Source organism: Lissotriton helveticus, chromosome 10 (assembly GCF_964261635.1).
Source record: "Lissotriton helveticus chromosome 10, aLisHel1.1, whole genome shotgun sequence".
NCBI classification, from domain to species: domain Eukaryota; kingdom Metazoa; phylum Chordata; class Amphibia; order Caudata; family Salamandridae; genus Lissotriton; species Lissotriton helveticus.
The window spans coordinates 890,398,276-890,470,364 of record NC_136071.1 but is presented as its reverse complement, the minus strand read 5'-3'; positions in this window follow the sequence as shown (position 1 = coordinate 890,470,364).

Here is a 72,089-nt window from a genome sequence, read left to right as displayed (position 1 = left end):
TAGAGACAATACAGAGTTGATTTGCAGCTGAAATAATTCAAAGTCTACTGCCCAGCTGCATCATGCAGTGCCTGGATTGTTTGTCTACAGTAGGGGCGATATGACCTGCAATCTGTCTACCTCAACATTAGAATAAGCAGGAACGCTGACCCCTGCCAATACGCCCTATCACATAAAGGCTGGTCACATTGTCTCGGGCTAGCCTTATTGATTCCTGGTAGTTGGGTCTTCTCCTACCGAGCCTCAGCACTGTGAAGATATGACCCACAATCTACCTTTATCAGCATTAGAAGATGCAGAGCACGCTCTATCACATTAAGGCTGGTGGCAATGTCTCAGGCCAGCCTTGCTGTACGCTAGGCAATTGGGCCCATCTTGTTACTCTTCCCATTGTGAAGATCCAACCCGCAATCTGCCTTTACTAGCATTAGAAGATGAAAGTATACCAAGCCCTGCAAGCCAAGAAAATAAACCTACCCCTTTAAAGGCTGGTCGCAGAGCCTTAGGCGAGTCTGGCTGCTTCCTGGCCGTTTGTTACTGTTGTCCTGTCCGACAACATTCAAGAGATGTCACGCACACACTGCCATTATCAACATATAAAATACAATGAGCCCTGACAAGTAGTTACTTTAAGCACTCCAAACTTTGACCAGAAATTTCTTTGTGGCAAGTTGTCAGTTGGTTCAGCTGTCTGGACTTTGCTTGCAGCCAGCACAGGTTTTATGTCGCTAGGATCTTACTGGTCTTCTGTTTTAAGAAAAAACACCCAAAGCTTCATGTGAAGTATTGTGATCAACCAAATTCATTCCTCTCAGACACTTTAACAAGGAAGGAACCACAAAACAACTTGCCAGGGTTTTTCTGGTCTTTTCTCATTAACTGCACTAGAAAGCCACTCGAACAAGAACAAAACCTTTCCTAGGTAACACATTTAGTACATAGGTAATATATCCATTAACTTGTATATATCAACATTGTCCCACAACCAATTATTTTAAAAACATATTTCTTATTTATTATTTGACATGAAAAAATAATATATATACAGTTCCAATATTTACATCTTATAAATATACAACAGCCCCCAAAAAACAAAACATGCTAGAAGCAACCAACCATCCTTACATACATCCAATCAACCATACACAATTACACCACAATTAAATAATTCAAACAAGACATTACAAAAACAAGGAGAATACAAAAAAGTAAACACAGCAATTACAAAAACACAAAAGAGGCGCCGACACGCGTTTCGGAAAGGGCCCGTGTCCACAGTTCCTTCGTCAGGGCGCAGTGAATACAATTCTTGTAAGGCGATGCTTTCTTGAAAATTCAATAATACAGCAACAAATCATATTTGACAAGAGGAGGCTCAATCTTGAGATTTTCCAATAAACATAAGTATATTATCTGTGAGGGACAATGAGACAAAATGTAATTACAAATTCATAAATTATACTATACAATAATAGCCGGAAGCTGCTGGAAGAACCAACCCCAGAAATAACAGAAATTTTAAACTGTGAAGTGCCAGAAAAAGAATTAGTGACAAAGTATCCACAGGGATGTATGACGTTACATCGCAGCCACACTGATCGCGCGCTGTAACATCGCGTCTGTCACATCGCCCCGTCCATTACATCGTGAAGAAAGACATCGCCGACTTTTGCAACGCGACTGCATTGCTTCCCATTGGCCCGAACATCACCCCGCAGAACTTCACGTCGCAGGGCAAAACAACGCATTTTTTTTATTTGCCGCGTGAACCTGCTTGTACCCCAGCGCATTCGGCAGTCTTCAATTCAACAGAAAAGTGAAATCAGGAAAAGTACAGGACGAAACATGGTGCCGCATATCACATTATACTGCATGTATATGCGCTACAATATGACAGTAGTGCTCAAACTGTGATCAGGTTGTGCATTCCTCTAACGATTAGATGAGGTTCCCTTCTTTTTCAGAGTTCCACATGTCTTCTGTTTGGATATTACCTCGTTAGTCCAGTCCCGTATACTTCTAGGGTTGCCCTGGAGGAGCATATGTAGATCCCAATTCTAGCGGTCTATGGCGTAGTGGCCAGAGCTGCCGACTCGGGAGCTTGAAATCCGGGCTCGTGTCTCGGCGCCGGCTCAACATCCTGTGATTCTGGGCAAATCACTTAATCTCCCTCTGCCAATGGACGGGCCTTGGATACTATCACTGGTCTGGCTGAGGGGCCACTGTTTCTTTTTTTTTGTATTAGGGCCTATGGCGTCATTGCTATGCCATAGCTTTTCGTCTGTTACAGGTTAAGGGTGAAAGCAGTGATTGATTGGAGGTGAGGAGAATACCTGTATTTAATTTAAATGATAAGGTGTTACAAATACAATAACAGACGACATTAAATCATGTCGGGTAGCACGATCACATTTCATGTAGTGCACTCCTAATAAAATTGTAAATGGCCTGCCACAATAATGATGCGAAGGCGACAGCTCTTAGACCGACTAATAACATTTTAAATGGCAGATATTGCGTAATCTCTGCTTGTAACATTGTTCCGGTGACATGGGGGTAATTCATGCTGCTGTTTACATTGTACAGGGAAGGCAACCTTTTTAAGGGAGATTAACTGCTTTGCATAAATAAAAGTACATCTGGAGGCTGATTTGGATTTTGGTGGGGTGTACAGCAGGGGAATAAGTGAAATACATGCAAAATGCAGGCCCCGCACTACGGGAGAGGATGTGGCCACACAGATAGCGCTGCCGACTTTGGTGTTGGGAACTAAAGTTCGAGCCTCGCCTAAACCACAAAAAAACAAGAAACTTACAAGTGCTTTTTTTATGTTTCTGATTAAAATGCATAAAAAAACATAAATCAGCAACATAAAAAAGAAGCACTTCAAGTTTCTTTTATTTTAGTGTGTCGTGCGAGGCTCGAACCTTGGTTCCCAGCACCAAAGTCGGCAGCGCTAGCTGTGTGGCCACATCCTCTCCCTTTGTGCGGGGCCTGCATTTTGCACGTATTTTACGTATTCCCCTGTTGTCCAACCACATAAATCAGAAATCAGCAACATAAAAAAGAAACAAGCATCCTAGGAGTGGTTTCAGGCTTTCAGCCCTCATCAGCCAGGATAGCTTGATTCTTAGATCTAAAGCATGGAGTTCTCATTTGCCCAATATTTCATCCGATTATTTAGGGCCCTTTCCAATTTTTGTGTTGTATCATATAATCATATAATCGTGCCCCTCTGCGCTATGTTTCACTCGTTTTTGTGTGCCCATCTGCCCCATGTTCACCTCGGTTTTGTGTGCCTTAATGACCAATGTTTCCATCGTTTTTTGTGCACTTCAGCCCTATGTTTCACTCGTTTTTCGTGCCCCTCTGCGCTATGTTTCACTCGTTTTTGTGTGCCCATCTGCCCTATGTTCACCTCGGTTTTGTGTGCCTTAATGCCCAATGTTTCAAACGTTTTTCGGGCCCCTCTGCGCTATGTTTCACTCGTTTTTGTGTGCCCATCTGCCCTATGTTCCCCTCGTTTTTGTGTGCCATAATGCCCAATGTTTCCCTAGCCAGGGCTGAGCTTCACTTCCCACCGCTGGGCACGCCTCCTGCTCGCCGGTGTGTGACCGACTGGGAGGCAGCACGTGCCCCACCCATCTGCCCCTAGTCGGAAAGCACTTTGCCTACACTCCAGAGGGCGGCGTGATTCATAATGGAAACTGCTCAGAAAGGGCAGGGCGCCTCCGTCCAGCTGAGATATGCGGATTTATATAGCGCGAACATTACCTGAAGGTGTCAAGGCGCTTTACAAAAGTACCAGTTGCAATACAAAAGGACTTTGGATTACCCGAGTTATATTGCGAAACGGCATGTGAGCCCCCACCCATCCACCCCTTCATCCACCAATATCCTTCCATTCATCCATCCATTCATCCACCAATATCCTTCCATTCATCCACCCATCCTTCATGCACGCATCCAGCCACTCATAAACCCACCCATCACCCCATTGCCTAGCAACCACCCAGCCATACATTCAGCCACCATCACCCATCCATTCTGCAACACCCACCATCACCCATCCATTCACTCATCCATCCATCCATGCAGTATGCCACACATCCACCCATCCCCTAGCAACCACCCCTAATAATGTTCCTTGTAGCTCCGCCCATATTAATGCCACCCATCCATCCATTCACCAATATCCTTCCATTCATCCATCCATCCACCAATATCCTTCCACCCATCCATCCATCCTTCATGCACGCATCCAGCCACACCCAGCCATACATTCAGCCACCATCACCCATCCATTCTGCAACATCCACCATCACCCATCCATTCACTCATCCATCCATCCATGCAGTATGCCACACATCCACCCATCCCCTAGCAACCACCCCTAATAATGTTCCTTGTAGCTCCGCCCATGTTAATGCCACCCATCCATCCATTCATCCACCAATATCCTTCCATTCATCCATCCATTCATCCACCAATATCCTTCCATCCATCCATCCTTCATGCACGCATCCAGCCACTCATAAACCCACCCATCCCCTAGCAACCACCCAGCCATACATTCAGCCACCATCACCCATCCATTCTGCAACATCCACCATCACACATCCATTCACTCATCCATCCATGCAGTATGCCACACATCCACCCATCCCCAGCAACCACCCATAATAATGTTCCTTGTAGCTCCGCCCATATTAATGTTCCTTTTTGCTCCATTTTGTTGACACATTTGCCAATTTGTCATGTTTTTCAACATTTGCATCGCACTGTCATTTATTACACATTTTGTGACACAGTTGGCAATGTGTCATGTTTTGCATCGGGCTGTGATTTTTGAAACATTTTCTGACGCATTTGCCAATTTGTCATGTGCAATTTGTCATGTTTTTCACCATTCGCGCTGTGATTTATGAAACATTTTCTGACGCATTTGCCAATTTTTCATGTGCAATTTGTCATGTTTTTCACCATTCGCGCTGTGATTTCTGAAACATTTTCTGACACATTTGCCAAGTTGTCACGTTTTTCACCATTCGCATCGGCAATGTGTCATGTTTTGCATCACGCTGTGATTTATGAATTTCAACATTCGCATCGCATCATTTTCTGACACAGTTGGCAATGTGTCATGTTTTCCACCATGTTTTCCGACATCGCATCGCACTGTCATGTCTAACATCGCATGCGTTGTAGTTGCATGCGATGTTAATGACATCGCGCCGTCGTTGCATGCGATGTGAACGAAGATGCGATGTAAAAATCGCGCTGCGATGGCACCGCGAGGTTTTGACTCCGATGCTGTGGGCGCTTCCCATCCACAGAGATACAAGAAGCGGAGAAGCAAGAAACAAGAAGCGGGGAAGCAAGAAACAAGAAGCGGGGAAGCAAGAAACAAGCAGCAGAGATCAACGTCAGCTGTCACCAAGACGTGCGAAAGTACAGGATACAAGGGACTACCCTACATGCACACAAGTATCAATCTATACCCAAAAAACCTAGCAAAATATCCTAGACGGATAAAGATGCCCGGGCAATATTCTCAATCACTACGGTACAAACAAAGTTCCTAAGGCTCGGGAGCCGAATGTAGAAAAAAGACGAAGTTAGATCCCAGATCTTACATAGTAAAAAAACATTCCCAGAAGCAAACATGCTAGACACTACTGAACTCTGAACTGAAGGCTAATCAGACGGAAATTACATTAAAGAAAGCTAAATCTACTACATAAGCCTAATCCGGAACCTAATATGTGCACTGTAAAGAGGCCAGAACGAGGAACCTTGTAAACATACTCTTCTGCCTACAAAGCAAAACCACAAGAGGTTCAACTTACCCTAGTATGTTTAAAACGATGGCAAAAAAAACTCCCAATGGGGTCCTGGCTATAAGGCGTGACGTGTAACATGCCCCTATGGCGTAATGGTCAGCCAATATTCTCATTCACTAAACAAGTAAGAAAGAAAGGGAAAAGAGATTTACAAGTCACTCGAGCCTGAACATTCCGCAACACAAAATCATTTGTGCATAATCTCAGTGCTGCATTCTCCATCAGGAAAAGTCCTTCTACAATTTAACAAGCATTGGCAAAGCCAATAGATCTGGTGTTGGCTTTCAGCATTTTGACCTAGTCAGTTTTGTAAAGGGGTTTGCAAATCTTTATTGTTGGAGAAGCTGCCGGACACTCAATATTTTTAAAATAAACAGACTGAAATAAAAAAATTAAAAAAACATTTTTTAAATCACACATTGCCATAGTAGTTCACAGCACTTAAGTAATCTGGTTTGTGAGTTGAGGTTCTCCTTGCAAAAGGGCATAATTTCATCACTCACAGTGAAGTTAAGCAATGGCTGACCCTCTCCCCCAAGCTGTATGCTGTAATGGGTTGAAAAAAAGTAGAAAAATGTGAATGAAAGTACCAGACTAATGAATGAAGAGGGGAGGTTGAGAGCCCTGATTATCAAGTATATATGTATGTAGGTATGGTAAAAACACAAGGTCGTGGTTAATTCCAGACCTAAAAACACCCCACTAAATGTTTTAGGATGTACATCCCTGTACAAAAAGTAGCTATGCAAACATGATCAGTTGGCAAGAATCCACATGCACATATAAATATTCCTGATTGCTAGGTTCAAAGGGAGGCCCAATCGTAGGCTCAAATACCAACTCTGTTGTGGGACCTATTTCTATTCATTCTTTTTTTTTTTTTTTTTGTTTTTTAAAACCTTTATTCAGAAAAACAAGGAGATACATGCGCAGGCCCACAACCATCATGGCCGGCCGCAAAAACAGGCAGTCAATAACAGGAGAAATGCACACCAATCGGCAAACAGGATATGTTGAAATACACCAGACACGGTTGTGGGGACTGTCACAAAGGATATAAGGGTTTCATTTTTAAATTTTAAAGAGAAGTAGGGGCTGCCACCATAGGAATATAGCACCTCAACAAAAACCATAAGAGACAAGGGGGACATACCCCAATGGTAAACTGAGGCAGGCGATGACTATAGCGATTAAGTAAGCGAGGCCACCGAGACGATAATACGAGACAACAGGCCACAGTAAGTAAACAACATCCCTAAATATCACCCCCTAAATCCCACCCCAGAGAAGGAAGAGACAGGGCGTAGGAAGCCGCCCGAAAAAGAAATAAGGTGCAAGACCGAGGGACAGCCAGCCCTACGAAAGAGGAAGAACCCTCCAAAAGCCAGAAAAGAGCAAAAGGGACCATAGAACAAAATAAACTAAAATAACAAACCCCCCCCATACCCGCCACCCTGCACCCCTGTAATGGCTACGGCCTAACCCATAAACAGCGTGCCTGTCGCCCCGAAACTGCCCCAAAGAAGGGAAAAAAGTACAATAAGTACAAGAAGTGGAGGAGGAGAGAAAGAAACAACGAAGGCATCCAGGATCAGTGGAGGAGAAAAACAACCAACAGATACATTCCCGGCCGCCCGCTCCCGGCCCCCGCATCCGATACGATACCGATGGTCAATGCAATCAATGTCTCGCTCATACCACAGAGTCCCAGCAATGTAAGGAATAGCGACCCAAATAAACTGTCTCAACCTTGCCCCCTGCGATCAAGATGGTCGATGGAGTCCAACAATCCAGCCGGCGCCGTAGATGAAGGAGGCCCTCGGGACAGGCAGCACAGAATGGGGGGTCGCCCACAAAAGTCCACGCTAACCACCATTGCGAGTCCGACAACGAGACAAACATGAGCAAGGCAGCGCAAGAGTTCGTCAGAAACAGCCGGCCTGAGCGACCACAACAGTTCCAGGAGAGGATGGAAAGTCTCGCCACCAGCACACAAAGGAGATGAAAAACATGGCGCCCGGGGACGATTTACCAGCAAGTGCATGGAACCACGAACTCCAGACCTCCCCCGGACCCTCACGGTCGGCACTTCAGCAGGGTCGGCATCGCGATCTGCCAGCATCACCATAGGCCCCTCGGGAAGGAGAGCAATGTGGACCGGTGCAGAGTGTGGCTTAATAAGTAGCACTGGGGGGCAACCACAGCCCACAGAAGATATAGCAGCAAGACGGCACTCCAGATCTCGGGTGTAAACACGAAGGGCAACTCTAACAGTCTCCAGGGCAAACAGGACAGCACCCGTCCCCGGCGGTGCCTCAGGAAGAAAGTGCGTGTTTTTTGCACCGTCAGGGAGAAAGAGCACAGCAGTGGTCTCCAACCCAGGTTCAAGAACGTGTGGCAGCATAGGAAGCCGTTCGCCATTGGCACTCGTCACCCACAGATCATTCCGCCAACACTCCGCAAAGGACCACTGGGCCAGAGACTCGGGGGCGACTGACGACATCGCAGTATAGGCGGATTCGCTTTCAATCCGTATCTGGACCCACGAGCAAGCTCCAAGGATTCCACTATCAGGCGCTGAGATGCACTGCAGAAAATGGCGTCCGTCTCGGGCCGGGGTAACAAAGAAACGGGCCGGACCACATCCAAGCCGGGCGATGCTACAAAGTGGTTCCAGCAGACACTATGTAACCAGGCGTCTTAAAGCACGGGGCGGGACGAGGCGCCGCAGCGACCAGCACAACGCGGCAGCCTCTCACCAGCCGACCGGCTCCTCCTCCTCCGCGGTGGCCGCTGCTGTCGTGGTCACGTCCGGCCGACTCCGCAAACAAAGACCCGGCCCCACTGCCGCGCCGGGCCGGGAAGGGAGCGAGGACGGTTCAGCACCGATAGCGCATGAAATGCACAGAGAGACACATCAGCATGATCAGGATCGTTTCCCCATTGTAGTCGCTACAGGAAAATTCAGGATAAAGAGCAGGATGATAGGGGAAGGCAGGAGGGTCGGCGGAGCCGAGGTTCTAGGCGGCCATCTCTGTTGCAGGCTAGGCTCCTCCTCCCTTCTATTCATTCTTGAACAGTCCAAACGTATCAACGAGAATTTTACCTGAGGCAGTGCCACCATATTAGAATTAAACATACAAAATATAATTCCATTTCCAACTGAAACTTTTCAAGCACAGTCTAAGCTATCACACGATGAATATAAGCAACTGCCAAATGCTTTCCGGTCTTAAAATCAGGCACATGATAAGTGTACAATTTCCAGTTCCCGCATTAACTCACGACAAGAATAAAGACATTTGCACTGGCCATGTTCTACTGTGCATCTCTATATATAGTTCTTTAATTGTTCCATTAAGTACACTGTGGTTTGGTAGAAATGGTAAGAAATATGTGTTCAGAATTTCCACAGTGCGAAAAAGCACTTTCTTCTTAAGAGTTTGTAAGCTCTTCAAGCAAGTAGCTCACTGTGAGAAAGGGCAAATGCTTGGGATAACGTGAGGTGAAGAAAGAGTACCCTTTGACAGACGGGAGATGGACAAGCGCCTTGACAAATAGACCTGGGTTCCAGGTAGTGGTGGTACCGATCAGACCTTAACAATACAGGGATTAATAGCAGGGTGCGGGTTATGGTGCAGTGCCCTTTAAAGGCTAGAAAGGCCCTATAATATCAAGTGCTTTAGATTGCCTTTCCAGCCTTTAAAGACCAGGCAGGAAGGAACCTCTGGGATAGTATTTAAGGTGCCATGAAGGTTTAAGTCAAAATCCTTTCCATTAACTGAGGATCAAGCACATTACTACAGACTTCACAAGAAAGTCAGACACGACACAAGTTGCACTGTATACAGAGAAGTCTTTATCCACTGCAGCCAAGGAGTGATGAAAAATACAGATTGACAGTACTTGTTTCCCTCTGCAGTGAAATAGGTGGGTTGGAGCGGTCTTGGTTAAGCTTGTGTGGTGTGACAAGGTCTAACAAGTAACTGTGGTTCATATCGTAGTGTGATGTGATGTGAAACTCCTCTTTGTAGAGTTACAGTCTGGGGGTTCTGAAACTGTGATGCTGCTCTGAACCAACCTCTGCTCTTCCCTAACTTTCCAAGCTTCTCACACATATTTCTTATAATCAGCTGATCTTCAACCCTGATGCAAATTTTCTTCTGTCTCACCTTTTATCCAAGTATTTTTCAGCACACACTAAATAAAATGTTCTAACTTCAACTTGTCACTCACAATAATACTGCCTTAACACCCTCGATCTTGAATGTATTAACCATGCTTAATCACATTTTCGTATTCTTTCTTTGACTGGGGTATCTGAAATTGCACTCTCACCAACTGTATATATCACTATTCACCAAGTGCCCTCTGGTTGTCGCATGATTTGCTCTGTACAGTGCTGTTTAACTGTATTGCCATGTGAAAGACCCCTCTTCTAATTGGTGAATAATAAGCTACTAAAACTTTTTCGAGACTCCTTGTTTCTTGTTGATGTAATGCTGATTGCATACATTGTTTAACTGCCCTCTATTGATACCTGTTGGGAATTGTTTCTGTTTATACAATTCCATAGGGGGTCGTATCAGCTACTCACGAGGGGATCTTTTGCTACTCAGATCCTTAAAGAAGACGAACTGTCACTATATGCATAAAGGGGAAAAGGTATTTACCCACTGCGATCTATGTAGCTCGCTGCCGTCCTCCAATGGACAGGACTCCCTACAAATGGCCCTCTTAAACTGTAGGTCTCTCCCTAAACACTCCCTAGAGATTAACCTCTTACTGCAGGATCATAAGTTAGATATCCTGTTCCTCACGGAGACGTGGCTTACACATAATTCAGAGGCCGATATTGTACGCGCCCTTCCCCAAGGCTTCCTAATCCATTTCCAGAACAGGCCCGTTGGTAGAGGGGGTGGCCTGGCCATACTGTGTAGGGACAAATTCGTATGCAGGGCGAAGGATAGTGGCACTGCACATTGTGAAAGCTGTTATTTCTCTTTACAGATATCACCCACAGTTTCCTTTTCTGGTTTACTTGTATATCGCCCACCGGGGTGTCCCAGCCATTTTGCTAGCGCGCTCATTGAAACAGTTACAGTATTGGCATCCTCTGCTCCCAATTTCATGATTTTGGGAGATCTTAATCTCCATTTTAATGACCCTTTGGACTTGGTGGCAACGGACCTCCAACTCGACCTTACATCTTATGAGTTGGGATTGGTCAATACAGGGGCAACGCATAACAAAGGACATCTGCTTGACCCGATTTTTACCAACGTAAGTGCACTTAAAGTCAGGCCACCCTACCCCCTCCCATTGACAGACCACTTCTTGGTCCCTTTTTCCTGGCAAGTCGTGGCTGTGCCACTACAATCCCCCAATACACGTATAGTGGATAGGGTTTGGTCCAAGCTCTCTGTTGAGAATTGGATCTCCAAACTTGAACATTCCTATCCCCCGCCAGTTCTTGATCCTGTGGTTGCAGATACGAACTTTGAAAATTGGCTTACCAGCTCACTTGACTAGATTCTTCCCAAGAAAACTATTCAGAAAAAGGAGAAGAGAGCTGGCTCCGCTCCCTGGTATACGCCCGAGCTGAAACTCCTAAAAAAAAGGGTGTAAGAAGCTCGAGCGTACCTGGAGGAAGGACTGGGAGGAATCCAGCAAAGAGGAGTATCGCACTGCTATTAGAGCATATAAGGCCGCCCTTCGAAGCACCAAGAGACAATTCTTTGATGAAAGAATTAAAAACTCCTCTAATTCTTCTAGAGAAACCTTCCTAATCGTCAAGGAACTGCTCAAGGTGCCTGAACCACCTCTGGCTCAAGACATCTCAGGAGCCATATGCAATAAATTGGCGACCTATTTTGACGCTAAAATTTATAACATCTTAACCTCCTTGCCTCAAGTTGATCATGGAATAGATGTAAGCAGTCGGCTAGCCACACCAGACATACAGCTTGATGCATTCGGTCCAGTCTCAGTGGATGAGGTTCTCAAAACTTTGGCCGTCATTAAAAGTGGCTCCCCTAATGACCCGGTACCCATGCGGATCCTAAAACAGATAGCGACCACCATTGCTACACCGGTTACAGAACTTATTAATGACTCTCTTTTGCAGGGTGTTGTCCCACCTGGCTGGAAGGGAGCCATTGTGAAAGCACTCCTTAAAAAGCCACACCTAGATCCGGAGGAATTGGCCAATTTCAGGCCGATTTCATTACTCCCTGGACTTAGTAAGATCACAGAAAGGCTAGTTAATCAACAACTTTCTCATTTCCTAGAGTCCAACGGCCTGATTCGGAATTCGCAAACTGGCTTTCGCCCTGGCCGGGGCACGGACACCGCCCTTCTGGCAGTCGTTGAGGAGGCTAGATGCATTTTAGATTCAGGAGGATCAGTGGCAGTGATCCTCCTGGACCTGAGTGCAGCCTTCGACACTGTTAACCATCAGGTCCTAATTCAACGACTGACAGATGTAGGCGTGGTAGGGACAGCTTTGTCTTGGCTCACCTAATTTCATAGCAACCGCACCTTCCAGGTCTGGGAGGGTAACTCACAATCGGCCGCAATTCCCCTCCAGTGTGGGGTACCACAGGGCTCATCCCTAAGCCCCACATTGTTCAATGTGTATATGGCCCCACTGGAGGAGGTGGTTGCTCCGTTTGGGATCAAAATCGTGAGCTACGCAGACGACACCCAACTGTTTCTCTCCTTATCCCAACTTGCCCAATGCCTGGGCATTCTTCACTCCTGCCTATCAAAAATGTACACCTGGATGTGTGAATCCTTTCTTAAACTGAACGGGTCAAAGACCGAAATTATGCTACTAGGGAATAAGGGGTCCACTCTGCCCTCGACCATCTGGCCCACCTGTTTGGGCGAGCTCCCCTGCCCAAAAAACGAGATTAAAAGCATGGGGGTCTGGATGGATCAGGATCTTTCATCCAGGACCCAAGCTAAAAAAATGGCGGGAGCTTGCTTTGGCCTCCTTCGATCGGCCCGCAAAGTTCTGCCACTTCTTCCGCAGTCCTCCAGGAGGCTGCTGATCCAAGGACGGATCCTGTCCAGATTGGATTACACTAACGTTATATTCCTTGGTGCCCCTGAATCTACATTTAACAAACTTCAACAGATCCAGAATGCCGCAGCGAGGCTTCTCACGGGCACTTCAGTCAGAATGTCAGCAAAACCAGAACTTAAGTTGCTGCACTGGCTTCCGATACGCGAAAGGGTTAAATTTAAATCCCTGTGCATCGCACACAAACTTCTGCAGGGTAAAGGGCCCCCCATCTTGAAGAACCTAGTCTTGCCCTACAAAGCTAATAGATCTCTTCGCTCAGATCATGAACGTCTGGTCATCGTGCCCAGAGTAAAAAAGGCACGCACAGGAGGACAACGATTCTCGGTAAATACAGCTAAATTGTGGAACTCCCTCCCCCTGAAACTGCGTGCAGAATCATGTCATCTGCGGTTCCGGAAACTCCTGAAAACCCATCTCTTCCCTTAATGATTTCACGTTACTTCTTTGCTTTTCACCTCGCCCCTTTTTTCTGGTTTAGCGCTGGGATGCTTCCGGGTAACTATGCGCTCTATAAATCTTCACTCACTCACTCACTCACTCCTGGGAATAATCTACATTCTGTGGCCCTCTCATGCCCCACTTGTTTCATAATCTTGTTTTTCACTTTTAATTGGGCCTCTCTTCCCTTCTTAATTTGGTCAGCCCTCTCACCTTGTTTGTCATACCTTGTTAAAGAAACCTTCTATCCGGTGCTTAAACATGTAAAAGAATAAGTGCTTGTACCCAAAGCTCTGCTCAGAAGCCTGCGGCCGGTGCAATTAAACGTCAGCAAGCCCAATACCAAGGCTGAATAGTCTTTAATTCACCTCAGGCCTCTTTAATCCAATACCAAACACTCTGTCCTTTTATCTCACTCTCACAGGTCCCTGCTTTCTCCCTTTGTGACAGTGTTTGACTGTCTTCTATCGTCTGTCCGCTTCGATTTTTCTCTCTCTTGCTCTCAGGAAAAGTCTAATGAGAAAAAGAAGTACCAGTGGCCCCCAACGATAAGCACCAGCTCAAATTAAACACTGCTTCTATCTTTCTTCTGGTCCTCAACGGTCTACCTTGGGTGCTTAGAGATAACTGCATCATGCGTCCCCCAAACATGCCAGTCACAGGAACCCAGCAGTAGACTTAATTTATGTGACTCAGGCAATCCGAGAGGCCAGATTGCCAGAGGGTCATATAACCAGTTTCATACTTAGGAAACACTGCAGCCTGCTCTCTGCTGTTACTGTGAATTGTCTTTTAAGGTCCATGAAATGCAAAGCTTTCTCAATTAGGATACTAAGAGAATATATCGGTTTCATTTCTTCCTTCTCACCCACAGCTTTTCTTGAGCTGTTTATCAAGACGTTATCACACTGCTATCAGTGGAGTCCGATTTTACTAGAGAACCTACTCACTTTAGTTCTGTGTTATTTGTAAAAAATTACACATTTCTTTGGAACCTGACGCTGACAATTGCTGTGGTTGCCAAATACCAAGGAAGGGTAGCATTGATTGAATATCATGTTGTTTTCTTCCATCAAGAAAAATAAAAAATGGACAGGTGGAGTGCCCGAAGTAATCGCAGCCACTGGAAACTACTATGGGCCGCATTCTAGTCCATCATAGTTACCCACTATGCCACTCCAGAAAGACGATAAGCCATAAGGAAATGCACAAATCAGCCTTGGTCCAGCTCCAATAGGAACAGCCCAGCCCGAACTGCCAGGTCGAAAACCCCTTCAGATCGGAACAAAAACAACTCCAGTCTGGTTGTGGCCAATTCATGTCCTCATTCATCATTGAGGTGTAGCTTTGACTGCTATGGCTATGGCACAGCGAGCAAAGGACCCACAACAGCAAACCCCTTCACATGTTTCTCAGCCACATTCCAGCACATTGTGTTTTTGGGCCACTGCAGACAGAGCTGCAATTCAGCCTTGGTTCTGCTCCAATATTTGTTTACATTTTTTTTTCAAGAAAAGAAGACGGATATAAGTATTTGGTGAGTGAGAATAACCAGGAAGAAGAGGCATAAAACATTCAACAATTGTTTTGACAGTACACTGGAAATGGGATAGATAACTCATAATGAATCTTATTCACACTAATCAAATGAGTGCGGACAGGATTAAGGAAAATGGCAAAAGAATGATTAGTGATGAGAGAAAAAAGGGTATGGATTAGTTTAAGATCTTCCCCAAAATAGCTGCCTCTCGTTTTACCCTTTTGAATGCTACTATATTGACTCTGCCTCATGGTACCCACAGCATCTTTCTGCAGTTCATCAGTTCACTCATGCACATTACACTAGGATATGAACTGGCTCTGCAAGAGTAATGATATGCTCCTTTGTGATGTTGAGGAACTTGACACTAGTTCTGGCGAATTAACCCCTTCAATGCTGGTGACGACCCCAGCCGTCACGCTCCGCGGCGCTCGTGTGCGGATGACGGCTGGGGTTCGTCACGGCCCCGCCCTGTTCGTTTGTTTACCGCACAGCGGCGGAAACGGGCCTGCATCGAAGGGGTTAAACAGCCACTAGTGATACCTAGGGTGTGGCTTAGTTCACAAATTCGAATCCTGTCAAGGCTATCTCAGTGTTTCGTCTTTTTCATTTTGGTAAAGTGATATAACAACTGTGTTGAAGCCCCCGCACACAGACGTGCACCCCTACCCTGAGTGCCAAGTAATACCAACATCGAAACCCCTGGTAAAGAGTTTTGGTCATGGGCGGGCATGGTTCCTGGTAGTGACCCATGATCTAGGCCTGTCTCATGGTAAGGTGGTCCTACTAGACTGCGAGGGGCGCACCAAGTGCTACCCTTTTAATGGTAGAGGGCTCCTGTCTTTCCGAGGAGTTATGCAACACGATCATTGTGATGAACGCATACCCGTTTTCAATTTCATAGTGATCAGTAGTGTGTACAAGGCTTTATACCGGTATCACTGGAGTGGTGCAGACTGGTCCACTCATGTAAAGTTCAGTGGCTGTGTACCTAACTCACCCTTGACTTGCATACATTGTGCGTAGCGCCGGACAGCACATGAAACTTGCATGCGCTGGGATGTGTGTGCCCCAGACTAGCGGGTACAGAGATTCAAGGTAGCATGCATTTCATAGTCTAAGGGCCTCTCAGTCTGATTGCAACACTCACACTCGGGTCCAAAGGTGACGGCCAAAAGCAGGGTATTCAGGCAGCGGCATGGAAAGATGATACTGCTGCTTTTATAGGTAGGAGGAGACACAGGTAATTGAAACAGTGAACTGTGCTTCAGCTGCATGAGGTTCAGAGAAAAGACACCCTGTGAGGGCCCTGAAGGCGGGTGAATCTATCCCGCCTGAAAAGGGAGGGCTACTTGTCTTCCCAGCAGTTAATACGACCATTGAAAGACACCACGACAACGCACTTCTCCTAATATTTCGATTTCAGACCCTCGTGCTATACAAAATAATCATCACAAAAATGCGAATAAGATCTGTAAATTGAGCCAAATAAAAGACTACAGAGTCAAAATGTGTACCTCCCCTTCTTTGGCCTGGTTTATTCCATACACATATTGCACACTTACAAGTCAGCACTGAGTATCATTTTCCACTGAAGACAGACCATTAAGCGTACTTGGTTACAATTAGTTTCCGAAATCTTCACCAAAACAAAACTTGTTACATGTAGATAAGGAGTGTCAGCTTCCAATCATCGTTTAAAAAACAGATAACAAACGAGCGGTTTCGACGGGGAACCAAGCCCTGTAATGAGAACCAGGCACAGCATGGATGATCCGAATTCATCGCATATTATACGATTTACAAAACAAGTCAGAAAAAGACCCACGCACAACAAAGTGAAATGGCTACCCAACTTTCTCTTGGGAACTGTAGCCAATACATTTCTACTTTTTTTCAAAACTGTTGCACCCCTGATTTTTCAAGAAACTATTTAATGAATAGACATTTATAGACTAAATCTAAGCTTAGTTCTTCCTACAAAGTTGTTTGTTGTCATTTCTTATACCTTTAAAAAGGTAAGACTACCGTGTTACCGTGTCAGACAATTATAGCCCACTTTGGGTTTTGTTTCGGGTTATTCCCATTAGCCCACTCTTTTCAATTTGTGTTTAAGTAACTAATGTTGACACCGCCGTCTACTCTATGCATAGCTATAACTACATTTGGCTGATTTATACCCAAATTATGCCTGTAAACGTAAGACTCTAGGGTCGTAATTAGAATATGTATCTTCACCTCCTCTTGTAAGGGGGTATGCCTACTAGCAACCATGATAGACTAACTCTTTGTGAATTGCATTTAGGTGGAGATTCACAACCAGGCATAGACATAAATCTATTCTCAGCGCACATAGATTCATCTTCGCGGATTGACAGAAAATGTCAGTAGCAGTTAAAGGTTTGTAACATTTGCTAATTAGCATAGCCTTTGAAAATCATTCACATAAAACTAATGCTAGTTTTTCTATGGTGGCATCTCTTATAGCACAGAATTTCTTAGCAGCCTGTCTAACTCCTTCATTCTGCCGTAGGACTCCAGATTCGTATGCATCAGTTGGTTTGTTTTTCTTCTGTAATGAGGTCAACAATCTCTTGCGGTCTTTCATGAAGCAGAACAGATATTGATCGTCTTCTGCTGACGCCTTGAGCCTTGGTCTAAACAAAATTCCCCACTTAAACTCCAGTTTGCTCCAATTCTCTCTCGATCTCCCCAAAATGTCTGTCTTTCTACAGTCTTCTGTGATGTCAAAGACAGCATGCCAACTCTACTCTCTCTTACCTCCTGTCTCTGCACCTGTAATTTTCCCTTGACCGGGACACTGGTCTTGCTGTAAGGTGCTCCAGCCCACCTCTCTCTCTTCCAATCATCGAACAAAGGACTTTACCACTGAGTTACTATAGTCTATACCCTCGAGACAAGACTAATTCAGTAGCAGCAACCTCTGTTTACACACTATAAAATGTCAATAATTGGAAAAGCTCAAAAGCCCCAATGCCACTGAAAACACTGTCATTAAAGTTTCTTTTACAATACTTCGCAGCATATTGTGTCACCCTCAAAGGGAGCTCTCACTGGGCATGCATATTCTCTCAGGTTACTCCAAAGAGCATTTGCATTACTTTAAACTCTTGCATGCTCCTATAGCTCCCTCTGTGTTAGAGCTCCCATTCAGTTGCATGGTCCTCATTAGTATTCGGTGGAATGGAATCAAGTTCTATGTGATTTTGCAAGCACCATAAGACGAATGGTTAAAGTTGTAATATTATGTATAGAATGCGTGTAACCAGCAACAGCTCCTTCCAGTCCCAGTCAGCTTTCCTCCAACCACCTTCTCAAGAACCCCAGAGTAATAGTGGTCAAAAGAAAATCTTGTGTTGCCAAACAAAATTGGATAACCCAAAATTCCACACTAAAATGGCCACCAATACAATAAGCCCTGAATACTAATGCAAGAGCATATCTCAGTCCCATTTCAGGACGGCTACCAATCAAATGACACCAGGTAAGACAAGCACAGCTCCCAGCATATGTAGTGCTTTACATCGCCGCAATAGCTGAGCAGATTCTGTACTCTGGGCCGCTTAGAGACACCAGCTGCCTTTGTGTGCTTCAAAGGCCCAGATTTGAAAGCTGCAGCAGGGAGAGACACACGGGATCCGCGGTCAATGCTAGGCCGTCTGGCCTGGACGCATGGACAGTATGCCACCCGGGGTGGACTGTGACTGAGCAGACGCGATCAGGAGTGACTCCCCCTGGGGCATCATGCAGAGTCAAAGGCAGCTTGCCTGGTGGTAGGGCCATGTGGGGCCCAGATACGATGGGCACATGGTAAGGGCAGGCACCCAAACTCCGGGGCACCTGAGGATTTCTGTGGTGTCGGAAGCCACCCAAGGCCTAGGGAAGGTGATCGCCACCAGAGCCTTTGTACGCCATCCTTGGGATTGGCAGGATAGGAGAGGACCAAGAGTGAGACCAGTGCCGTGTGGCTCCAGCGATCACAGCAGAGAGCCGCACAGTGATACATGAAATGTGTGACTACTGGGAGTGTGTTGGCCGCGCTCTCGTCTTCCCTTCCTGCCCCCCCTCTTTTTTTCTCTGCCACGACTTGAAGGGCAGTACGCTTAAGTGGTGACTGAGGCCTGCCTGGGTGCTGAATGAAGAGGCAGAGCGAGTAACTGGCGAGGGGAGGCTCCAGTACTAGCCCTTGGAAAAGAAGACGCAGTGAGGCCTAACCCAAGAGGGCTCTTGGTGGGGAGGAGTCGCTGAAGAGGACCTGAGCAGCTGGAGGAGTTCGTCTCCAGGCTCGAGTGGCCACGGCAGCTCAGAGTACAAGTCTCGACTTCCTCCCCGGGAGACTCCCTTTTTCTCCCACCCTGCCTCCTGTTGGGGCCTGTGTGAGGCTGAAGTAGGTCGAGAACTGCTTGGATGCCCCCTGACTGAGTTGTCAGTTTTGCCAGCGAGGTCAGTCCGGAGAGTGGGCACAGCCCATGGTGTAGAAAGGGGGGGCCCCCCTTCTTTGAGTGCCTGGGGGGTTGAGGTTTGGCCTGCCTCTCTGAGGAAGACCTGAAGATTTGAGACAAATGCCCGGCTATAGAGGGGGTGATGAACCTGCGGGGACCACCACCCAGCCTCTCATACACCGCGGATACTGACTGCGGTGTGCTGTGGTCCCAGGGAGGGGGTGCAGACCCCATCCTCCTTTTCCCCTGGACCTCTCAACTACCTCTTGTATTCGCTGCGCTGTGCGTCTCCTCCATGGAACACAGACGTCTGGACTGGTGCAAAGCAGGGGTGGTTCCAGGTGGAGCGGATGCCTGGGCCTCCCTCTCTGCCCTCCCCCCTCTCCCTGACCTGGGGGCCCTGCTTATATCCCTGTTGAAGGAACCAAGTGTGAGACCTGGACGGCACTCTGAGCTACTGCTTTGGCCACTAACTTCCCTTATGAGAGCTCTACTGTGTTGAGATACACCTGTGTAGAGTGACCGGGCTTGGCAAATTGCTAAAGACAAAGAACCTAAACCCACTCATCAGGGGAGATTGGACCGGTACACGAACATGGTGACCCCACCTCCCTTTGCCCCAACAGAGGTAGCTTCGTAGCCCATGCCTGACCATGCTGCCCTCCTCCTGGCAATACAGTCCTCCAGGGAGGCTCTGGAGACGAGAGTGGGTGAAGTACAGTCAGAGGTCTCATTGCTGTGCCAAGATCTCCGCAATGTGGTGGAGAAAGTCTTTTCCACGGAGTCCAGGATCTCCGAACTCAAAGATACAGTCACAGGCCTCCGCAAGGAGGTAACGGAGGCCCGGGTCACTTCCAAAGACATGCCAGCGAAATATCCTATCCTTTGTGGGGTTTCCTGAGGGGATCGAGGGTCCTGACATGGCAATTCTCGACCAATGGAAACAGGCTAAATTGCTTCCCCTTCTTAAAAAACCTTCTCTGGACCCGGCGGTCGCCGCTAATTACCGGCCGATTTCGCTACTATCAGCCCTGGCCAATGTCTGTGAAAAAGTGGCTTTTCGGCAGCTTGAGACTTTTGTGGAATCCTCAGGTGCTTTGCATCCAGCTCGGGGTTCAGATCCGCCTATAGCACGGAGACTGCCCTAGTGGAGATGTTGGAGGCGATTAGGGAGTGTCTTGACGTAGGGCGGCCCTGATTTTACTCGATCTCTCTGCCGCCTTCGATACCGTGCCCCACCAGCTGCTTCTGGCCCGGCTATCTGCTATTGGTGTTTCTGGCCTGGTCTGGGAGTGGGTTAAATCTTTTTTGGAATTCCGCACGCAGCAGGTCTGCATGGCCTCCTGCTCTTCCTCCGTCAGGAACCTTGCTTGGTTCCACTTTGAGTCCCCTTCTATTCAATATCTACTTAACCCCTCTGGTCTATCTAGCAGAGAAGCTTGGTGCAAAAGTGATAGCCTATGCTGACGATACTCAGCTGCTATTCACATGGAAGGGCCCGGATCTGGACACTAACACCGCCCAGTCGTGCCTAGCATCGGTATTCTGCTGGTTAGCCCAGGCCTCTCTGAAGTGCAACGAGGACAAGTCTGAGGTTCTCCTGTATGGTTAGTTTCCCTCGGACTTCAGACAATCTCTATGGCCGCCTCAATTTCCTTGCCCGCGTTTTGAGGACGGACCTGTAAAAAATTTAGGGGTGTGGTTTAGCAAGAACCTTCGGTTTATCGACCACGTCAAAAAACTGACTGAGGTCTGCTTTGGCACCCTCAAAACACTCAGAGCGAGCTTCCCCCTGCTCCCGAGAGTGGCCAAAGAGGCAGTTGCTCGTGCTCTAATCCTCTCGCGGCTAGACTATGCCAATGCTTTGTGCATAGGTCTACCTGGCTACCTGTTGCAAAAACTTCAAACAATACAGAATGCCACGGCTAGACTCTTGTACAATGCCGCGAGTAGATCCAGTGCTAGGCAATATCTACGGGATCTGCACTGGTTGCCGGTGGCGCAGCGAGTAGAGTTTAAAGCCATCACCCTGCCCTTACATGGACATGGTCCTATCTATCTTAGGAAGCGCTTTGCCTTCTATGTGCCGAACCGACCTCTGCGATCTGCCTCATTCCGCTGGATGATTGTCCCGCGCGTTTGCAGAGTCTGTATGGGAGGCCAGTCACTGCCTGTTAAAGCCGCAGCAGCCTGGAATTCGCTCCCTATGGATCTTCAGTTCATCCAAGAGTTCCATCTTTTTAAAAAACGCCTGAAAACACATTTGTTTAGTCTGACCAGCTAACTGACTCACCCTTCTGCCCCAGCCCACCCACGCCAGGACACTAGAGTATTCGTGCGCGATATAAATCCTCTATATCATATCATATAAGTCCTGGAAAAGTGGTTGCGAAGCACCCTCCCTCAAGACAAGTTCTCCTCATGCTTCATCATAGAAAGGGTACACCCTGCACTGGGGGCAGGTGCCCCCACCTGTGATCCCCACCCCTAGAACTGTGATAGCAAGTTTTCTGAACTTTCAGGATCAAGATATGATCCTCACAGGCGTAGTTGGAGAAGTGTGCCATGAGAACTCAGGAATCCTTACATCCAGTGACTACATCAGAGAGGTCCAGAGGCAGCAGCGTACCTTTGATTCAGTGAAGGCCAGGCTGAGGGATCTCCGGTTGCAATATATGCTTTTATTCCCTGCCAAACTGAAAGTCCTGTTCCAGGGAAAGTCCTCCTTTTATCAGTAACCGTAGGAGGTCTGGACCTGGCTGGAAGAGCACTCTAGGCTGTCAAGCAAGGGGAAAAGGAGCCTGGTTTTTGCCCCAAGCGATGGATGGTGCCTGGCCAAAGGACAGACAATGGCCTAGATGTAGAGGTCTGCTGCAACTGCAGAGGGGAACAGATACACTGTGGTGCAGGAAAGGATTAGAAGGGAGCCAAGAAGTCTCCTCAGACTCAGAAGGTTCAGTGGACACTGAAAAGAGCAAGAAAGATGACCTGGGGTCCGGTACAGAGACACCTCACCCTCTGGCAGTGGCCATAGATGCTCCTGAATGTGGCCCCCTTAGACGACACAGCTTCAGAAATGACAGCAGCGTCATAGAGGTTGGTTTGCCAAGATATCTGGGTTCAGGCTGTTGTGGAACTACTAATTTTACTCTCCCCCATAGGCAGCTTCTGGAACCCGGAAATGACTTTTTTGTAAAGAGTCAAATTTTACAGGGCTCGTTGGCTCAGATGTTGTTTACAAAGATAGTGGAAGGGGGCTGTGGGCTTTACACCTCTTGGTCTACCCTGTTTAGTTTAAGTTATGAGGGCATATACTCACAAGGGTCCTTGTGGGTTGGGATGGGTACCTGGTTTGGGGTTTAGGGTTTGTTCTGTTAGGGGGGATGCAGATACATCAGCCATTTATTGAGCAGGATCAGGAACATATACACTATACTACCCAGTTACTAGTGACATGGGTGACACATCCTCCTTAATATGACATCATCCTGTAGAAAGAGCCTCACTGCGTACACCAATACTGGACACTAGAGTTCTTAAGGTTCTTTCCTCGAATGTCAGCAGCTTGGGGGACAAAGTCATAAGGGGACTGGTGGCCCAATATATTAAGAGAATACAACCGGATGTGGTGCTCCCTCAGGAAACCCATCTTCGGGGATGCAATGTAGATTCCTGGGAAGGGGCACCTACAGTACGGGGTGGCGACAGACATCAGGTAATGTGCAATGTGTGGTTCTTTGTTAAGGGGGTCTAACTTTATAGAATTCGTAGTAGTAGTGGGTGGAAGCCTGTGTGATGGAATTGTCGGTCTCGCAACAGTATCCCTCCGGCCCTACCACCTGCAGGACGCATCTGGCCTCTGCTTCCTTCCTATCCAACCATACTTCTTAGTCTCCCCTGTTGTTTAGTTTAAGTTATGAGGGCATATACTCACAAGGGTCCTGGTGGGATGGGTGCCTAGTTTGGGGTTTAGGGTTTGTGATGTTAGGGGGGGATGCAGATACATCAGCCATTTACACCTACATCACTCTCTCCCACACAAGCTATACGTCAAGGTCCTGGGGAGTATCCATAGGGATAAAGGTTAACTCCGAACTTGACTTTAATGAGAAAGAAAGGCTCAGTTGCGTCTGCGGTGACATTGTGGGAGGCTTATAAGACACTCCGCTGGGACAGCGCCCAAAACAGGATAACCCGAAAGAGATGGGACAGTGGTGGGGCCCTGGAAAGTTAGAGCTCAACTTTCTAGAACTTGAAGGAAACCCAGGTCCAGAGGTGGAGCTCCCCCACGCTTAGACAGCTGGAACTCCTGCACCCCGGGAGGTGGCATAAAATCGAGATTTCACCCCCATTCAATTTAAATTCCTCCACAGGGTTTACTATGAGGCCGGCGGCTGCATGCCATGGAGAAAGCACAAGACCCACACTGTTTGAGGTGGCAGGGTGGGGTCGGTTCACTTTTTTCACACTGGTTGGGGTTGTTCAGTGATCCAAACCTACAGGATGGGGTTGATTTGAAGAGCTTGGCAAGGTTCTCGCAAGGCCGATTCCACTGGATCCCAAATTTGAACTTTTATGGATCCCTAACAATGTTGGTCTGCCAAGAGCTAAATTGCTGTTCCGTGGCCTAGGACTAGTAGTGGCCAAGATAGACATAGCCAGACACTTGGGGGTGGGGGACAGTCCGACGCTCCAAGAAAGAAAAAAGGGGCATGGATATGTGTATGTGGCAGGAAAGGTCACATACACTAGCAGGGGTTGACCCCATACGTTTTTTAAGGTCTGGAGTGGGTGGAGGCGTTAATAAACATTAGGAGAAATTAAACATTACTTGATTAACGCCTTAACCGTGGCGGTTTACGCCGCGGTGCGGGCGTTCTAAAGGGTGGGCGGGGCCGCGTCGGCCGTTGGACGTGCGCAGCACCAGGGAGGTAGCAACGAAGGGGTTAAAGACCGCTCTCCAGGAAAATATTTTATGGATTAGGCTTATTCATTCTGGTAATTAGGCATACGTTTGCTGTAATGACAATATGTAAATACTGAATTTCATGACATTTTCCATATGCATTTGTGCATCACCAGAGAGGATAGTTAGGAGGTGTACTCTTTCAGAGGCTTTTCATTCAGTGACATGCCAGAGGTTAATATCAAGCTATGAGCTTGTTGGAAGGCTCAGAGCAGCATCTGCCCTGGTCACAACTAAGAAATGATCAAATATGAAATCCACCAAAAGAGCATTGCTCTATGCATTTTTCACAGGATTCTCATCTATTCTGTCACAGAGAATGAAGTATTAACTTATAATTTAGCACGAAGAGCAGCCTTTAAGTGTGATCATGCTTATAGATTATTGATACGCAATCCCGAAGCGGAAACTCAGCAGGCGTGGTGCGAGCCCAAGTGAGCAGGGAGCGGAATCTGGCAGGCAGCAGCCACTGACTTTTTGGGACATGGTCATTGTGCAGACAGCCCGGGGCGGGCAGCAGATAGTCGGGATGGAAGTTGCCTAGACCCCACTAGCCTTCCTGCAGCCTACAACTGCGACTTGTAGGTTACTGAGAAGGGCGGAGGTATCTGGACTTTTATGCTGCAGCTGCCAAAGCCCAATCTTGGTGATGGCACGTGCCTCACAAATGGCTACCCCCAAAAGACATTACAGGGTACAAGTTTAGGTAGTGGGTGGAGGACTGTGCCTTCTTAGATTTGTGTTTTATAGGAGGAATAATTTCCCAAGGCCATTAGTAGGTGTGGGGAGGAGGAGCAGGAGAACCCTTCCACCGCGGAACAAACCCAGACTTCCTGGTTGCCACCAAACACGAATCCGGAAGTGTGCGGCAGCGCTCTGGCATTCAACTGGCTGAAAGGGGAGGAGTTGCGTCAACAAGCGGAAGAGAATGGAGCAGAGGCGAGGATAAGAGGTAGAGGCGGAGAACGAACGGTGTGCGGTGACAGCGAGGAGAAAGCGGAGCACCTGGAGGAGGAGGACCGAAGAGCGAGAGGAGACCGGAGGAGGACCGGAGAGTGGAGAGCGAGAGGAGAGCAGAGGAGGACCGAAGAGCGGAGAGCGAGAGGAGAGCGGAGGAGGAGCGGAGAGCGGAGGAGGACCGAGGAGCAGAGAGTGGCGAGGTCAAAGCGGAGAGACAACACGGGACGGAGCGGGACGGCACCAGGACCTAAGACAAGCAGAGGGCGAGCCCAGACAGCGTTCTGTATACCGCTTCCAGACCCGGTGGGCTGAAGGAGGGAGAAGACGCCACGGGTCCCTACGCTGCGGTCTGAGAGGCGGGCCGTAGCCCAAGGCAAGTGCTGTTGCAGGGGGCATTCTGGTGGGTGTGTGGAGAGGGGGGAGGTAGAACGTCAAAGGGAGGTGGGAGGTTGGGCACGTCCGGAGGTGAAAACCCGATAAAAAGCCTTGCACAATAAAAACCCTTTTTTTCCCCACACACCTTGGTGACGGTAGCACAGCTGCATTGAGACCAGCACAGTTAATAATCCCCGGTTTTCTTTTCCCTTCTGAGGCTCAAAGACCCCGGGAACACCAAGAGAAGCAAGACGGAGGCTTGATCAAACCTGGACGATTGGACAAGGCTAACTTAATCGCCTAAGACTTTGATTTTGATAGTTGGTACTACCCAATAAAACAATCCCAAAGGTTGAATTACCGTGGTCTCGTGCTCTGTACCCCACTACCCTCTGACAGTAGGTTTCCAACATGTTGTGTTTATTCATATCCTCATGCAAAGAACAGAAACAACCGACACATGTTTCGCCCTTATGGTCCATCGGCCAAGAAGCTAGTCTTTGTTCCTGGGACCACAGAGACAGCTTCACTTCACTAAGAACGAACACGATCAACAGTCACGACCTTCTGCCTTGAAAAAGCCCTTGGCCGATGGGCCATACGGGCGAAACACGTGTTGGCTGTTTCTGTTCTATGAATGAGAAAATGAATAAACACAACGTGTTGGAAACCTACTAACGGACTTGGGAAATTATTCCTCCTACAAAACACAAATCTAAGAAGGCACAGTCCTCCGCCCCTACCTAAACGACAACTGAAACTTGGTTGGTTAAAGATAATTGTTTCCTTGTAGTACATGGGTTTTCACAATGCTCAGCAATATAAATCTTGAAAGATGTTTATAAACTTTGACAGTGATAGACTGAAAAAGCTCTTTTGCTGCCTTTCACCATTTGTGTGACCTCTTTTTGTTCCTGAGCCATCCTCATGTAATTGAGTTGGATAGAAAATATCTTTCGGGAGCTAAAAAGTGATGAAAAAGACCCTGCGAACATCCATGGTAATTCTAATAATTTGCACTATTCTAATGTCAATGTTATGTCTAGTAACCCATTATTTTTTTATATTCTGTCTCTATACTGTAGTACCAGACTTTGTTCCAACAATATTTTCACTTCGTATACACTGGCATACTCTAAGCTAGTTTCTATATTTCAAAGTCACAATCAGTAACTCCAACAGCTTATAAAGGTTCGGTCTGATTTCTGGTAAACGTGCCTTCCTGATTTATCTCAAACGTTATAGAAAATCATACATTGCCTTGTTTTTGGTACCTAGGAAGGATCATATCAAGTTAGTAGCAGTGAGTAGCTAGAATTAAATGTTATTCACTTGATGCTTCGTGCGCTTTTGAAGTTACTTCTTGTACACAAATATACGTCTAGTGTACAAGATGTAAATACTAGATACAACTTGTATCTTGGCTCTAACACATGTTGGCTCCATTTGTATAGTGTCTCTTGGCATATTTGTGCTATTATACAACTATTTGTACGTAAGGGCATAACATTTTTCATGAACTTAAGATGGACAGCATTTCCAGTATTTTCAGCAAAGATACCATGTTCCACACTCTTGAGGCTACAAAAGGCAATGTGAAGCCTCACATGTAATTGCTATGTGATGGGGAGGCTAATAAAAGCAGAGAACCAGGACAGCAAGAAAATAAACATGGACTGTGGATAAAGGAAATGTGCACACAGGTTGTATAAACAATCTACTTTGTTCGGTGGGAGAGAGTGTATGCAGACTAGAGTAGCTTAATGCGGCATTTCAGGCTCTTCTCAGTTTTCACCCTGATTGGGAGTGATTTGTGTCTCCAGACCCTCTGCAACAGTGAGAAATACAAGTGGACCAAGATCCCATATACCGATTTGAGTCGACCAAGAACCCGGGTTTATAGTAGACTGAGGTTGTTGCTTCAAAAATTAAAACAGTAATTCACACCCATTTGGGATTCTATAGTTTGACAACAGGATTTCAACAGGGAATCCTTTGAGCCTCGACACCTGTCAAACCTTAGGGAGATATAGGTTTCACAAGCTTATACGTTAAGGATTATAAACAGCTCACAACTATCAAAATGAAGAGGAGGCTGTGTAGATCTATGAGGGACCTTGCAGAATTGAAACTTTAGAATAGGGATGAGAAGCCTGTGTTCTACCTATTACAAATATTGCAGTGAATCAAAGATTCTACTCGCAAGACCCGATTCTTTGATACTAATTAGAAGTGTGTGATCATTAATGATATCAAATGAAGGAGGGAGTTCCGGGAGAATCATGGCATTCATGTGTCCTCATCAGCCACCAGCCTGAGAAGATTCAAGATGGAACCACAAACAGCTTCTGTGCCTCTTACACGGAAAATGTCTCTCTCTGTCACATTTAGAGTGGCTAATTGGCTTAAAAATCCTGAATCAACTAGGTCATTACACATACTAGAAGTTTGGAAATGAACTGCAAGTTGGGCACTAGCAGAAATATGCTCAAACAGAAGGGTCCAATAATGGCTTCTTGGGATTTGTATATCACTCCTTAGTTCGGTAAAAGATGGTTCACCCAAAGGGGACAGAATCACTGATCATAACCAATATATATGAATATTTTCGATGGTATGGATTGCATCAGGATTGTCAACTCTACTTTGTGAGATGGGAGAATCAGGCGAAAGATGAGAGTTGCTGGAAATCCTGTATACGGTTTCATAAACTTCTCCTGCTGTGATAACTTAAAAGCCATTTTCTTCCACACTTTGTTAGAGAAGCAAGTGCATGTGACTTTCATGCATGTCATTATTTAGTGTTATATCAACAATCATCGGCTTCGCCAGTTGTGCACCTTTCTGATTTATCCTCCCTTCTCTCTAAGTTCAACCGTTGATCTTGTTGGTGGTGTGGTGTTGTTGATATTTGCAAAGAACACATTTTACCATTGGCATGGTCTGCTATACAACTATGAAGTCTAAGTACCTTTCTGATGGGCTAATCGCAGATTGGAGAGGGATTCGCTTGTGATGACGAGTTACCAGTATTTTTTCTTAGTCTGTTCCCCAGTTAGGTTGCTGGGCCATGTATATTATCTTAGGAGCCTGAAGACAGAGGTCATTAGAAGTTACTTGGGGCGTGGCTAGACACCCAAGGAAGATGGTGGCAACTGGCTGAGGCTCCGGAGACGGGTGAGAAAAACTTGCATCTCCGTCGAGGAGTTTCTCCTGACAGTGGTTTTTCAAGAAAGGGAATGAAGCCTAACATCACTTAGGGTTTTCAACGCAACCTTCATTATACATTTTGGAAATTTTAGAGCACTATATTCCACCTGCGCTCCTCTTCCACATGACGCCTGCTATTTTGTATGGCTGTTGCACATCATCTGAATGAATGAATAACAATCCTATTTATTAGAAAACTCTGGTTTCACCAGCTTCTACAAAATAATACTTTTATACCTTTTCAGCAAGCATAACTTCTAATTAGTCTACCAACTTCCTCCCAAAATAAATTTCATTTGTTACCAACAATCATATCTGAAAAGCACACACAGCTCCCATCTCTTACGCCGCATATTATAACTCCGGATACCCATTTATCAGACATTATGCATACTGCACCCAAAGCGTCTATTTACAGTCTTCACAAACCAAACCCCACTGACAGAAGAAAGAGATCACTGAATAAGAATAGGAATGGGACCTGGGAGTAATGTGGCATGTCTCCCTATGGAAGAAAATATGTACTAAACTCCGTTAATCCTAACGGGCAGCAAACACTACACAAACACAGTTTTATATTTATAAAAGACTATTTTTTACCTACCCCGCCACCCCCAACATTGCATATGAATTATCCAAAACACTCATGTTTGGTGGTTGTGTAAAGCACAGCACACTCTGTTCAAGATTGTTGGCTTAAAGTTTGAACTCTGATTATTATCATTATATTTTTGGGAAGTCTAGCCAAAGAATGGGAAAATAATTCCCAAAATAATAGACTAGTCACTGGCAGTTGCTTTTCAACAAATAACGAACAATTGGAAAGATCACACTCAGTTATCCTTTAAAGATTGGTCATATGCAATATGTTATAATGACAGATTGGACTTAGCGTACTTGTATACTATATCTCGAGTATATAAACATACCGCTCTGTGATCCTCAATTACGACTTTTTTAGATAAATCCGTGCAACTCTCCTTTGCTCGCCCTCCGTTTTGCAGAAGTATTCCAACTCCTTGACTTATTCCAACATTATCCATATTATCCATTTAGATATTTATACCAGTTGTCTATTTTCTATTCTAGACTGCTTTTTAGTACACCATTTGTATTTCTATAATTATGCTCATCTTATGTTTTATTTTTTCTCTCTGATCCACTTTTCTTTTTTCTACTCTTTCCCTTATTATGTACTGCCATTTTTTAGTTGCAGTTTATATTCTTATATTTTAATTATTTACCTCAATAATCTTATCCCTTTAAACTTAAAAAAACAGAAATTGCTTATGAATCTTCTAGGTCGTTGGGAGTTACTTATGACTGATGTGTTCTCAATGAATCCAAACGTACGTAGAGCAAACTGAAGCAAATGCACTCTTATACATCCCAAAATATAAAACCTTTAAATACAAATGCAAATAAATACACAATTCCTCTCAGCCTTGGTGTTTGATAGCATAACTAAAACTCTAATAAAGTATACAGATTTCTCCCAGATATCTCATAATGGAGAGTTAGGATAGGTGTGATGGTTGGTGAATAGCTCACAATGTTATAAATCATATAATTCCTTAAGAACACGTTAAGAGCATGAAGTGTTTTAGAAATTAACTTTAAGTGGCATGTGTTCATGTCGCTCAAACAAGAGATCTACAGAAAGCCCAGCTGCAATCAATCTATAAACTGACGCACAATCTTAGTCAGTATGTTTATTTTGCTTCCCTTTCAATGATATGATCAAATGGTTTTGTTGTTACCAGTTCTAGGTAAGATTGCAGATCGCTTATTTTATAGGGGAGGGCAACTACTTTAAGGCAATACCATACTTTTAAGGCTTCTGCCGATGCAGTGTAGAAACACAAAAGATCTGAAAAGATCTCAGCAAAGGTCTCATCAGGGAGAGTGAAGTCAGTGAGAATGAGCACAAGGGGGTCACGGCACACTTTTACTAAATTATTAAACTCTTAGGGCTAAAGGCAGATGGTGTGTCTAGATATTCGCAAAACCAAAGGGGATGATGGACGGAGTGTTGGACATTGCAAGCACTCACCCCCAGTCAACTGATCTGGGTTTAATCCATCATCATTCTTTAGCTCAGTCCGCCACCCCAGTTCAGACAAGGCCATATACAAATCAGTCTGACCCTGTGCCTCATGGGAACAGTCCAGCCCAAACTGCCAAGCCATGGCTTCTCTGGACCGGAAACAAGCATCATGGGACCGGTTTCTGGCTAATCAGCCGCCATCAGCCAGGCTAGCTTGAATCCAGAGGCAAAGTGAGCAAGGGGCCCACATCTGGGCATACCCTGCCAACTTAGGGCGAACAAAGCAAAACCATGTATAAATACCATAAATAAAAAATTAAAATTAAAAAAGGGGGGTCAGACTGATTTGCATATGGCAATGTCTGAACTGGGGTGGCGGAGTGAGATAAAGAATGGTGATGGATTAAACCCAGATCAGTTGACTGGGGATGAGTGCTTGCAATGTTCAACACTCCGTCCATCATCCCCTTTTGTTTTGCTGTGTCTAGATATTCAACAAGCATATGCAATGCAACAGGTCTCGCGAGTTTAAGTTGCCGGCATTGTAAATGATAATGCCTTTTATTTATGTTTTAAAAACCAAGACATAAATAAAAGGCATTGTCATTACAATGCCAAGAGCTCAAACTGTTGCAAATGCGAGACCTATTGCATTGCTGTAACAGGAATGATGCAATTAAAACATTTAGCCTTTTTTAGTGTACATATGGGAACTATTTAGGAAAAAATGCAGACTCCAACCTAAAGCAACCCAGCTCGGGTCACAAAGAAATATGCCAGACTATGGAATGACACAAATAGCAATCTGCGTTCATACCACTGCAAGGACACCATGGTTTTAAAGGGAAACAGTGTGTGAATACTTCTCAACGAACACCATTAGGTGACTGACATAGATATTGCGTGTTCATAATACTGTATCATAAGTATGCAAACTGTTTTATCACTGATCGAGCACCACACCATAACACCAATGTATTGCTATGCATTTCAACACAATAGTCTCCTACTCAGCTTTTATTTGAATACCTTCCAAAAAGTTGCAGAAGTCCCTAACTGCACCCACTGTTACACCCTTGGGCGAAAGAGCTGCCATCACCCGGCTCTTCTTTTCAATAACACCTATGAACTCAAAAGGTCAATTCGCCTTTACTGCAACCCAAGATAGAGGGCTCTGCCACCAAGTATATCATAAACCCTCTCTTGACTGCACATTGTGCGGTATAGCTGCTGGGTTCATCTCATATACATCACTATTTACCAAAACAATGGTGGTCTGATTCAGATCACTCTGTAAGGAGGACCCATTCAGATCACTAATCAGTAACTAACAACCATCAATTTGATCACCAATGTTCAACTCTTCGCTGACTGCCTCCTTATAAGAAACACACGTGTATTTCCAACATGGCTATCAACCTAAACAACTCAATGCATAACATATCAACAATGAAGACACTACACAAGCGTTAAGAGGCCACTTACTCCTCTGGCTAGAAAGGCACATAATGCAACTGGCCTCTGGAACAATCTTGCACTAAAGTTGCAAATACCATTTGGAAGAATTGGCAGTTGGATTAGGCCAACTCGGGTCTAAAATAAACATTTTCAAACCTTTCTTTGGATAACTCTTTAATGTACAAATGGCAAAAGTATCTCTCCCCCGTGAACTACATCCCTGCTCTCCCTCCTTTCGTGATATCCCTCACTTTAACAGCTAGACCTTCCTTCAGAGGACGCGTGTCGGGCATCGATTCGATCATCGGAGTGAGAGGTCAGACAGCAGGCGCGGTTTCACTTCAGGTCGCACTCGAGCTAAGCCAGGCACTGATGTAGCTTAATTCATGCATATGTATAAATGAACTGTAGGTAGACATGTGCTCGATCCGTATAAAGGGATCATTAAAAATTCCAACGCACATCACTCCATTTAGACCGAGGCCTCGATACAACGATCTCTCTGCACCCAGGCCACATGTCAGGTGCTACTCACTCTCTGAAGCAGTCTTAGCTATTTAGTGGTCGGTATCGCTGCACTGACTAAGTATCAGCCAAATAAAGGACAAACAAGGGTTGGTAAACAAATCTTCTTACCCAAGAGGAAGAACTTAGTTACCCCTCAGCCCATGATCTACATTATCTGACGCGCCTCCTCGCAATGACTGAACAAAGACCAAAGAACAAACCCCGCCAGTGGATAGTGTGGTCCCAAGTCTGGGATCCTAGTGTACATGGGGCGATAAACCTAGAAGTTGGTACTGCACATTACAAAATTATCATAAATCAATTATTCGTAAGAGACATTTTCATACTTCAATCATACTATCATTCTTTCAATTTTTCAAACCTAATCCTACCTAAAGATCAAACATTCCACTCATTTGATCTTTAGGTAGGATTAGGTTTGAAAAATTGAAAGAATGATAGTATGATTGAAGTATGAAAATGTTACTGGGTAGGTTCGAAATGAGTATGTAATTTTGTAAATTTTTATTTGCTTTCAAATTGATCATGTGTATTATATTTATAAAATAATTATGTGTTATGGATGTACATAAATGCTTTCTACACTAAAATAAAAATACTTATATATTTGCTAAAATCTGTCTCTTACGAATAATTGATTTATGATAATTTTGTAATGTGCAGTACCAACTTCTAGGTTTATCGCCCCATGTACACTAGGATCCCAGACTTGGGACCACACTATCCACTGGCGGGGTTTGTTCTTTGGTCTTTGTTCAGTCTTTCTTCCCCCCTCAACCCGCCAACATCCAATAAGAAGCCCATTGGGGAACCCCCTTCTTGCGCCTCCTCGCAATGTCCGGCCTGTCCACGGCCCCCTCTGCAACACCACCATGCTACTAACCCGTGAGGGAACTATGGTGCTGCAGGTTGCTGCCTTGCTTCCTCCGGGACATGCTGGGCTTCCAATGTCCCAACACCACCTCCTTTCACTGTGCACACGATCACCATGTTCAAGGTAGCACAAGCGAGAGGGTGGGCTCCGGCCCTGGCTATGTGGGGGGCGGGCGGAGAATTGAATTAAGGATGCTGAATCCACAGCAAAATGAGACATTGCCTTTAATGGAAGCGGGCGTGCTTGACGGGTAATAGAAAAAAAATAATTAGCAGCAACAGGCAGAAAGTGACAGAGAGTAAAGCGACGGGTGGAAAGCAAAGTTAAAATAAAAAAGCTGTCGCCACGCCAAATGGAAAAAAGACACGCTGTGCGTGTGCACTTCTCCTGTCCGGGCAGGCATGGCAAGCATGAGACAGGGAGAGAACAAAACATGCCTCCCTTCCAATGAAAAGCACGCATTGTGGACCCGCGCCAATCAGAAGCATGGGTGGAGCTTCCACCTCGCTTCTAAAGCAAATCGGCGATAATAGAGCTCGCATGCGTTGCGTCGCTAGGCAAAACCTAAAAGGAGGAACCTCAAACAAGACAAGGGACATATTTTAGATCCACTCCAAGATCTGTTTTATGAGTTATGATGTGTAACAATTACTTAGTATTCTCATATTTGACTTTAGTTCTCAAACTGTAACATACTGCAAGTCATGTCCACGTGTTCAAATGCCCCAGTTGGTTAATACGTCAAAACACATGGACAAATGATGAATTCAGAACAGCAGCGTCTCAGTCAATACCATAGAAATAAAGGGATTGCAAAATTAGCTAAACAAGATGCACTGAGACAAGACTGTCCCATAAGAGTATGGAGTGTGTGCCCAAAGATAACTAGCAGCTTGGTCACAATTGTATCTGTGAATTCATACAAAGGCACCACTGCAGCTGGAATGATTATTTTTATATACCTATTTTTATTTAATTGTATTTGTAAGCAACAAACATTACTGACAAGCATATACACTATCTGGCAGATTGCAAAGTTAAATTAGCTGTAGTTCCAGAGATTGGTACGCAGGAGCGTAGCTTGGTCAGTAAGATTGGGGGGTGAGCTTCAGATTTCACAACCTTCAAACAAGCACATAATGTTAAAATACATTATACAACCAGCAGGTCCCATTATTTTGTTAAAGTACCAACATTTTTTAATTGTTACCAGACAGAGATGGAGAGAGTGTGTAAAAATTCCTGGTGAAATCCAACAGAACCTCACCATACCCGAATGAAAACACCAGCACCCAACTATTTATCACAAAATACATTTATTAGGGGGGTATAACACCCCAAACACCCCCCCTCCCGAAGCTACACCCCTGTGGATCCGTTCTTTCTTTGTCAATGATACACAACGTGAGACTTAAAACCTTTATGTTGTAAACAGTTGAAAATGATCCCACCATGGTCTCCTCACTGCCTTATGTTTCTTGAAGCAACTGCTAGTTTGGTACATTGGTTTCTCTATTTCAGGCGCACCAGTTCCTATCACCCAATCATCTTTCACGTGTAGGCACAGTTTCGGATCTCCAACACTGCTGTGTCTCTTTTAGGCTATGTGCAGAGGAATCCAGGATCCACCTGAACCTCCTCAACCCCCCCCTTACCCCCCCCCTCCAGCTGGCAATGTCTTCTGTAATACAGAGTACAGTTGTTTTAGGTGAAAAATAAATGGTTCTCCATAAACGTGTGAGCAGTGTATGTACAGCCTTAAGTAAAAATATCTTGATAATAAATCATGCCCAATACAGGCGCAACCTTGCACCCGACATGTCGTACAATTTCCTGTCATTCTGAGACTCTTGAAAAAGAAGTTGGAATGGCCATTTCTAAGCACAAAAAAAGCTGAAGAAAACTTCTAGAAGATGTATGAAGTGGGAGCACACACCAAAGGCAGTCTTGAGGTTGGACATAAATGTAATCAGGCAAGTAAAAAAGAAGGGAATCGGAACGCTACTTGGTGCCTTTATAGTCCAATAGTATCCATGAAAGCACAAACATACATATAAATACATATTAATAGAATGCAATGCATAAAACAAGAGGTTAAAAAATCCTATGCATTAGCACCATTAATCAATACATCCTAGTCATTAGTGCAAACTTATTCAGTGAGCATAGAGCTACGTGTCTGAAAAGTAATTCTCAAAAAACACCTACATGAAAAGCTATATCCACAAGTTGAAACAAAAAATTAAAAGCTACCCTAAAATCACTAATACTGCCTTTGATAAGCGAAAGTAGGAAGTGCTTTGTATAAATGGTATAAAAGCCACACACAAATATAAAATGCAGAATGGACTGACCTGATCTCCCTCACAAGGACAGGGAATTGAGTAATGTTTATTTAAATAGTAATCAGTGGCAGCTCCTCCACTAAGGCGGAGGAGCGTCGCCCAATTATTCAAAAGAAGAAATAAAATGATAATAACGTCTTGTTATTATCATTTTATTTTCCCTATTGCAGTCAGTGAAGGGGCGAGTGGGGTTGGCCAGGGCAGGGGAGGAGCTGTGTGCACATGAAGTGTTTGGCCGGCCCTTTTGGGCTGACCAAACAGTTCATGCGCACTTTGCATGTTCTTACCAGGCTGTATTACACAGCCTGGTAAGGAACATGCACAGGCTCTGTTCCAGTCTAGGCGCCGATCCACAGAGCTCAGATCAATCACAACGCTGCACAGCAGCGTTGTGATTGGTTCAGGAGAGCCTGTCTGCACAGGTGCATCCTGCTGCCGCCAGCCGGCACAGGAAGGGGATGAGGACGGAGGAGAGTCGAGGTGGCTGCCGGCCATTAAAGGTAAGTCCTTTTCTTTTTTTATATTTTTTTCCCCTTCCCCTTTTTTTTTTATTGGATTCCTCCTCCCTTGGGGCGGGGGAATGGGCCGCTCACCACCCCGTCCGGTAGCAGCCGCTACTTACAGTAATTAATATTTCATAGTACCGGCCCTAAAACAGAACAGCAGGCTACATTCCCAGTGCCCCACTGTGTTAGTAAGGTATCTTGTGGGTCTGACTTATGACATTAAAATATATGGCTAGTGAGTAGAGAGGCAAACTGAGGAAAAGAGGGACAGCATGGAGGTGGCCATGGATATGGTGTTGCCTTACCTAGTACCCCAGGCTTCTGTTGCAGATTGTTTATTGGAGGATGAATGCAGGCTGGGTGAGCGGTAACAACGGCTGGGAGCAAAGCATAGAGAGCAGCAGACAAGCAGCAAACAGGGATGCATGGAGCAGCAGCATCATATCACATATGAGCTGTTACTTGCAGCCTCTGGACTCCCCACAATAGCTCTTGCAAGAGGACGGCAGCACAGAATGAGGTAGTGACCCACAGCCGGCCAGTTAGCTTCGAACCTGGATCATAGGGAACACCAGCTCTGAGGGCCCATGCTGGGCACACTGCCAAGTGTATTAGGATTGTTTTACAGCTCTCACATAACCTGTACGTTTTTTCAACTGTTCTTAAGCCACCCACATCGTCTTGTGCACTTAGCAAAAAGGGAACAAGCATCTCTGTACCAGCTTAATTGCAAAGGAGGCCTGGCACCTTGTTACCTCACTAGTGTAATCTGATGAGAGAAAAAAACACAGCTAGTGATGGCACTGGGCACCTTACACAATGATGCGTTAATGCACCCGAGACTGGCAATTGATAAATGGAGGCATGAGCTCCTGAAGGCCTCCTGATTTGTAGAAGATTTCAGGGTAAAAAAGTAGTGTGGGTAAAACAAGAGTCTGTTTTCTACACTGTTCTCCTCCTTCCCTGCCTTAGAGTATTTTATTTTGGGCAGCATTCTGTTCAAGATTGCTCGGGCCTCACCCATAAAGTCTAATCTCAGAGTATGTTGGGCCCATCCTCCAGGGGTTTCTAATGGAGGAAACGTAAGTCTCAAATATGGTGAGATTAAAGCTTAGAAAAGGATCCAGTAGGACAAGATGCTCTCCAGACCTTTAGCCAAGATCACGGAATCATTAAGGGCAATATGCATTAAGGTGAATCGCAAACGCTGAAATTCGCAGAATTTCAGCGTTTGCGATTGCAATTTGGCCTAGTGCTTTGTATGAAAGCACAACTGTCTCGCAAATTAAGGAATCGTAAAATTTGCGATTCCTTATTTTGCAAATGCATTTAAGGAATCGCAAATTGCGATTCCTTAAATGGAATGTATGAAGCACCCAAGTTGTGCGAATATGGCATAAGGAATCGCAAATCACCACCAATTACAGGTTGGTGGTTTTTTGCAATTTCTTTTAAAAATGCAAATTTTTGCATTTTTCAAAGTGGCATGTGGTGCACACACTTGTGTGCCACATGTGCACCCAGGCTCATTTCAGGGGTGCAATAGGGTGTCCTTTTGACACCCTGGCACACTTGAAATTGCATTCTCAATTTGCGAATCTCTAATTGGAAATCACAAATTGAGAATGTCTTCCCATTCATTCCTATAGGAAGGTATTCATTAATTGCGAATCACAATTTGCGATTCGCTATTAAGGAATATGTAGAATTCACAAAATGTATTGCAAATCCTACATACTAACGGCCACATGCATCAATGTTCCCGTTTGCGAATCCTTAATTGCGAAAATTAAGGAATCGCAATTAAGGATTCGCAAACGGCAATGCATGAATAATTCGCTTTTTTCTTAGCGATTCAGGAATTTCCCTTAATTGCGATTCTCTAATTGAGAATCGCAATTAAGGAATTTCTACACATTCATTCCTATGGGCCTAGAGGCCCATAGGAATGAATGAGATGGCATTCTCAATTTGCAATTCATCATTGTGAATTCGCAAATTGAGAATGCAATTTCAAGGGTGCAGGGGTGTCCAAAAGACACCCTGTTGCACCCCTGAAATTTGCTATTGGATACATCTTACACACACACATGCCCCAAGGGCACGTGTGTGTGTAACATGTAACAAAGAAAAATGCATTTAAAAGCATTTTTCTATATTTTCGCAAATTACCATGAAGGTCTACTTCATGGTAATTTGCATTTCTAATTTAAAAATTCGCAATTTATAAAAGTATGATGAATTGCATTTAAGGAATCTCTAATTGAGAATCTCTAATTGAGATTCCTTAAATGCTTTCGCAATTTAAGAAATCGCAATTGTGCACTTTCTTAAATTGCGAATTTCTGAAAAGGGTTGGTGCATCCCAAATCAGGAAATTGCATTCGCAAACAGCCGAAAAATGCGATTCGCACCGTTTCCGACTGCAATTTACCTTGATGCATGTGGCCGATAGTGTTTTGCGGTTCTCAAAAATTCACATTTTTACGATTCGCAAAACTTAACATTGATACATATGGCCCTAAGTGATTTATTCTGGAAACTTCCAAGAATACACTTGACTTAATATGCAATGGGAGGAATGATTATGTATTACTATTTATACAGCACTCACTGCCCTACCCCTTGTGAGACCCAAAGAGCTAACTTGTAACTGGGAGAAACGACTCATCTTGTTATAGATGCATGTAGGGGCGTTGGCTGTAGCTTTGCTTAAGGAAGGCATGCTCTGGTGCCATGCATGAGGGTTGAAATTGTGCTCCAAGCATGTTGTAGCAGGCATGTTGCGGCACACCATTGTGTGAGAAATGTAGTATCGTAGTGTGGACGCAGCTTGCATATATAGACCAGAAGCTTTTGTGGACTTACATTTGAGGAAACAGCCAGGTTCTTAGTGCCCTTCTAAAGTCTAGACTATTTAGGAGTATACACATTTTATTCAGGAACGTGTGCTGTAGCTTGCATATTTGCACAGAGAATGGCTGCCAGCCCCAGTGTGGGATTTTGAAAGGAGTGCTGTTCAATATTGGGGTAATTCACCACCTGCGGCTGCTATTTAGGCTGCAGAGAATGAGTTTATACCTAGGCCCCGTCCTAAGAATCGTCTGGTGGCTGATGCAGAATGCTTTAATTGAGAGGCTTCTAGTACTGGAGAGCCAGTGCAAGGCCTTTAGAACAGGGGCAATGGATTCACATGTGCTCAAACTTAGCACTTGTCTAGCTGCAGCTTTCAGGATTGGAATCCTAGAGTAAAGCCCTATTCCATAGCTGATGCATAACAAGACTGATGTCAGGACTTTGTGGAGAGTTCCAGGTCAGGTGAAATCCTGTGTAGGTTTCTCATGATGAAAGCGCCTTTGATCCCTGAAGACCTTTGGTTGAAGAGAGGTGTTAGAGCTATAAGTTCTAAATATCTACAGCCCGGTTTACGCTCATGGAGTCCAGACAAGCCTGGTTTTGATGATTTTACATCTTTCTTGTTATCTGGGTTTCATCAACATAGGTTTAGCTCGCAAGCGTGGAAGGTTTACTGAGCTATAGAAGTCATGACAGATAAACAAGAAAAACTAATTAAGTGATTAGTTATCCATGAGGGACCCCTACTTGAGCGCTGCTGAAAGAATCAAACAGGAAGAGTTGGATTCTTTCTGAAACGTAAAACGTAATCCAATTAAGAACAGTTCTATGGATTTCAGGGTCACTTGGCCTTAGGAGCAGGGTTAAAAGGAATAATTAAGGGATAAAGCAGAGTGTTTCTCCTACGATTTCTTTTTTTTTATCCTCTAGAATTACAGTTATGTTACCCGATCTTTGTTTTTATTCTAATTTTGCAGCTGGCTTAAATAATTTACTCACATTGCCTTGATTTGCTCCTGTTAATTTCTACTAATTTCTGCATCTATCATCTTCCAGGCCTCTCTGGAAGTGTATTTTGAGCCCATGATAATTTTTGTCTAAGCCGGATACTGATTATATGGATTACTTCCTGATCAGCAGAGAAGCAATCGCATTGCATTCCTGATCCATTCAAGTCCAGGAACTGAATTTTTCCTTTATGACATATGAATCTGGTTCACTGACCTTAATTCTAAGACTCTTCTAGCAACCTGGCAATCCATTTGGGAGCCGAGTGTAGCAATGTACATCACCTGAAGAAGTTCAAAATAAAAATAAAAATAAAAAGTCCAACGATGAGTTAAGGCTAATCTTGACAGGACGCCACAGAGAAATAAATGGCGACCATGAGTCCAGTTCTGTGCAGAGTCAGTTTTTTAGTTTCCTGTTCCATTTTCCTCCTTTCCCCCTTAATCACTCTGCATAACAAATGTGTCAATTGTAGTCTGGCTGATCTGCCAAACGCTAATCAAGCTTTGAGCTTAGGAAGCAATAAAGAAAACATCCTCAACGTTAACCTATGTACCATACCATAAAATCGAAATCATCCTTTCTTTTTCTCTCTTGCACTTTGATAGAACTTTCCTCTACATCCTGTACACAGCATGCTAATGTACACTGCATATTTTTTTAACCTTTTAATTGCAAAAACCCTAACTCACTATATATCATGAAAGTATTCCAAACCCTAACTCACTATATATCATGGCAGTATTCCCATACATGATGATGGACCTCTTGGGGTATGGAGGTCAACTTGACAGTTGCAATGTACAGTGGCCCAGCTAGCCCGTAATAAATAATAATACAAGTAGAATGTGCCCTCTCACCGGCCTGCACTTGTGCATTCTTGCTGCTGTACCTACTCACTGGCTCATAAGGGTAATTTAGTGGTAACCGCCTGACACTGTGCTTGACCCTTTAATTGGCTGTAAGCACTTAAGAGTCCAAGGAGAGCCCTAACTCTATTTTAGTAGGCAGATCAATTTCCCTTAACTCACTCGTCTAATCTCACAGCTAATAAAGGGCCAACATTATCACTATTGACGAGAGTAGAGGTCAGACCACATTGAAAGAATAAAAAACATCTACGTTTAGATTTGTGGACAAATATCCCTTGCGGCCGTAGCAATGTAAATATTGATCTTAGTGGATCATCAATATACAGGTCCATGAATCTGTTTACCAACATCACATGCAACAGAGGCCCATGGCAAAAAGACAATGTCGAAACTAAACAAACCCTGCAAACAAAGATGAAACATTTCTATTTTACAATATTGCAAGCCTGATAAAAACCGTTTCTTCAAAGGACGGCGCCCATCAGTTGTAACTATCAGTTTAAATCCTAAGTGATTATTATAAAAGCATTCAGTAGTCGTACATATCAGATGTGGAGGGCCTCCAGACAATATTTCAGAAGCCCTCCTTAACAGACTAAACTAGTGATGAATAAGCTGATGACAGCTCATAGACGCCTCCTGGTAAAAATGGTCTATTTTTCCATGGTAAGTAAGTGGAGCCAAACGTACAATGGAAAACTAAATAATCACTGCTCATCAACAGGTCAAGCCAAAACGCTACTACACCAACAGACTTTAAAAATTCCCCTCACACCACCAAAGCTTTTCCGTACCTTAACTCGAGAGACAGCAAGCAATCAAAGCAAAATTTAAACTATATAGAGTTGCACCCTACCCTCTCAGACATTCGTGTGCAACCTGAAGCAAACCTATCCAATATTGTGCAATGGTTGAACTATGTAATGTCTGATACAAATCATTCTATGTAAATCACAATAAGGAACAGCCTGGAACACTCTGAGCCTGAACATCAAGCATTTTCCGTGTACACACCTCATTAAAAAGTAACAAACTGTAAGTGTGTCACCTCGCCTCCTGCCCCTAACCTTGTAACTCATAGTAAACATCAGGCTGGCTAGTAGCTCTGCCTTCTATAAAGTAATTGGTGAGAACCTAAAAGAGACCGTTAACAACGGGTAGCGTGCTAGCTTGCCTGATGCAAACAGTTACTAGTCAGGGTTAGAAACAGCTACTCTTGGTCAAATGCACAGATAGAAATTTCAAACCACTTCCCTTCTCCTTATAAATAAATCGGAGGCAACTGTAACTGAGCACTTTCATAACAATGCAGAATAAAACGTTCTGGTTCGCTGGGCTTTTGTCTGTGTTGTGGGGTGTTAGAAATTTGATTTCCAGTTGGCTGAGGCTTGCGCCAAAGCCAGGCAGAAACCACCACTCTAGTCAGGGCAAGGGAGTTACACGCCAAAGATAACCCCTGCTCACCCTCTAGGCAACTTGACGCGAGCAGTAAGGCTTGTCCCGGAGGCAATGTAAGTTAAGTATTTGCGCACGCACCCCCAGCAACAACATCCCAGGCCCCCCACAAAAGGAACTCCACACAAGGTTATATATAAAAATAGCCTTTGTATTATACCAAACACATTAGATAAAAACACACACTTTACAATGTGCCAACAGTCACGGGCAGAATTTACAGGGGATATATGTTCAGGACAGGGCCACATGGACCACTGTCAGGAATAAGCACTTTTAGAACTAGGATACTTGTTAGAATTAGCACTTAGAACATATAATAACTGTAGCATAAAATAGAAAATAGAGCACACAACCAGTAACCACTGGTAAGAGGTAAGTACCACTTACGCAATCCTAACTGCCTTAGGAAAATATCACGCAGGGAATCATGAACTCACTAGCATAACCTTATACTAGGAAAAACAACCTCCTAAGCATCACATACATTCAGAGGTATAAAGCATTACACATGATGCAGCAATGACACTAGGTAGGTATCACAATTGCGCAAAGAGCACATAGGGCCAAAAACATGTACCCCACGCAAGGGAACAATACAGGAACTGTCCCGAGGCCACCTGGCCTCTCAGGGGCTGAAACGCCCTGTGTCCAAAATGTCAGGGCAGGCTGCGCAGGCAGCAACCAGAAGAAATGCGCAAAGGAACAGGCTTAAACGGAGCAGCTACCCACTAAGTGTTGGGCAGCTGTAATAGGGAGCCTGGCACCAGCGTGCCTCCTGGCTCTCTGTGGGGCTCTTAAACAAACAATGGGGCCCAACAAAACGTGGGAGCCTCGTGGCTCTATAAACAATGGGGCCCTCACGAGCCTCGTGGGCTCTTGAACAACAATGGGCCCGGGGGTCTCGGGGGCTGTGAACAACAATGTGCCCCGTCGTTGGAGTCCCCCCTCTGGGGACTCGGAATCAACAAATGCCCCCTGAGCCTCTCGTGGGCTCTCCACAACAGTGTGCCTTCGTTGGAGTCCCGCTCGGGGGACTCGAGATGCGAAGGCACACTGCTATTAAATGTTTACCTTTAGGACAATCATTTTACAATTACATGATAACACTCAAATGTACTCAGAATTAATGGAAACATAGAGCTTTCTATCTAAAGTTACACGTTGTGCTTCCACGCAGTGAAATTATAGGTATTCAAAAGGCTCCAGTCAGTAAAAATCGCCATACCCAATACAAAGTAGTATCATATCCAATAAAGGATGGTCACTGTGCCAGACAAGCAACCTGAAGAGAAGGAGAGAGTAAGCACCACCGAAGGCGATCCCTGGAGCTTACGCCCATACTTTACTTCTAAATTAAGGGTTGCAAAGGCAGAGATCGAAGATAAGGGGGCGCGTGTATGGCAGAACAAGATTTGGATTTAGAGGCTCCTGTAAAGGTGAAAGTAAAGTACAAAAACATTAAAGAATATGATTATTATAATCGCGCACTAACCTGAACAGTGCTCAAAATGGAAGAGATGAAAGAAGTGGGGATTAGGAACTGCACACAATTTCAACGCCATGTTTTTGGGAGAAGACAAGTTGTCACGCTTTTCCAGCTAACGCCTGTTCTTTAGTTCCACTCCTCATACTCCTCCCCTACAAGGGTCCTCCTGGTGGCTCTAAAAGGGATTCCATGTTTTGTCCTCCTCGTCTTCGTCTCCAGTCCCCATGCTCTCCAGATCCGTTTCATTCAGGCCTTTTCGACTGTGCAAATAACTCCCTCTTGGGATATCCTCAAGCAGGTTGCACCAACACAGTACCTAGCGAGCACCTTACATGCTAACTGATATGAACAAGCATTGGCAAAGTCAATAAGTCTCACCTATCCAGGGTTATTATTTTGTTTTTGGTTATTATTCCTGTACATGATTATTGTATTTACTCCCCTTAAGTCATTATGTTCCATCATCTAGCCCATTCTTCGTTCACCCAGGTGTATAAATGATCTGTTAGATGTTCACCACTTGATTCATGCCTACTAGACTGCCCATTTGACTCATGTTTTGATTATTGTTTTGGTATTGGTTATTATCCCTGCATATGATTATTGTACTTACTCCCCTTATGTCACTATGCTCCATCGTATAGCCCATTCCTTGTCCCTCAGGTTTATAAATGAGCTGTTGTGTGCACTATTTGATTCAATGCCTATTAGATTCCCCATGTTAGACTCATGTTTTGATTTGTTACCTTTCCCTCAAATTGTAAAGCGCTCTGATATCCTTCGGGATCAAGTTCGCGCTATATAAAACTTTATAAATAAATAAATGAATTAAATGAGACGTTCATTTGGAACACTCCTTATGACGCCAACATATCAGACCTGTTTCTAGTTGAGCGAGCAAACTAGTGATAACCAGAACTTCAGACCCTTTAGTACTGCACTGAGAACTGAGAGAGAGAGAAACTCAACATGCCATCTGAATACCGCCAGACCATCTACTACAGAAACTGAACTCTGGCTGTACAGCAAACCGGGTAGTAGTTTGATACTGTTAAAACTTTGCTGTGTGAAAAACACCAAAAAATGGAATCCTAGAAAACTGAAAACAAATTTATATTGTTAAAGCACCAGAGAGAAGCACCTTAAAGAGCATCAGACTTTGTGGAAATATGGATGGAGACCACAGAAGTACTATCTCGACCAATGACTTGAACTATAGTGTCACAATGCCAACATCAAAGTGCAGTGGACCAACACTTCCACAATTTACCATACATTTTTAGATGGAGTTATGCGAAGAAATTGCTGCTGTGACCAATCGTATTCCTAATCCATTTCAGATATTCCAAAATGAGGAACTACTACTGGCCAGGTGTAATGATCAGCACATTAAAAAGGATTTATAATTATTTAGCAATTGACACAGGACAAACACAGCCACTTTGTAAAGTGCCAATATGACCCTTTCCCAGCATTCGCATACAAGTAAAGATATTCAAGCTCAAAGTTTATTACAATGGCTTCTCAAACGAGTCGCTCGTGAGCTAATGGTAGCTCTCCAGCTACCTGTAAGTAGATCTCCTGTGTGCTGCCCAGCCTAATAAAACAGAAACTTTTGCTTGGATGAATTAACGTATGTGTCCCACAATTGGAAAGCATGTATTTGAGATGACAATGTGTGTATTTTCAGAACTCATAAGCTGATGGTCAAAGAAAAATGTGTAGATTTTGAAACATATATTGAAGGTGATATGTGAGTGATAAATCATGAGAGCATGTGGAAATGTATGATTAAAATATAACCTCTACCGATGTATTATGACCTACCTCCTAATCAATTGTGGAACGTGATTATCCTTGTGCTGTATCGTACTACTGGATTGTACTCTTGTTTAAAAACCCAATAAAATTGTTTATCAAAAAATATATATAACTACTGTGCCAGGGGCATCACAGCTAAGGCTGTCAGGTGCTAACCATGTAGAGGTGGTATTCTAAATTGAAAAAAGACTTCTCCACATTACTGCTGGCATCCCTGCCTGATGCGCTGAAGTGATGACTGCTGGCAATTTGGCATGACGTGGCTACTAATGTAATCCTGTGTGATGTGTTCGCTATTCACGTACAAATAATATTAGTAGCTCGGTATGATTTTCATTAAAAACTAGTAGCTCTCATTACAGAAAAGGTTGGAGACCCATGAAGCAACACTATCAGCACCTTTTGTAAAGCCACACTTTCACGGATGCCTATCTAAACGCTGGGAGACAAACACTACAATGAGCTTCAGTACAATCCCAGGAGCTAGCCATTGTGCTATTCTCCTCAATCAGCAGTTGCTAAAAATAAAACAATGAGTCTGAGAGGAATGTTTTGTTTGCTGCCAATAAATATTGCCCTCTCATTATTGTGCATAACACAATGTGGTTGAAAAATCCTAATAAAGAGCTCACGGATTCAGTTCACTGTATCTCTTAACGATCAAGGCATGGTTTACATTTGTCTTTGATATAAGCATGTTGTAAAATTAGGCACGGGCAGAAATACACTGACTAAGTGGAAAATGCAGCGCCATTTTCTTTCTAGAGCCAGTCAGAACAACTGTATCACAAAATATTTTAAACTAACAGCAAATCTGCTGAAATCGTCGAAAGCTAAATGTTTCAAGTTAATAGGATGAAGTGACAGCTGTATAGTAGTTTGGAAAACCAAAGTACAGCTGCAGCAAATACGTGCTGTCTTTATCCTTCTGCTCCAACAACTCCCATCAGGTTCCAAATCAAAGATCTAGAACCTTAGTGACACAGCAGGTGGAACGAAGGAGACTTGCAAATATACACAATACTAGCAGGAAATGCAAAGTAAGGTTGCAGAGATAATTTGTAAGGAATAACATTATACAACGCAACACATCTTCCCCTCCAAAACAAAAAAAATGGAACTAGCTCATGTCACACTCAAAACCAGACTTCCATTTTGGCCTAGCGTATACTCTTCTATTATGACCTTCCAACTCTACTCCCTTCTTAGGCACACAATCATCCAAACTCTTCTTGCCAGTAATATCGTTTTCACACAATGGAGCATTACTAGCACCCAAGTCTATACCTACTCCAGTCACACTGTCATTGCTACTGAAATCACAATCCAACACTAGCATCAAAAATCTGTTACATTCTCATACATGTTCACCACAACTCCACTATCACACTCCACCTCCATATCACCAGTACACTCCATCTCGCCAGCCACATCTGAAAACGACTCTACACTTAAATTCTCATAACCTCCATCATACACATGATGCTCTCCTTTAAGAACAGCAATTCTTCTGAGATTCCACACCTTTCTATCACTGAGACGTACAGCATTAGGTAGAACATTAATAACTTGCAGGGGGCCAGAAAATTGTCTATCACCTTTCTTAACCATCCATGGAAGTTTCACCCTCACCCAGTCACCCTTACCAATGTTAGCACTCGTTGATCTCCTCTTTCAATCAAATGCTTCTTTAAATCTTTTAGGCCTACTCACAATTCTTCTTCTCACCTCCTCCATAGGCACCTTAAAAGCAGAGCTCTTTAAAAACCACTCAGGGTTGCACTTGTTCTATCATTCTGTCCTCTCATCACCTCAAAAGGAGATACCTCCAATGCCTCATGAATGGTGGTCCTATAAGTCCAACCCGTCTTGTGGACCCGATTCTCCCAATCAAACAATTGCCATTTGTATGGCAGTTTTCAACTCTTTGTTGAACCTCCCGATTATACCATTCCCACTAGGATTACATAGGGAAGCAGTCCCATGCTTCACCCCCCCCCTCCACCTTCTCAAAATAATTATTTGCCAAATGAGACATGAATTGGATGCCATTATCACTGATTAACTGAACAAGTAAACCTTTGTTCACAAATGTTTTGTCTATAAATCATAGTACTTCCACAGAATCCATTATTTCCACAACTTTTATAACTAGCAAACTAGAGAAAACATTGATCGTGGAGCTTTTATATTTGGGAGGTGAGCCAACAATGCCCATGATATCCACCGCAATCATATGCCAGGGTGTCTTAGGTATGAAAGGTTCACATATGTTGGGTCTTCAAGTACTCAATGTTTTATCAGAATTAACACACCACAGGCAGTACCTCACTAACCTCTCCGCACACATATCCATCCCAGGCCACCAGTACCACTTTTTGGCTCTCTATTTAGTCTTCACAATACCAAAGTGGCCTTCGTCAGTATACATTCCCTGAACGCAGATGAGGAAATATCTCACACCCCTAAGCACTGTACCATGCCTTACCGATAACCTATCCCGGATTTCACAAAAATTCCTTAAACCTTCATCCACACTGGACTTCTGAGGCCAACCATGCTCTACCCAATCAATGAATGAGTGCAATTTGCAAATCCTCCCATTAATTTTTAATCACACTCCTGCATATCTGTAGGCATTCAAGAAAATACATCCGCCCAAAAATTGCTTTTACCTGCCACATACACCACCTTGTAAATAAAATTCTGCAAACGCATCGACATCCTTGCAATTCTTGCAGATGCGTTAAAAAGACCTTCCGTAGTAAACAATTTCACAAACGGTTTATGATCTCTACGCACTGTACACTATTTACCTCATACAAACGATCAGAAGTGTTCCAAAGCCCACACACAGGCAAAAGTTTCCTTTTGAATAACGGAGAATGTCTCTGCCACTGGAGATAATGCGCACGAAGCATATGCTATTATGCACTCCTTACCGTCCCCATCCAACTGCGAAAGAAACACCCCCAACCCCTTATTACTAGCATCCACAGTGACAATATTATCAAGTTCTGCGTCAAAATCTTTCAACACAGGAGCTTCAGCAATGGCTTTCTTTATATCAGCAAATTCCACTTTGCAATCCTCAGACCACACACATTTCACTTTTTTCTTCAATAGTTGTCTGATGTTGTACACTTTACCAGAGAAACCTTTAAAAATGTTGCATAAAATTCCACAATGCCCAAAAATGATCTAAGTTCATCCTTATTTGATGGTTGTGGAGCATTCTGAGCAGCTTCCACCAACTATGGCTTAGTGGCAACACCCTTACCACACATAACAAGACCCAAATAAGTCACAGAACAAACAGAAAATTAGCATTTTGAATGTTCAACAGTATGCCCATTCACTTCTAAAACACTTCCACCACAGCATTATCGTGCTCCTGCTTATCCCTGTCGAAAAAAAAGGATCTCATCCTGAAAGTATTTTACTTTCAAATGTTTACCAAATAGCCGGAAATGGCCGCAGCTGATGCCTATCCGAAACAAACACGGTTACAGCAAGATTCCAGAGTCCGACAAGTCAGCAGACTACGAGCAGAGGTAACATCGAGAACGGAGACGTGCCTTCATCTGTGATGTCAGCTTTCCTGATATAACTGGAATGCGTGCAGGCCAGCACAAACCATCCAAAAGATGCTAATTTTAAAGATTCAGGCAAGTAGTAACTACTAAAACTACTACCTGTAAAGTGGTAATCCTTTGCTCCATGTGACTTCACAAATCTCTCTGAGACCAAAAACGAGAGATGAATAAATCCAATCCAAACTGTCAAAAAGGACACATTACAATGTTTCCAGCAGAACTGCACTGTACACTCCAGATGAGAAAAAACATCAAATTTTGTGGTAATATCCTTCTTCTCTTTCCTTTGTAGTTCTGTATATTCTAGGTCTTTGTATGTCGTAGTTTCATTGACATCACTTAGAATGTTTAGTATGTAATGTAGCACTAATATGTTGGAGAGCTAGGTTCTAGACCAGAGAAGAGGTTGGAGCTGATCTGCCTAGACGAATAGGCTTGTGCACCAGTGGGTCATTTGATACCTTTAAATAAATATAAATTTTAACTTAAAAGCGCTTCCTCCGCTCTTTACAATAGCGACGAGGATTATTTAAATAATTATTGACCCACTGCGTTGCTGAGCGTCTTTTAACTTGAATTTTGGGAAGAATATTTGGCTGACTTACTTTAATTCATCTGAAGTTCTTTACGGCATTACAAGCTGGAATTTGAGGTACTGTGGACATTATTATTTTCGAGGATTTGAGGCCGTTGGTAGTTTTATGCTGCTCGCGCCTCTATCGTCTGTTGAAGCTGCTCGCGCCTCTATCGTCTGTTGAAGCTGCTCGCGCCTCTGACTTGCGCGCTCCTTGCTGTTACGTCAGCACTTGGCAACAGTTGGCTGAAACGCATAGTGGATGCTGGAACGCATCGCGATTTCATCACGTTGTGGCTACAAGCAACGTCGCGGCCATTTTGGGAGTCTTTCCAGTCGGTCAGCTGGTTTGTACGGAGTACTACGGCGAAAGTATCAGCAATGTTTATTTTCACGAGCTGAATTGCAAGTTCGTTCTACTAATTATTTTTCACAAATTCAGTGATTCGCACACTAGTAAAGTGTTTATATTGATGAGCTGATTTATAAACTTTTCGAGTCTCTCAGCTGTTTTGCGCATTTTTACTGTGAATATTTGGAAAGTACTGAGTAAGTTAAACACAGCAAGAAATGTTGATGTTCCTATTATTTTACATTCTACAGTGATTTGCACACTGGATTCTCTTAGTGCATGTTTAAACAACAAAGGAATGACTGTTAGTAAAGAAAAGTGTAAATTTTTGGTTTATAAAATTAACTATTTAGGTCACAAGATCACTCCTGATGGTATTTTTCCTAAAGAGGACATCATTAGTAACCTGGAAAGTGCTAGTAAGCCACAAGATAAGGAAGCATTACGCTCATTTCTTGGTTTGAGTGAGTATTATGCCAAATTCGTCAAGGGCTATGCTTTTGTTGTTGAGCCACTCAGACAACTCCTCAAGAAAGGATCAAGGTTTGTATGGACGGATGTTCATGATGAAGCTTTTGCTAATGTGATTAAACTCATTGCTAAGGCACCTGGCCTTAATACTTTTGATCCTGAAGGGAAATCATTTCTTACTGTTGATGCAAGCACTATTGGACTGGGTGCAGTTTTCACGCAAATTGTTGATGGAAAATAAAGGGTAATTTCTTTTATCTCTAGCGGTATTAGAGGGGCTGAAGTTCACTATAGTACAATTGAGAAGGAGGCTCTGGCCTGTGTGTGGGCTGTAGAAAAGTTTAAGAATTTTTGTGGGGAAGACCTTTTGTCTTGGTGACGGACCATAAACCTCTTGTTTACATGATGGATGGGGTCAGAAGTGGTAAGGCTTCATCTAGATTGGTTAGGTTAATTGCTAGGCTGCAGGAGTTTAATTTTGAGATCCAGCATATTCCAGGAGGGAAAAATTTTACTGCAGACTGTTTGTCTAGATTACCTCCAGTCAATGATTCTTGTGAGGAAGTTGTGGATCAACATGAATGTGTAGTAGCTTCTATTGATGCTGTGGAGTCTTGTAATTTTGGTATTGATGAGAAAGAATGTAATGATCATACCATTAAAGACAGTTTGTTGGCCAAAGTCAAATTTCATGTTATTAATGGTTGGCCTTCAATAAAAAATGTAGAATTACCTCTGAGAAGTTTTGCGCAGATTGCTGAGGAACTATCTATTGAGAATGACATTTTATTATGACAAGACTTGTTTGTTCCACCAGCTAGTCTTAGAGATAAGATCATTGATCATTAGTTTGGCACATTCAGGACATCCAGGTGTGTCTGGAACAAAGAAATTATTCAAGTGTCATTATTGGTGGCCTGGTTTGGATGCTTCTGTTGAAAGGTTTATTGATAATTGTTCAGTGTGCGTTAAGTCAGACAAACACTGGAAAGTGTCTACTGAACCGTTGTCTATTGGGGATGGCCCTGCAGGTCCTTGGGAAAAGCTTTCTATTGATTGTTCAGGACCTTATGAGTGTCTTGGCAGAGAAAAAATGTTTTTAATGGTCCTTGTTGATGATTTTTCTAAGTGGTTATACTATTCTTTTGTTGAGCATCCTACACTGATGAGGTCATATGTTTCCTGGATAGGATTTTCAGGATTGAAGGGGCACCTGTCTCTATTATGTCTGACAATGGTGTTCAGTTCATTTCAAATAAGATGCAAATATTTTGGGAAAATGTGGTGTGTCGGCACAAAGAGCTCCTCTTTATAGTCCTCGCTCTAATGGTCAAATTTAGAGAGCAAACAGATTTTTCAAAGAAGGTATTCAAGCTGCTTTTGAAAGCAAACTTGATGTTTTTGAATTTTTAAAGGAGAAGATATGGAGTTATCACTTAACTCCTAACTCCTGTACAGGAGTTTCTCCTTGTTTTTTAATGAGAGGTAGACAAGCGAGATCTTTGTTTATGCCTCTATTGAACAAAGGAAATAATTTAAGAGATAATTTTGAAACTCCTGTTATTAAAGCCAGAAACAACATAGCTGCTGCTCGCAGGTATGGAAAGACTTATCATGAGGATTCTCACCATTGTAAAAACAAGAGTATTAAAGTTGGTGATTGGGTAAGAATTATTAAACCTTCTTAAACACCCAAAGGTATGTCAAAATTTACTGTACCTTTTCAAGTTGAAGATGTCACTGAGTCCACTGTCTTGCTTAAGGGCAAAGGGTGGTGGAGCAAAAATTCAGTGGTTATCCTCAAGCCCGGTCAAGAACGTTTTTTTAAAAAAAAATGGAAGATGGGAATGATATTTGGCTTGATGATGTGTTCTGTAGTCCATTACAGACTGAGCAGGTTGCTCATTCAAGTGATGATCTTGAGAATACTGTTCATTCAAATGTTGATCCTGATTTGGATTCTTCTGCTTCTGATTGTAATGTTGGTATAAGTTAATCTGTACATGGTTGCAACGCCCGGAAATTCCTAGCCCTTTTTGGACTCAAAGTGACTATAATCTACTATCATTTCAGTCTTAGCAATCTTCCCGTTCATTAATAGGGCTCAACTATGTGCTTTGACAGGGTTTAGTGCCTTTTTACCGTTAGTTAGGCCTGTAGGCCCAAAAGCCAGAGAGCAGCCATTATGGATGGCTGTCTCATCCATTTTAGATAGTTGCCTCTGCTGACCGAGGTGCTTGGAGGATAAAGGGCATATTTAGAAAATATAGTGTTGTTCGCTAGTTAGAAACCGGTCGAGACCGGCCCTTATCGAAGGAATGTATTTTGCTCACTGGTGGTAGACGCAATACGCAGGTGGCCACTGCTGACAGCGTGGGACGCCAGGGGCTGGTACAGGAATTTGGTGGGAGTCGGCCTACGATTGGAAATTTCCATAGAGAAAGGGAGAGATATATTATCAAAGAGCAAGTAGCAGACAGAGAGAGAGCTACGTGCGGAGCAGACAGATGAAGTTGTCCTGAGAGCTGGTGATTAATTACTAGCTGCTAACGAAGAGGAAGAAGAGATCAGGAATCCTGTGAGGTCAACATGCAGGAGTGGTAGAAACCGAGACGAAATCCAGACGAGGGTTCGAGCACAGAACCAAGGCAGCGTAGACGAGGTGTAGCGGTGCAGACGTGTATCCGTGAGCCATAGTGGGAGAGCAGAGTCCCGAGCGAGTGAAGACCCGAGATACAGAGAGGGATCAGCTCCACTGCTGAGATGGAAAGACGCACGTATAAGGTGAGGCGTTCTGAGTTAGTGTAGAATACATAGAACTAATAATCTACTTTTCCTCCCTTTTTAGGTTGTAAAGGGCAACTACTTGTAACTGTGATTAACTTTCTATGAATATGTTTAATAAAGATATAAGGTTCAATACATATATTTGAGTGTTGTTTCCGAGACAGGACTGACCTTTCTTTTCAACCAGATACTGGCAGGTTAGCAGGTGATTGGACCCTTCTAGCAGGTAACTGAGAAATGGAAGATAGTGTAGCCTATGGCTGGAAGGAACTCCCAAATGTTCTAATCTGATAACTCTTCTAAATTGAGAATAGTAAATATCGTCGGCGCACCTTAGATAGATAGAACCCCCTGCCGGGAGACACAAGGTATACCGTCAGGAAGCCTAGATAGTATTGGTCCCAAGAGTTAGGGAAATAGTCTGGCGACTTTAAATCAGGTAAGTAAACAGTCTGGCGACTTTAAATCAGGTAAGTAAACAGTCTGGCGACTTTAAATCAGGTAAGTAAACAGTCTGGCGACTTTAAATCAGGTAAGTAAACAGTCTGGCGACTATAAATTAGGTGAGTAAATATTAGATAGGGGATCCCCTAGATGTTAGTTATTCCTACTTGTACAGGCTTGTAAATAGCTACTAATCGCCTTCTCAGGTGAGTTCTCTAAACATCTTGTAAATAGTCTCCTGAGAAGGGTGTATTTACGTGACGGCTGAGGCAGCCATTATTGATAGGCCACCCGTTCTAAAAAAAAAAAACCAGTCGTTACACTTGGCGTCACGAACCGTTTTCGATTTGTTGGTGCGGGAATGCCTTTGTGATTTCATGAGAGGATCCGTGGGTTCTCGCCGTGTTTGATTTTGTATATATTTGATTTATTGTACAGTTTTTTGATCGATTTTAATTTGTTTTGAATTTATAAGAAAGAAATATGTTTTCGAAGAAAGTGAAACCTACTTTTCAATTGCCTGCGGATATTCCTGGTTGGGAGGCTACTGCTTATGAAGCGCTTGCGCGTGAATGGGCTAATTCCACGGGTTTGAGTGAGAACTGGACTTCATGCTTGGAGCGTGCCGAGCCAGCTCAGGTGGTTGCGTGCTTGCAGAAAGTCCCGATTTTGAAAGATTCTGAGCTTCCTCTCGTTGGTCGGAGAGGTTGGATTTTTTTGCATGAAAATAATACTAGATTACAAACTGAGTTTAAGACCTTAGAAGGACAATTTGTTCAAGTTCAACATGATTTTACTCTTTTGCGATGTCAAAATAAATTGCTGACTGACAAACTTGACACTTATCAGGCTGTAGCCGAAAGGGCTGCTGTCCGCATTGCGAAGTACAAATATAGACACCAACGTGGAAGGGTTAACACCAGAAAAGTGCGTATGGTTGTTGCGAAGGCAGGACTTGATTGGAATCCCGATGAATGGGATGGTGATATTTGGAATTCTTCTGATGCTTTGTCTTCTACTGATGAGACTGCTGTGCATGCGCATTCTAGTGATACGTGTCGAGATCCTTATAGGGGTCCTACCGATGTGTCTGCTCATCCGATTCATCGACGTAAGTTGCAGGGCAATCCTCAGAATCCCAATGGTATTCCGCTTGACAGCTTGGAAGATTACATACAATAAGAATTAAATGACATTTTGGATCGCTTCCGGCAGAAGTCGGGTGAATCCTTATTGACTTGGATGGTCCGTCTTTTTGACACAGGTGCTTCTGGCATTTCATTAGATCACGGTGATGCGATGAAGTTTTGTACGTTGAGTGTTGATTCTACTATTCAGGAGTCTTTTCGCCATTTTAATAACAATAATCAGACTAATCTTTTGCAGTTGGCTGTTGACGGCTGTAATCGTAAATACCCTACTGAATCTGATTGGCCTCTGAATGACAAGCCATGGTATACTTTGAGGGATGCTTCTCAGCGTTTGAAAGAGGAATGTATGAAAACCGCTATCTTTTTAGGTACGGCTCATCGCTTGATGGATGGTATCCTTAATACTTCTGTGAGGAACAGAATAATTTGTACGTCTCCTCCTGCTTACAAACAAGTTATGATGACTTTGTTGATTAATCAGACTGGTAACAGTTTGTCTGAAGTGATTGAGGCTGTGCGCGAACTTGGTGAGTTGGGTGAATGGATTAAACCTGAACAACTGTCCCGACCGGAAAACCGCACTAATGATTTTAAATTCACTAGATGTGGTATATCGGATCTAGGTTTGACTGGACATAGCAATAACAGATAGCTCAATAAATAAGAGTCAAGATTCGAGGTAGTAGGAGTTTGCAGGTTTAATACAGCATAAAGGACAGGAACAGGACAACCTGCACAGGAATAGGATGGCAGAGCCCTGCAGGGGGGACAGGGAATGAGCGCGCTAACTTTAATAACAGTACACAAGCATATATACTAAAACAGTTGCATTACAATACATACGATAGGCGGAGCAGTGGGTGTGGTCAATAGCAGTCGCGAAAGATAAGGGTGAAAGTGGGTGTAACAGGAGGCGTATACATGGACATGTGATGTAAACGTAACAGAATATGTCATAAATGGGGCGGAAACATGGAGGGGGCTACCTAAGGAGCCGGGACTTCTGACCTAGAGGTGCGCGCAAACTGACAATGACGTGTTACTAGGAGAAGCTGGGGGCTATGAACTCTGTGCTAGGAGTAGAGACTGAAGTCTGGAGAGTCAGGGCGACATGTACCTAAACCCTATCTAGTATCTAATGTTTAGAGGACATGTTGATATAAACTAAGAGTCAGGAGGGGAGAGGCTAACAGACTCTAAGACTGGAGCATGCATTATTCTACATGTAGTGCGTGCTGAGGAATATTAAATGACCATTAAATACAGTATTTCCCTTACATGGAGACGTAAAGGCTAGACAATGACGGAAACTATTGATGCGATTCAGTAGCTTAGGAATGCAGAGAAGGAGGGTTGGACTGATAACTAGAATCATAACATACTCTTGGCAGACTAACAGGCAGAGCCAGGCCGAGCCGGGCACTGTGGGGCAGGAAGTAAGTGAAGGGTCGAGGATACAGGTGGGGGCTGTATCGCTCCTCAGCGAGGGTTCAGGAGACAGAAGCTGAATCTGGTGTCCGGGCCCTTTTGAGGACTAGAAACGGGGACTTTACAATGAAATAACGTGCACACTGAGAAACGTGGCAACGTAACTTTACATAGGCCTAATATTCGTAGTATTCACGAGAACTGGAAACTGACATACTAGAGATGGACACAACTGTAATTGCGTCTTTAATCGATCATGGGGAATACATATGCATATTAATCATGCACACATAACATAGGATGGGGAACACGTAGGGACACAGAACATGGCAAAATTTACTTTTCCACATTCCCTCCTTGTCACTACGTTTTCCATCTGGAAACATCAATATTCATGATACCATCTATCATTTCATACAGTATCATTTGCTCGTCTCAAATTTTCTTGGAACGGGGTCTAGGACGGGACTTGGGACTAGGAATACAAGAGGTAGCACAAATGCCACAAATCGCAGGGCCACATTGTATACAGAGGCAGCAACTGAATATGATCGCTACTGCAATACCTAGAAAGGACAACACTTTCCATCCCCAGGCGGAAATTATATTCCAGAACCAACCGGACCATGTCCAGGTGCCTGGATTTTGGTGTAACATATGGGCAATTTTATGGAGTCTGGTTATAGCTGAATAAACAGACGGCGCGTTATTAGGAATGAAAATGCAGCAACTAGATCCGATGACTCTACATGCCCCGCCCCTATCGGCCAGTATGACGTCAAGGACGAGACGATTCTGGAGCACGACAATTCTCATAAAGGATTGCTCTTCGGTTAAGTTACCTAGAGCAGAGGTAGTCTCAATCACTACTGCTTCAAGTGTTCTGGTTAATCTACGTATCAGTTTACTATTCACAACGGTACCTAAATAGGGAAATACACCTTTATTGATATCTATGTATTGTTCTAGAGCAGTTTCAGTATAATCGACAATCGGGAGGTCTCTCTTGTGTCTAGTATGTACTAGGTGGGAGTTCCTATGGTAGTCAGGTGGGGCTAGAAAAACTGGTGGCAGTAGGAAGGCAATGTAACAGGTACCATCCCAATCAAGGGGCAGACGAACATATGCGGTCTGACCACAAACAAAATAAGAATGACGTGAAGCTTTGAAAATAGATTTCCTACTGTCACTATACTTGACAATAGTAGTACAATCACTATGTCCTACATGTACGGAACCATTCTTTCGGACACATAATTCGCCTTTAACTGGTAGTACTGACATAGCAGGTAAGTCTGGAGTAGTATCAGACTGAACATTCAGGACCATGAAATTCGAAGAATAATTACCTAAATTGTAAACTTCATTTTCTAGATCTAACCCTGTTCTGTGGGGAAGACCTTGCTTGTCTGGGAAACATGTACTGTTAAGAAAAGACATATCTGTTAAGGATGACGTTAACGTGGACCATGCTCCACACGAACCGTTATGTGAAAATGGATAAGGAAAGAGTGGCAGAACTCCCTTCGGTGTCTGGAAAGGGGGGAGTCGACCACACACCCAACAATTTGTGGCATTGCTGGTCTGGTGTGAGTAATGTAACATGCGGATAAAGGAATTATTACGCATAGCAAGACGATAAGATAGTTCATGAGGAGGCAGATCACTAAACGTGTGCTCTACTGTAACATTAGAAGACTTATTTACCTGAGAAACTGGAAAATACAAATAAAATGCATAACCTGTGCAGATAATCATAAGGCTGAGATATAGCAGAAAACATAAAATAATAGTGCAACTTTTAGAGTTCTCACTAACTCTCTCTCTGTGGGGGTCTATTTTATACATGTCAGGAACCGGTCTAACCGTTTCACCTAGGGGAGGACTTAGACAATCAAACTGGCTGACTTATTTTACTAGACCTTAATTTTAGCTTGTACTCCTGCTGCGGAGTTTTCTCTAACAGGGAGGGATCTGTATCATTGTCTTTTGCGGGACAGTCCTTGAGAATAGTACTTTGGCAATCCTTAAAATCCTCGGAAATGTTCTTGGAAACAGTTTTTAATCCATAAAACTTTTTCACATGTGACAGGTGGACCCAGCCCTTCCTGCCTTCCAGCTTGACGGCAGTACGGGTGGCCAGGAGGACCTGCTTGGGCTCCTTCCAGCGGGGCTCCAGCGGACTTGAACGATCAAAATTCCGGACAAGAACCATGCATCCGGGAACGATTTCATGCGGTGCCACCTCGGTATTGTCTGGAAATGCGGCGGCAACCTGTGAACGACAAGAGTGTAGGGCAGACATCAAGGAAGCTAGGTAATCTGTCAGCATATTACTGGAAACATCGGTAATACTTCGGGGTCTAGGTGTACCCCACATGTTAGGGGGGCGGCCGAATACGACCTCGTACGGGGACAGACCTGATCTGGAATGTGCGACCATGCGCATATAAAACAGAGCGACTGGCAGAGCTACTAGCCAGTCCACACCTTTCTCTTTACATATTTTGGCAATGCGGATTTTCAGGGTCTGATTATGTCTCTCTACGAGACCGGCTGCTTCAGGATGGCGTACACAATGGAACTTCCACTGGTACCCTAACAAAAGGGAAACATGTTTCATGAGTTCAGATGAGAATGGCTGGCCGTTATCAGAATATACGACCCTAGGGAGTCCGTAGCGGGGGAAGAATTCACGAACCAACTGCTTGGCAGTGGTCGTGGCTGTGTAATCTGGGACTGGATATGCTTCTGTCCACCTGGACAAAGCGCATACAACTACAAGGACATACTTGAAACCTCGACATCGCTCCATCTGAATATAATCCATCTGGAGGACTTCAAAAGGGTGGTCAGGGGGCTGGAATCCACCTTGTTCCACCGGGACACTTTTACCTGGATTAAACTGGCAACATATCATACAAGTACGGACTTTCTGCTTGGCTGCAGCTCGTAAATGCTTGTTAAACCAAATGTTCTGGATACTGTCTAACATGGCTTTTTCTCCTAAATGTGCTGGACTATGTGCGGTATTGATAATGACTTGAACCATAGAGTCGGGGAGAAACCATGTTGCTTTTCCCTTCGTTACCCATCCCTGATCTGTCTGGACCCCTCCTTGTTCGGACCATTTCTTGATTTCATCGGGAGTAGCATGTAACTGGATATCTATGACATCTTGAGTGGGGTCCTTAACTGTCATACAGGCAGTCGGATCTGGAGTATGTGTCTGTGTCGGATTAACTGGAATGTCTGGAGTCTGTGCTGTAAGCTTGGCTGTGCGATCTGCTAGATCATTACCTTGAGAAATAGTGTCAGTAACTTTCGTATGTGCTTTGCATTTCATGATAGCAATAGATGTCGGTAAGTGTATGGCATCTAACAGAGCTTGAATAAGGAACCCATGCTGAATCTTGGTTCCATGAGAAGTCATGAAACCTCTCTCCTGCCAGAGCACTCCGAAGTCGTGTACGACTCCGAATGCGTAGCGTGAATCTGTATAAACATTAACTTTCAGGTTCTTGGCGTGTATGCAGGCTTGTGTCAGAGCAACTAGCTCTGCTGCTTGAGCAGACAGGGTGTCAATACGGTGTGTTTCTATAACGTCAGTGTCAGTAGTCACTGCATACGCGGCTACTAGTTCTCCTGTACTTGTTCTCATACATGAACCATCCACATAAAGTGTCAGGTCGGGATCTGGTAATGGAATATCTGTCAGATCTTGTCTTGGCTTAGTCATAATATTAACTACTTCCACACAGTCGTGTGTGGCAGGATTCGAATTAACTGACGGTAACAGTGTAGCAGGATTTAGAACGTTGCAGCGTCTGATTTCTATGTGTGGCTGGAACAGTGTCAGTTCATAACCTGTTAAACGTGCAATTGTCAAGTGCTGAGTCTGTGTTCGGTTTAAAAGAACTTCCACAGAGTGTGGAACTTGTACTGTCAAGGAATGTCCTAATACTATGGAATCACTTTGTCTGATAGCTAGTGCTGTGGCTGCAACTGACTTGAGGCACGCAGGCAGAGCCTGGGCTACAGGATCCAATGTGCTCGAAAAATAAGCACAGGGCTTGTATTGTCCTGCTTGATCTTGTGTGAGAACAGATAATGCTGTACCTTCGCGTTCTGTGACGAAAAGTGTAAAAGGCTTACTGTAGTTCGGTGTAGCTAGAACTGGAGCTTGGCATAAGGCTTTCTTCAACTCATTGAAACTAAGTGTATGTTCAGATGTCCAAGGGAGGACAGTCGATAGGGCTGCCTCCTGTGTCGTTAACTGTATCAGTGGTTTAGCTAGAAATGCATACTGAGGAATCCATTGTCTGCAGTAAGAAGTAAGGCCGATAAAAGCACGTACCTCCTTCTGGGTCTTGGGCTGAGGAAGACTCGTTATTAACTGGATACGGTCTGGTGTCAACTGCCTACCCCACTTGGACAGTAAGTGGCCTAAGTAGATCACTTGCTGGACACAGAATTGAAGCTTCGAAGGGGACACCTTGTGCCCCATCTCGGCAAGGAAATACAAAACTGTAAGTGATGCTTGCTCGCAAGCACGTTCAGAACGGGCTGTGATCAGTAGATCATCGACATACTGGAGCAGGGCAGTATCTGTTGGCATGTGAATGTTGTCTAGTTGTCTCTTAAGTGCTTGACTGTAAATGCTAGGACTTTCTGTGAAACCTTGAGGAGCTCGTGTGAACATATAGCTCGTTCCATTTAAACAAAATCCGAAAAGAAACTGGCTGTCTGGATGAATGGGGACACTGAAAAACGCGTTCTTGAGGTCTATGACTGTAAAAAATGAGGCTTCGGAATCAATGGCTGTCAATAGGGAAGAGATATCTGGGACAACTGGGTACTGGGGAATAATACATTTATTGAGTTCTCGAAGGTCAATCACTAATCGATATACTGGGGGTGCATTTGGATCAGTACGTTTCATGACTGGAATGATCGGAGAATTACATACATTGGAAGTAGTTTCTACAACTACTCCTTGAGCCATGAGCTCGTCAATAATTTTGGATAAGGCTGCTACAGCCTCAGGTGGCAATCTGTACTGTCTGATTCGTGGTAACACTACACCTGGCTTGAGAGTCACACGATGGGGTGTGATTTGCATAAGACCTACATCAGTTGGACCTTGCGCCCATAGATGCTGCGGAACATTAGACAATCTTGGATCAAAATCTCGTAATACATAGTGACCCTTGAAGTCACGTAGAAACAGTCGTATTCCCTCTGGGGAGCAGCAAATAACTGCACCTAATTCTTTCAGTGTCTTAATACCTAACAAGTTTTCTGGACATGACTTCGTAAGTAACAGATCAGTAGTGCGGGACAATGGACCTACTTCTAGAGTAACTGGCTTAGATATCTCGTTTACAATAGGCTTTCCTGAAAATCCAAGGGAAACATTTCTAGAGCCTGAGAGCGGAGCCCCTGGAACTTCGGCGTGACTGATGGTCGTCCTACTTGCCCCTGTATCAATCAGAAACTTTCTGTCTTTCCCTAGTACTTGACTATGAACATAGGGACCTTCTTGATCTACAGGAATCTCGATGAGAGGCAAGCCTACCTCCCTCTCTAGGCTGTTTCATGAGTACTGCTGATACTCTGGATACTCAGACTGTGCATACTGGTACATCTGCTGTGTAACATGCTGTGTTGCAGCAATAGGCTGCGGTGCTGGAACTGTCTGTTGTGCATTCTGTGGCTGAGAAGTCTGTGAAACTTGTTCTTGTCTAGGCGGACGTGGTCTTTCTTTAGTCTTACCAGTAGCTATATTGTGTTTCAGGACTGCACACTCGTTTATAAAATGACCTGGCTGTTTACAATAATTGCATGTCCCTTTAACGGGAGCTGCAGGATGACTGGCTTGATTCGGACCCCTCTTCTGACTGTCTTGAGGAACAGATTGTGCAACTAGTACTTTCATTTTCGTGTCTTTCATACGTTTCCTTTCATAATCTTGCTCTTCTCTGATTCTATTCTGGTGATACTGAAGCATCTGTAACATCTGGGACGGGGTACTAGCTTGCCATGTACTTTCGACTTTCAAAACTCGATTCTTAACTTGTGGACTTGAATTCTCGACTAATTTAGTAACAAAAAGATGAGGGTACGACTCGCTACTCGTCTTCAAGCCACTGTTTATAATAAAGCATTTCTCAAATCTAGAATAAAAATCACTAGTGTCTTCGTCTTGTTTCTGTTTACAGGCTGAGATTGCATCCCAGTCTTCCTTTTTAGTGGCTAATAATCTTGGCAAAACTTGTATCAATAATTCAGGTAATTCTTTACATTTCTCTCCAAGACCGGTACCTGGTACTCGTATCTTATCTTCGGCTTCTAGAACTGCCCAATCGATCTTTTTCTCTCCCACCTCCCAATCCTTTTCCTTGAGTTTCTCGTATACCCCTGCGGGCAATAGGACTTTTAGCATTTTAATAATATCTGGATAAGTGTATTCTCCCATACGGAGCATGTCTTTTAATTCTCGGTGGAACCCTGCTGGATCTTTGTCATGACAGGGAATTAATTTCTTCATTTCTAAGAGTTCCATCTTTGTAATCGGGGTGTAAACAAATACTCTTTGCATTTCACCATCCGCTGTCCTGACTGGGTGTACTTCTCGTAGCGGGTTCTGTCTATCTATGTAAAACGGTTTACTTTCTGGAGGTGAGACATGAACAAAATGCGGGTTCAGGAACGTTCTATATTTGTGGCGCTGTTCTAGAATGACACTAATTAAATCGGTACCTAAACCTTTCCATCTATACTGGAGTAACTCGTTCAGGACATCATGTAACGGACCTGGATCAGAATGTTGACCCTCATACAGAGTAATGAGGTGTTGGATCATATACATACCCACCAGTCGTTGCTCGGCTGGGGGCAGTTTCAGAAACATTTGTGCCACTATTTCGTCTGGAAAAGTGGTAGAATCAGTAATCCATCGGACTGCTGATCGGGCTAGTTCTTGTTCATGCATAGTACTTAATTCACTATAACCGATTCGTGATTTCAGAATTTGATCGGTAGCTTGAAATACTTGTTCTAGAGAACCTTGTTCTGGTGCTGGGTGATGAAAAACTGACTTGTGTTCTAGGCGTAAATGGCGGTCTGGAAATCTAGATTTTCCTACATACGCTATTCTGGCGGGATTCTCGTCGTCTACCTCTTCAGTAGAAGAGTCATTCTCTTTCTCGCTTACTTGTGCTGCTTTACGTTGTTCGTGTAACTTTATTATTTCCTTACGAATTCTCTTGTACATACTCTCTATACTACTGATAGTTCTGTGTTTACCCTCGGCTATATTATCACTCCACCTTGTCAGGATTCTCATTTCGGCCGGATCTTTGGACGGGTAATCTTGTTCTCTTATTAAACAATTAATCAGAAACTTTAATAACATGAGCTGGATCTCAGCTTTCCTTTGAGCCATGGCTTCGCCAATACTTTCTGGATCATCCCCTGTACGGATGAAACGATATATTCTGTCTAGATCTTCTTTCATATTCGGTAGGGTATCCAAATACCCGGTCACCCGTCTTACACGTATGGAATATATAACCGTACTATCATCACCTGCGACTGGATCATAGCGGCATTCAGTAAGAGCTCGTCGGATATCTGCAACGGACTTATATTTGGGCGTACGCTGTAACGCACATTCATGTAACTCGACTAACGTTAAACGTTGGTGTGGTGGCGGGGTACCAGGAGGACCTCCTCCTGCGGCCCCTATACTGGAATCATCGACTGATACTCTTCGTGCTGGCAGAGTGGCGGGAAGTTGTAATGTAGGCTGGACCGGGGGTACCGTAGCAGGTACTGCAAAGGGTGCCCCGGTGTCTGGAGGAGCAAGAATGGCATTATTTACAGGAGCTGGCGGAACAGGATTTGCATATTCTGGAACCGTGTCGTCCAAGTAGGACGAGATGAAAATATCAGCTGCGGTCGGTTTGTGACGTAGCTTGGTCGGAACTAATGGTGGCGGAAAATTACTGGATGCCTCCGGGGTTGCTTTTGGCAAGCCCTCGGCAAGAAGAGGATACATACCCTTAATAAGGGCATTCCTCTGTCTGTCTGACTGTTCGGTTTTAACTCGTTCACCTATCTCGATTAGTTCCCTTTCTTGGGCTCGTTCTAAGGATTCTCTACTTAATTCTGACTTTCTGATTTCTTTTTCGGTTCTTTTATGAGATTCTTTGCGCCATAACTCGATGGCATCTTTCTGTGACTGTCTGGCTTTCTTTTTCCATAATGCTTCTTCTACTCGCATGATGCACTCGGCATCCCATGTGCCTGATACAGGCCATCTATACTTTTCTTCTAACTCTTTGGTGTACTCCACCCATAAATCTAGATATAATATGGCACTTATGCCATGCTTCTGATACATAAAATGACCTGGACTGTCCCTAGGCGGGACAGGAACTGCTGCTTCTAACAGACCTTTTCTAGTTTTTAACTGACGTAATTTAGAAAATAAGGGCATGACTGAACTGTAATCTAGACACAATACAATACAAAATGAACACGATAATTACACCACTTTCATACCACGACATTAAAATACATGAAGAACATTTAAAATAACAGTTCGAACAGAATACTACCTGGAATACGGAAAACAGAATACATGAATTTCTCGAGAACAGAACTGACTAGAACAGAGACTAGATGCACTGCTGAAACAGTACGAAACTTACCGGTCTCATAAAGAGACACGTCAGGACCCGCATCCACCGAAGTGGACACTTCGTTTTGGGTCTGTGTACCACCAAAACCCACGGACCAGAGACAATTAGATTGACCCTGTCTAGATACTACCCCAGCAACGGTACTCACCGGGCAGCAAGAACGGAAGGCCTCGGACTGGACTGGACTGCTTCGACGCCGGACGGACGAACTTCGGACTTCTGTTACGGGTGGGCCTCCGGATACCTCGGACCTTGGACTCTCGGCTTGGGCTCTGGTCGGGACTCGCCGCGTTCCTCCACCGCCTCGTCTGGATGCTGGACCGCAACCTCCGTGGGCCTGAGGGATACTTGAAGCAGAAATATCTGCACGTGGCCGGTATGGTTCCGTCACGGCTGCAGAGGGTCAGGGGGCATACGTGGCTTCACCGGCGCGTGGGGAAAGGGCAAGTCCCTATTCGGGCGCCATTATGTGGTATATAAATAAATAATACCGGATCTAGGTTTGACTGGACATAGCAATAACAGATAGCTCAATAAATAAGAGTCAAGATTCGAGGTAGTAGGAGTTTGCAGGTTTAATACAGCATAAAGGACAGGAACAGGACAACCTGCACAGGAATAGGATGGCAGAGCCCTGCAGGGGGGACAGGGAATGAGCGCGCTAACTTTAATAACAGTACACAAGCATATATACTAAAACAGTTGCATTACAATACATACGATAGGCGGAGCACTGGGTGTGGTCAATAGCAGTCGCGAAAGATAAGGGTGAAAGTGGGTGTAACAGGAGGCGTATACATGGACATGTGATGTAAACGTAACAGAATATGTCATAAATGGGGCGGAAACATGGAGGGGGCTACCTAAGGAGCCGGGACTTCTGACCTAGAGGTGCGCGCAAACTGACAATGACGTGTTACTAGGAGAAGCTGGGGGCTATGAACTCTGTGCTAGGAGTAGAGACTGAAGTCTGGAGAGTCAGGGCGACATGTACCTAAACCCTATCTAGTATCTAATGTTTAGAGGACATGTTGATATAAACTAAGAGTCAGGAGGGGAGAGGCTAACAGACTCTAAGACTGGAGCATGCATTATTCTACATGTAGTGCGTGCTGAGGAATATTAAATGACCATTAAATACAGTATTTCCCTTACATGGAGACGTAAAGGCTAGACAATGACGGAAACTATTGATGCGATTCAGTAGCTTAGGAATGCAGAGAAGGAGGGTTGGACTGATAACTAGAATCATAACATACTCTTGGCAGACTAACAGGCAGAGCCAGGCCGAGCCGGGCACTGTGGGGCAGGAAGTAAGTGAAGGGTCGAGGATACAGGTGGGGGCTGTATCGCTCCTCAGCGAGGGTTCAGGAGACAGAAGCTGAATCTGGTGTCCGGGCCCTTTTGAGGCCTAGAAACGGGGACTTTACAATGAAATAACGTGCACACTGAGAAACGTGGCAACGTAACTTTACATAGGCCTAATATTCGTAGTATTCACGAGAACTGGAAACTGACATACTAGAGATGGACACAACTGTAATTGCGTCTTTAATCGATCATGGGGAATACATATGCATATTAATCATGCACACATAACATAGGATGGGGAACACGTAGGGACACAGAACATGGCAAAATTTACTTTTCCACATAGACGTGATATGTACACGGCTCTGCTTAAGGATGGTGTCCGTGAGAAGGACATTCAAGGTCAGCCTAATAATGTGCTATGGGCCGTGTTTCGTGAGCGCGGCTTGGATAGAAAGGAGGGTGCTCGGAGGGTTCGTAAACAGGACCTGGGCCATAACCCTTCTGATGACAGTGATCACGATTCTGGATCGCATCGTGAGAGAGAGACGGAGAGAGAGAGAGGGAGAGAAAGAGAGTGGGATAGAACACGAGATGAATCGTCTCACCCCAGGAGAGAAAGAGATCAGTCTGTACGAGAGAGAGAGCGATCTCCAGAGGTGCGGATGAGAGATACAAGATCACGATCTCTTGAGAGAGGATCACAATATTTCATGAATGACAAAAATCCTTTTCATGAAGATACAAGATATGAACGAGATGCAACACTACCCAAACGATATGAGAGTCTTTACCCTGATTTGTCTTGGGCGCGAGAACACAGTAAACGAGAATAGGAAGTAGGTCAAGCTCCAGTGCGAAATTGGTCTCGCAAAGACCATAGGCCTAATGTAGATATTGAAATATATTGGAGACATCGAAACATACAGAGGGCCCGAGCATTGGTGGATACTGGAGCGGAGGCCACTCTAATTTCTGGAAATCCTAAAAAGTTTAAAGGACAGGGTTACACGATTACTGGACTAGGTGGTAAAGAGACCCCCGCCGTACAAACTAAACTGGAGTTAAAAATTGGAAGAAATCCCCGAAAAGAGTACCATGTATTGGTGGTACCTCTTGATGAATATATAATTGGCATTGATATTTTAAAAGGTATGACACTGCACTTGGATGATGGATGTTATAAATTTGGACATAGTTATTATATATCAACAAAAAGTGTGAGAGTTGGGCGTTTAATAATGCCTCCGATTAAGATTCCTCAAGCCACAAAAGTGGTTTCAATGAAACAGTACCGCATTCCCGGTGGGCACGATGAGATTAGTGCTACCATTCAAGATTTAATGGACGCAGGAGTAGTAATTCCTGTCACTTCGGCTTGGAACAATCCTGTTTGGCCGGTCCGTAAGAGTGATAATTCTTGGCGCATGACAGTTGATTATCGAGAATTGAATAAACATACACCTTCTTTGACTGTTGCAGTCCCTGATGTTATTACTTTGATTGAGAGAATTCAGAAACATCCAGGAACATGGTATGCAACCATTGATATGGCTAATGCTTTCTTTTCAATCCCAATTGCACCCGAATGTCAGGAACAATTCAGCTTTACATGGAATGGGCGTCAAATGACGTTCAGAAGTCTTCCCCAGGGCTACTTGCATAGTCCGACAATCTGTCATCGAATAGTGGCAGAGCATTTAGATGAGGTGACTGTTGATGCCAAAGTTCAGGTGTGTCATTATATTGATGACATATTAATCCAAGGTGAGACTCAAGATCAGGTGCGAACACAATTTGAACAAATCATTGCACATTTACAAAGTAAAGGCTGGGAGATTAATCCTGATAAATTGCAGGGTCCAGCGCAACATGTGAAATTTTTAGGAATTCACTGGCATGAGGGAAACAGAGAAGTAATTCCTCAAGTGAAGCAGAAAATTGCAGAATTCGCAGTCCCGAAAAATAGAACAGAAGCCCAAAAATTCATTGGTTTATTTGGCTTTTGGCGCCAACATATCCCGCATTTGAGTCAGATTCTGGCCCCTTTGTACAAAGTTACTCGTAAAAAGAATGCGTTTGAATGGAGTAAAGCGCAGCAAGATGCATTTGATTTGACGAAAGAAGCGATTCAGCATGCTTTGGATTTGTGGCCAGTGCGCGATGGTGATGTGGATCTGAATGTATCTGTACGAAACATGTATGCAAATTGGAGCTTGTGGCAGAAGCAAGGCAATACTAAAGTACCTTTAGGTTTCTGGACCAAAACATTACCCGACGCTGGTGAGCATTATACACCTTTTGAGAAACAGTTGCTTGCATGTTACTGGGCTTTAGTAGACACTGAGCAATTGACCCTGGGACATGATATGATTTTGAGACCGGAGATTCCTATTATGCAATGGGTTTTAAGCTCACCAAAAACCCATAGAATTGGACATGCTCAAGAAACGAGTATCATACAATGGAAATGGTATATACAAGATCGGGCTCGTGTGGGTCCAAAAGGAGTGGCAATGTTGCATGAGAAAGTGGTGAAGGCGCCAATGGGAGAGAGAGAGAATGAGTGCTCCGTACCTGTAGTACAGGAATCGCCTGTTAAATGGGGTAGGCCATTCGATGATCTGTCCGTGGAGGATAGAAAACACGTTTGGTTTACGGATGGTTCAGCCAGGTACATAGGAGAGAAGAGACACTGGAAAGATGTTTCCTACAACCCCATAACCCAAAAGTTACTGAGTACTACTGGTGAAGGGCAGAGTAGCCAGTTTGCAGAGCTATATGCTGTATATCAAGTCCTGAAACAAGAATTGCCTGGAAAATGCCATATTTTCACTGATTCATGGTCCACTGCGAATGGACTAGTAATGTGGTTGCCCACGTGGAAATTCCATAACTGGAAGATCCACGGCAAAGAGATCTGGGGCAAAGAGTTGTGGTAGGAGATTTGGGAATTCCTTCCTCAAAGTGATGTGACAGTTTTTCATGTTGATGCTCATACACCCATTGACTCTTTAGATAAATTATTTAATAATATTGCAGATGAACATTCTAAAATCGTTAAGGCAGTGGTGGACCAACGAAATTCTGATCTGGCAGGCTTGGCGAAATGGGCTCACCAAAAAGCAGGACATTATGGCGAGAAAATTACTAGCAGGTGGGCTGCTGAGAGAGGCATTTATATTCCCTTTGATTTGATTAAGACTGCCATACTCCACTGTCCTATATGTCAACATTCCCAACACAGAGAGGTGCCCTGAATAGTTAAAGGCCAATTACATGGTGGAAAATCCCCTGCACAGGTCTGGCAGATCGACTATATTGGTCCGTTACCCATGAGCCGTACATGCCAATATGTTTGTACTGTTGTTGATACTTTCAGCGTTTTTTTAATAGCCTTCCCTTGTAAGAATGCTACCCAAGTCAATACTATGAAAACATTAGATTTGATTACATTGTACTATGGTGCTCCACTTCAGGTGCAATCTGACAACGCATCACATTTCAAAGGAAGATTAGTGCAAAATTACTGTGCAGAAAACAATATCGAGTGGGTGTTTCATATACCCTATTACCCACAAGCATCCGGCCTGATTGAGCGGATGAACGGATTACTGAAAGACCAGTTACGTAAATTATCAGACGGTACCTTAAAGAATTGGAGAGATCATTTATCTGATGCATTATTGATTTTGAATAACCGACCATATCTGTATGCTAATTCTCCTTTAATGCGTTTATTCCCTCCAGCAGTTGAGGTTAAACCTAATACGATTAAAAGTACAGTTTCCTATTGGGAAATCACTCCCGGAGCCTTAGCTCCATGTCGAGCTACCCCTGGATCTGCAGGCTACGACCTGCATTCTTTAAAAGGAACCATTTTACGAATTAATGTGGTCACTATGATTGAAACAGGGATAGGTGTCCAAATACCTTCAGAACATTTCGGCTTGATTGCCCCAAGATCTGGTTTAGCTTTAAAAGGTATCCAGGTGCTTGGAGGCGTAATTGACAGTGACTACCAAGGAGAAATTAAAGTTATCCTGTTGAACAATGGCGATTCTGAAGTTACAATTAACGAAAATGATAGAATTGCCCAATTGGTCATTATGCCTGTATTCAGTGGTGTGATTCAGAAAGGTGCAGCTCCGACTCTGTTAACAATGCGTGGTGTAGGTGGCTTTGGTTCTACCGACAATCCTGGAGCTAGAGTATGGGTGCAATCACCAAATAATCCCCCTGAACAGGCTGAAATTATTGCAACAGGATCCTATAACACTATACTAGTGATGAGGCCAGGACAGGAAGGCTGGGATATAGTCCCGGCGGACAAATGTTATTTACGAGAATAAATGATACGCGTTCTTTGAATTGCAGATCATTACCTGGATTGCTGCTGCCGGATGTGTCGTCGTTGGACTCCCGTGGGTCTACTGCGACGAGAGTCAAGACATCGTCCGGGACCGGACTAACAACGTGGACAGTGACAATCGACCCGATGCTGCATGGGATGTGAAAACGAACTTTTGGGTCAGCCTGGCCCAATCAGTCATCAACTCTTCCCATTTTTGTTTGACTTCTATGAAGTCTGTTACTGACCTCCTTGCCACTTGTCTTGTGGCTGTCCCCATTTCCACTGCTTCCCTTTTGCATTTCTTTAATGTTACTAAAGCTCACTCAGATTTCATCTATCCAGATTTCACACCATACACTTACTGTGCCTCGTGTACGGTCCTAACTGACCCTGAGCCCCCGCGTACTTTTCAAATCTTAACATTTAACATTACTGATGGGGATACGTGTTATAATTTGACATGTGACCCTAGATTTATTGGCAAATGTGCCCAATTGAGACTGAAACATTCAACATCATATACAATTCATGAGACAATTTTGTGTCGAACTAGAACTGCACAATCATGTGCGTCTTTTGATAACAACATGAAATGTAAACGTATAATACTAACTGAAAGTCATTATTATCATGTATCATTACCAACTGGATGGCTCTTTTCCTGCGGAAACAGGTCTTGGTCTCATATCCCAGCGAACAATTCAGGTGGCCCCTGTGCCCTAACAAGATTGAGTCTTTTGCTATTTTACCCTGATGGAATAATTTCGTC